Source organism: Pezoporus occidentalis, unplaced genomic scaffold, assembly GCF_034315485.1.
Source record: "Pezoporus occidentalis ecotype Australia unplaced genomic scaffold, CSIRO_AGI_Poc_V1 ctg89, whole genome shotgun sequence".
Classification (NCBI taxonomy): Eukaryota; Metazoa; Chordata; class Aves; order Psittaciformes; family Psittacidae; genus Pezoporus; species Pezoporus occidentalis.
The window spans coordinates 494,089-566,177 of record NW_026916253.1 but is presented as its reverse complement, the minus strand read 5'-3'; the positions used below and the strand labels follow the sequence as shown (position 1 = coordinate 566,177).

Below are 72,089 nucleotides of genomic sequence, written 5' to 3'. Positions count from 1 at the left end.
TCTTTTCAGTTGTGCCAAATAACAAACTTTACTCATTATTATGCCTTATTATGCCATTAATTCACAATATGTAATTTCACTGAAAAAGCCTGTTCTTGTTACCATGAAAATTAGTGACAACATCACTGGTCATCACTGCTAGCTATCTTTTGCTGTGCTTTAAAAATATTCAAGTAGATCACTGATATCAAAATGTAGATGATCAGGGGACTGGAGCACCTCCTGTATGAAGACAGGCTGAGGAAGTTGGGGCTGTTCAGCCTGGAGAAGAGAAGGCTTCTTGGAAACCTCATAGCAGCCTTCCAGTATCTGCAGGGGGGCTATAGGGATGCTGGGGAGGGACTCTTCATTAGGGACTGTAGTGACAGGACAAGGGGTAATGGGTTAAAACTTAAACAGGGGAAGTTTAGATTGGATATAAGGAGGAAATTCTTTCCTGTTAGGGTGGTGAGGCACTGGAATGGGTTGCCAGGGAGGTTGTGAATGCTCCATCCCTGGCAGTGTTCAAGAGCAGGCTGGACGAGGCCTTGGGTGACATGGTTTAGTGTGAGGTGTCCCTGCCCATGGCAGGGGGGTTGGAACTAGATGATCTTATGGTCCTTTCCAACCCTAACAATTCTATAATTCTATGATTCTATGTTCTACAGGCAAGTTTAAACAAAGTCTTGGAAACAGAGAGAATGTGTAAATGGATGACTGAGCAGAAATAACACATTTAATTACTACCAATGCAGCTTTTTTTTCTTTAAAAACAGGAGGGGAGAAGTGAGTTCTTTGATGCTAATTCTATTTTTAATTAAGTTTTAGGGTCTTGAATTAACATTACTAGAAAGTGTGAAGACTGAAGTTTTACTCTGAAGATGTACATTAAGATTTAATGACCTAGACTTATTTACACCTAAATGAGTTTTTTAATGATCTAATTAACAAAATGTATCAGTTTGCCTCTTTAAACTAAGCCACTCTGAGGCAGAATCTTTCAGTAATTTCAAATGTTTAATAAAAGATGAAAACCTTACATTATTTTAAGTACGCACTTTTCTAACAGGCTGTTTCATCTGAACGTATTACCTGCTGCCATGAAAAATAGTACTTTACATTCAGAATAAATTTAAATTAGGTTCAATTAAATTTAAATTCAGAGGAATCTGAGCATTTTGTATAGGAAAAAGACAAAGAAATTATTAGATCTTGATAAATTCCTGTATGAGAAATTCTAGCTCCCAGGAACTGCTGTTTTCAGAATAAGGTTATGTTTACCCTGCTGAAGTGCATAAGATCCTGTTTGCGAAAGCAGAAGTATGGTCTTTTGAGTGCTGAGAAGAATAAGTCTGTTTCTCTTGGCTGCCGAGTCAGACCTGATCCACGGTGGATACGTTTTACAGGTCTGGCTTTATTAGGAAATTTAATTATGAAATACTTTTCGCTGGTTTTGAAGCATTCTTTCCAGCTGTATTAGTTAGAATTCAATTTACATCAGAAGGTGACATTTTAATTATCTTATTTTTATTATCTTTCGTTTGGAAGCTTCCAAGTACTTTGTAGAGACAAAGTTCACCCCCTTTTTAAAGAGCAGGAAGCCAAGATATAGAATGATTCAGGACTTGCCCAAAATCTCAGGGAAAACCAAGTGACAGACCTCTTCATTTGTAGCTACTTAATATTGTGACAAAGGCTAGCATTTCTGACTTGCAACAGTAACTTACACAAGTGGCAAACTTCAAGCGCAAGAGGACCCTCACTGGTTTCCATGGTGCTGCTTGTATGAATCAAGTTGAGCATTTAGATAAGGTATTTGCAGGATTAAGGCTTTACATATGGTGGAGAATTGAGCTTTATATAAACTTTAAATAGATTCCCAATCCTTTGTGCTTCCCATTGTGCTGCGTTGCTTCTCATTCTGAAATAGGGCATATTAGACAGCCAGGAGAACTGAGCAGACAACTGGAAGGGAGAAGGCTGTCTCCTATGAATTAAAAAATCTAAAGGCTGACCCCTGAAATTATACGCTTCAGTTTCAATAACTTCCATGGCTTTGATATCAATCCTGTGATTCTATTTTGGTTTGTCTTCTGATTTTTGAACTCCTGGGGTTGGCTACACTGACATCATCTCTAAATTTGGCGGGGAAAGAGAAAGGCAAGCACTGTTAGGGTGAAGGAGCTGCTGATCTGCTCAGTCAACACAGTCTGTTTTATCACATGACTTGACATTGAAGGTTTCTCAACTGTATTTTTAGCACATTAAGTAAAAGATTATTTGTTTTTAGACTGAGGTAATTATTCCCTTTGGTGAGGTGCTACTGCTTGTTCTGCAAAATAATAAAGACTGTTAATCTTATAAACTCAGGGGTGCAAAATAAGCATCACTTAAACCTCTCTTGTATTACATTTATAGTCAGAATGTTCAGAAAACAGACCTGCACCTCTGAAGTCATGTTTATCTCTGCTTTAATGTGCAATGCATCAGTTACAAAAGGTAAAAAATAACTTACCTGAGCCTCCTGTTAGGGCTGGGGAGCTATGCAATTTAAGTAAATAATCACATAGAACATAGCAAGATTAGAATAGGGAATATGTCTGTTTATGACATCTACCTCAGGAGTATTTTTAGTCTTTATCTGTTAGAGAAAAGATTTGTGGCTAGACAGCACGTAAGGGAATTCACTGTCATCTAAATAGCTCTGCACTGGACGCCATGAAATACTGTAGGCCATAATTAATCCTTCAGTTTACCATCAGTCATAGGTCAGTAGTTTTGTGACTGGTGAATCCAGGCATCTTGTGAACCCATTACCTGTAACTTGTTCCTGGACAGCTCTGTGGAAAAACCCTACAGCTACAGCAGAGCTGTGCCTGTGTCTACATGGCACCATCCTATATCACACAGAAACAGCAGTTAGCAAGTGCTGAGTGAGTACTAGAAGCCATATAACAGCAATAGCACAGTGCTCTGTTTGGGTTTATTATTCTGATAGGTGCAATATGTCAATACTGCAAACCTGCTTTTAGTACCAAGAAAATTTGGAAATGTCATTGCATAACGCTGCACTATCGTATACACTATATGCACTTGGTGAAATGGGAACAGAGAGGGGAAATCCTGGCTCCCATTAGAGTCAGTAGGAATTTTCATGTTACTTCAGTTGATTCAGGATTGCACCCATGTTCTTTTTTTCTTTTTGCTGGATTGAGGTTTCCACCTACATGTGGGTTCATCGCACAGTTGATACCATCACAGTCCATTAATTGCAGTTGAATTGTAATTGAAATTAAATTCTTATTCACATTGTTTTTGCAACTGTTATAAACTGAAGAATAAAAAATATTCTTGTCTGTTTAAACAGAAAGACCTTTAGGAACAAGAACTACCTTCTGTTGGCTGTTGCTATAGTGCCTAGGACAACAGGGGCTTGGGTCTTAGTTGAAGTCAATGCAGTATCCTCACTGTAGTAATAAATGTTCCTGATGAGATAGATGATAGAAAAACACAGCAGCTATTCTGTAATGCAGTCATGCGCCATAATGTGTCACACAGGCTAGTCACAATGCATGTGGAACTATACCTTGCTTCGCAAAAATTTGTCAGGTACTAGAAATAATCCTTCATGTAGCATTGATGATCTTGCAGTAACCCAAATGATTTTATAGACCCCAAGAGCTCTTGTTCACATATATACAGGTATCATACTCTCTAAGATAGCTCTGAACTCAGGTAAATGCAGATACACTGGAGACAAAATACTGAAAATATTTAACAGAACAAGAGCTGCAAGACAGAATGTGAGCTAAAAATCTGCATTCTGTTAATGTTGTGAGGTGGGTTTAAATAAGTGGGAAATTATCTGCCAGGATGGAATTTGGCAAGAAGACCAAACTTAACTTTCCCTCATGTCATTAAAATGCATCATGTCAATCTGAATAATATCCCCCCAAATCAAAATAGGCAGAAACTTTCCAGTAAGCAATGCTTCATTAGAAAGTGCCGAGTTACTGAAAACAAAAATATTTCTTAGGAAATCCTCTGGGTCATTGTTGTTGTTCTGGTTTGACTCCTCTCTGCACAACACAGACTTTGGATAGCTTTACTGTCCCAACCATTATCTTATGGAGGTGGAAGCATGGAAGCCCTAGCAAAACTTACTTAGTAGTGGCTTATTCTTTTGTACCCCCAGCACTGGGCACTATAAGTTTCAAGGATGCTGGATGAAGTTTTGGTCTCCACATTTCTGAGTTTCTTCCTCTATTGGTAGACGAGAAACAGCCCCAGGAGCCCTGGGGCTCTCAGATCTGCTGCTTTCATAATGAGATGTTTCCCAGTTTCATCCAAGATTTGTACAGCTGGCATTCATTTCAGATAAAATAATCAGCACCAAAACTGTAATTTTTCCTGTGTAAAATTTTTAGAATTTTAATCCCATTGAAAATTTTGAGAATCTCTTCTTTATTCTCATTCAAAACAGGAATGCAGTGCAGAGGATTTGAATTTGAGTGAAAGCATCTCCAGGCACCGATTGGGGAATTACTCAGTGTTCAGTCCTTGGACAAAGTGGTTCACACTGAATGTCTACTGGCACTCAAACTTGTCTGCTTGGTGATTTGCCACCTGAGGTTGCTTGCGGTAGTCATTCTCAGCCTGTGAAATGTGGCATATACAGAGTGGGAGGTTGATAATGTTTGGCACTTAATTGTTGGTAGTACATTGTTTACATTAGAGCCATTAAATGTTCTATAACCTTCAGCTATCCTGGGTTTTAACCATGGCTTTTATAGCTTCAGGATGTTTTGAAGTGTATTATACAGTTTATTCAGTCATAGTGAGTGAAGAGTTCAAAGCTTTGTGACTCTGTTTGTTACAGAGAATCTCCCTGTGCCTTCACAGCTATAATCTTTCCTCTAGACAGAAGCATTAAAAATAGCTGTGGATGTTAAAGATGCTCCCTGCTACCAATAACAGTGTTTCATTGCATCAGAGTTAATAGCTGTGGAAGGTCTGAGCACATCCGACTGGTGCTACGAAATGTCACTACATTTGCATTGAATGGTCTTCCATCCTGTGCCAACACAGAAGAAAGCTAACAGCACTTTAGATTAACAGTCTCTGGTATGCATAGAATTAGGATGAAGTTTGCACTTGTAGTGATAATAGCTACAGCTCTCAAAACACACATTTGATAAATATTCAAGAACTGCAATAATTCACCAGCAATCAGTTCTGAGCAAAGTTTATTAGAAATCAAGAGATATGTAGTGTCTCTGTGTGTATACATAAAAGCAAGGGTGGCCAAGGCTGCAGGTTGGTACCTTGTCCCTCTCTTTAGTCCCTCCATGTAGCCTAGGTGGAACGGCAACCCTGTACTCTTGCCATGCAAAAGCTGCATTTGCAGGTCATTTGTGGGAAGATTTGCCTGGAATCCTTGTACAAGGGCACACCTTGTTCGCCAGTATCTGAGTGCAAATGAATTTCGTACTCACATAGGAAAGAGTACTGAGTATTAAATACCTGATATTAGCCTTCCGGCTGTAGTAGAAATACTCCTATAGGGCAAAGTGTTCGCAGCATCATGGTTGGAGAAAGCTTTGGCTTTGATTAGAAGCTGTCAGTTCCCAGAATGAGAAAATTCAGAAAAGGACAGTGAAAGCCTTATCCAAGGCAGTATGTTGAAATTTCACCACCAAGTCTTTTGCAAAAATTTATATTAATAAACAGTTAATCTGGGAATTATTCCAGCCAATCATGCACAGGAACATCAAAAAAGGAATGATGCTGGCATCATTTTACATGTAACTAGTGAGATGTCAACACTGTGCAGTGATTTGAGCACACTGGTGCCTAACAAGAGAGGAAAGGTGTATGCTGGGGGAAAGAGAGAGAAGAAAGAAAAGTTTCAGATGGTATTTGTTTAAAGAAAGAAATCCATCATATGGCTTTTTTAAATTAGGATAAAACTACTCTCTCCAGCTGCATACAAGTGGGAGAGCATCTCACATATTAAAATGGAACTGGGACTTTCACTCAATATGCAGAAAATGATACTGGATGTTGACAGCTTTTCTCCACAAAAAAAGACAGCTGTGGGGGTCCTTTTATTAGACAGTATAAAAAAAATCCTGAAGTGAAGTTTCCCCAAGTAAATAGGCAAATATCCAATAAAACAATCAAGTGTTGTTTTTATTTTGCTGTTCAGTAAGGAGTTTGTTACATTTCCTGCAAATAATACACAAAACAAATCTCTTTTTAGGACTGTGGAAGTACTCACATATGACAAATGGTGATTGCTATACAGATGTGCTGAGCTGGTAATGTCTGTATTCTCCAAAGCTTATATATCAGCTAACAGTGCCAGTGTGATGTTAGAGTAGAACAATGTTTTCCTTTTCCATCCTGAAACACCCTGAACTTTCCAGAACTAGGGAACTTTCCTTGTAATTACGGATGATGCCCTGTGAAACCACAAACCCTGTCCATTCTCAGGATCTGTGTAGTTCCATGTGTGGACTATATACACTGCATGTGTGAACTGTACGTATTGCCCTTACTCTTAACATTGTACCCCTAGTAGAGACAAATCCTGGATTCAAACACAGATTTGTGTGTTAGCTTCTACCAACTTGAAACTGCATTATTGCCATATCTTCATAGTTGGGATCAGTCTGAGAGCTATCCCTAAAGGTAAACTCATTGGTTTTAGATGCAAAGTGACTGTCGTGGAAGCACTTTGGCTCTGGAACTGCTTCCTTAATGTCTCAGCCAGCTGATGTTGAAGAAACTCATCCTAAAGTAGCTCTTCAGAGATTTTTTGTCTTCTTCAAGAACAGGGGGAGATGTTTGGGAAAAGAATAGTTTATACTGTTGAAAGTGTTGGTTAGACTTTTCACATAATATTTATGAGCTTTGCATGAGCATCTGGGACACAAAACAGTTAATACACGAACAACAGAGTTAACTGGGATATTATGGGACATCAGCAAACATACGCAGTATAAAGTTCACAGGTGATATACTGAGATAAAAATCAGCCTGGCAGGTTCTAATTTCCATTTCTATTCAAAAGATGACTTCCCAGAGATGAAGTGCTGCTCCAAGAAACAGCTGCATTTTTCCCATGCTTTAACCCACAGATTCAAGAAGGGCCTTTGCTCCTTCCCTAGAACACCATGTTTTATCTGTCTTGGGTTTTCCTCTCTTAGTTGCTTTAATCAAGCCAGAGTTTCCTTTTTGTTTATCTTTCTGTGTTTGCTTGCAGAGAGCTACAGTTAAACATGAATTACAGCTTGGATAGGTGACAATGTAATGCCATTCCTATTAATTCTCTTTCAAGATGGTGTGTGTCTTAACCATAGTGACTGTTACACAGAAAGCCAAATGTATGAAATATAGATGCTATTATAAAAATTAAAATATTGCCATTTAAGAAAAGCAAAAGGACTGATGAAATTGATATACTGGGAGGGTTTTGTAAATCTCTGTAAAGACAAAGGAATACATTACATAGCGCAATGCTAGCTGTGTCTGCAGCTAGTTCTTATTTGAAAATACTTAAGTAGTTTTGGATATGCATCCTATATTAACTCTTTAAAATGTGTACTTTTTCTCTTCACTTTCTACAGTGGTAGAAATGTGGCTAAAATGATCTTCATTGCTTGTTGTTTGACAAGTTATTCCACTGACCCATCCTTTACCTCACTTGAAACATGAACATCTCTGCTACAAAGACCATTTGAGGCTTACCCCATTGTGCCTAATCAGCTGACCTTTGTGTCTGACCTCCATCAGCACTTTGTCAAGGGGTATTCAGTAGTTTAATGAGTCAATATTGAAATTTCCGACAAATTTCTTCTAACCTCTTTTATCATGTCCACACAAGGCACAGATCTTTACCCACAGCTCAGTAACTGCAAATCACAGTTGCTCTTCACTAACTCACCTTGCTTTATTCCTTTTCTATATCCATAAAACTAACCAAGGTGAGACAATTTATTGATACTTTATTGACTTTTATGCTATATTCCCACTGGGATTTCAGTGAGAAGCCACCTGGGTCTTCTCAGTGCTAGAAGAACATTGATTTTTCATTAAGTAGAGAGAAGGAAGGGAAGCAGGTAGGAGTCAGGTTGCTCACAAATACTGAATAATGGGACTGGAAGAAAAGCTGCAAGTCACGAAGCTGGAAGCTTGCATTAACATCTCTATTCTATAATTACATGGTATACTCAACGGTTGTTAGCTTTGGCGGGTGTTGCACAGTAAAGATGCATTAGAGTAATTATATTGTAATGACAGAAGATCATGAGTTAAAGATGTTGTGGATCCTGTTAGTATACACATCTGAAATTGTTTGGAGCTGATGTGGGAGGTGTATCCACATGGAATTTGATAGCACTGATATTGTAATTAAAGCTGAGGAGATGAGGTTTGTACTTATTTCCTGTTGCTGCCTGTGAATATTAATTAGATCATGTAATCACATGACCCTAGCAATCATCAGCTTTGTTAGAGCAGGAGGGAAAATGTGAATTACCCACCAAATATTTATTAAGAAAGCTGAGATGAAAACAGCCCAGTTGCAATAAACAAGAGGCTCCTGGAAGCCCAAGTGCCTCCTCCCTGCTGGAGGGAAGAGCAGAATCTTTCCAATTTTCTCTGGCCTCTGCTCCATGGAGGACAAGGATGTCTCTGGCGCCACACAGGCGACAGAACTACACCTGGTATGGCACACAAATGAGTAAGAGGATCACAGGTCTGCAGAGACATCAGATTTCTTACTACAGCTGAGATTTTTTTTTTATCCTGCTTGCCTTCCTGCCTGCATAGGCTGTAAGGAGGAGAGATGGCTCCAGAAGCCAAAAATGTAAGTCTGATCTGAAGACCTTCCTCAAGTCTGGATACCCTGAGTAGATGCACATCACTCTTTCTGAGGGCTTCAACACCACTCTCAAAGAGAAGGAAAATGATTATTTCATCACTTGCAAAGATGGAAAGAAAAGGTACATGGGGAAACCCTGCATCTTGTACTAGGGAAAGGCCTAAGAATTCAACTAAATAAAACTAATATTCTAGCCCCGGGTCCTAGGCTGCCTGGCAATTGTATTTGCCTGGCAAAGCAATCCTTTTCACCATTCATGTTAATACTCTAATGTGAGCTTTGGGGATGCCCAGAAAACTGGGTTCAGGGGAGAAATTCGAAGCCGTGCTTCTTAAAGATGGCAAGTAAAAGCCATGGAGAAAATGAAGATTAGTCTATATCTACAGCATAACTAGTTAGCTCTGATTCTCTCTCTATTAGGTTCTGGTCTTGTTCGCTGCAGCAGCAGCCTTCCTAATGGTTTCCTGATAAAACTCACTACAGAGTTAATATTTCTGTCTTTCTCTCATGTCTCATGTCCCTAATCTCCTCCTATCAGAGTCCCCTCCCCAGCCATAAGGATTCAATCACCTGTGGTACACAGTCTTTGGAGTCTGTGTGGAGGGACAAGCAGCGTTAAAAAAATGGTGTGCTCCTAATTGCTTCAGGGTTGGCTAGGCACTAATTCACAGCAAAGACAGTAAAGCACGATGCTGCTGTGCTCTGGTGTCTGGTTGCTGCTCAGCTGGAGATCCGTGAGCAACAATAGCACAGTGAGTCCTCTTTCTTCTTTTCTGACAGCACCACGGTACCTGTATCTTAATCAGTCAGTGTCAAACAGCGTCACAGGCTCTGAACACTCTTCTAAGCAAAGCACAGCACAAATACCTCGCTGCTGCTTGTAGCTTAGGTTACCGTTACCAGAATGAGCTGCCTGATACAACGCTTAAATGCTCAACACAGTCTGAAATCTCCGGAAGTGCTGGCACCAACGTGCATTCAAAGCGAGACACTCTCAGGCTCAAGCCAGGCAGTTTCTGTGCGCTCATGACGCTGGTGGAGGCTGCTCTGCTCCTAGCAGCACAGGCAGGAGGCAGAGCTGACTAAAGGAAAAGACTGCTATGGTCACTTACACAGTTTTAGTCACATGTACCACAGGGTATGAGGAATTTATGTATATCTCACATTAAAATATTGCGTGCCTCTCAGGATATCTGATTTGTCACTGTTGTGACTGGCATGACTTAAATCAGAAAGGATGAAGGGGGGAACCAGCCCAAATGAATGGGTGACATAACAGTTTTAGAGGAAATGGAAGAGCTGACTATTGGGAATAATCATAGCTCCATCAAGTCAGAGTGGTTTACTGTTCCCAGCAGTGAGTCTGGCATCAAAGCAAATCCTAAACCTGAAACCCTTGGAAAGAAGTGGATTATCAGCAGATACAAACTGATTCATGTAGAGAACAAAGAGAACATTTTGTGAGTGGGACAGCTTGGCTCTTCCCTGAGCATGGAGAGTTTAGGCTGGGCTTTTCAGCCTTTCACCATGTTAACACATTTTCCTCAAGGCCCTGGTACCTTCAAGGTATGAAGAAATAAGTATTTTTTAAAACATGATATAAGTTACATCCATTCAGAGGATCCTGCTGGGAACGTTTTCAAGTTCTGTAAGCAAGTTGCATCTGTGGTAACACAAAGGTGTGATGAACTGTGTTCACCCATGGGCACTGAATATTTACAGTGGCTTCAGTAAACTTCCAGTTGTGGCTTCAGTAAACTTCCAGTGTTCAACTGCTTTACAGAATAAAGGTCACCAATAAACTTCAGTAACTTCACTTTCTGCTTGTTGGTTACCACTTTATGAGCCCTCCTGATGCTGTATAGGGCTTCTTTGTGTGTAGAAGAGAAAGAATTTGACTATTCAAACCCAAACTATTCTATGATTTGGAGCTACCCTGCTAGTAACAGCTGAGACAGGAGGCAGAGCTGCTGCTCTGCTTTCAGCTGGAGAGAGCTGACAAAAGGAAAAGGTTGTTGTTGTGGAGGTTGATACAATTTTAATTGTGTATTATAGAGAATGAAGGAACGGTGTTTAATTAGTACAAAAATTCAGAAGAGCAATGATGGCTTTACACTAGGTGTTCCAATTTGGCTGGATCAGTTTTCCTCTGAACAAAGGATTTTCATGTGCAGAGGAAGGTACTTGAGGTGTTACTTATGTCTCAGATTTTTGTTGAGGGTATTCTTTCTGTGCCCCATTCAAATCAAAGGCATCTCACCCCCTCAATTTAGAGGCATATCCTCCACAGCATGCATGGTTCAGCACTCCAGCAGAGGTACCTGTGTCTTCCTGCTGGACGGCTAGATGGTGTAATGGCAACTTTAATATGTCTCCTGCAAAACATGTACACAAATGGATGCAGAAATAAGTGACACTTTTTTTTACAAGCACAAGGCCAGGCATCCATTTGAGCTGTTGCAGGACAGAGATCTTGTTTGGAAACAAGATAGTAAAAACAGTATTTTCAATTTTCTTCTTGACATCTTATACAGATTGCAAATGTTTGGGAAATGAGAAAGACCACAAAAATGCTCAAGCACTGCATATTCAGAGGCCTCAGCTTTAGTAAAATGTTAGGGTCTTCTGAGGCTACCTTATAATTCATTTCAGCTGCCCCAAAAGTAAAAAGACAGCGGTGTTTCAGGGGCTGATTGCAGAGGTCATAACCTACTGCACACAATATATTGAACAATTCTATCATTCCTGCCTTCAAAGTGAATTTAGACTGACATAGCAGAAGAGAAAAAATGCTTAATAAACTAAGGGGGTTATTGCACACATACAGAGTCTTACAGGAAGGAATCCAGCAAAGAGTGGGCATTACTTTATAATAAGTACACACACACACAAAAAAAGCAGTCTTGTTTAGTTAATATCCCCTTTCACCGCACTGAGTAAAAAAAAATCCCTTTTCAGTTATTTTACTCTTTATCCTCATCAACTTTGCATTTGTGCAGTAAAGAAACCTCGTTGTGTGAAGTGATAAATATGACAATTAAGACAAAGTATCTTTCATGGGTAGCAGATCCCGACCTGAGCCAAGGAAGGCTCCGGGAGGCGCTGCCCTGGCAAGCACTGTCCTGACTGCATGTCCTCTGGCGAGGAAAGAGCATTTTCCCTGTGATGCCCCTCCTGCCACCTCAAGATCAGTGAAGGCAAGTGCTTCCAGGGGCCAGCTCATCAGCTCAGCTGCTGAATCAGCCCAACAGTTTTTAACTTGAGGAGGGAAATGGATCGCACCACAGGATTTTCTCCTTGAAGAGATCTTCACCCTTTTCCAATAGTGATGGAAATTTTCTGCAGTATTTGGGACTTGAACAGGTCTTGGCAGTTCAGTGCAATAAGCAATGGAAATCATGGCGATGCACTTTTCACTTTAGGCATATACTTTACTTAACCCTTTGATGTGATAAAATTTGTAAGGAAAACACTTCAGATTTTCATGCCCTTGAAAAGATCCATTTCAAAACCCTTTGCCCAGTCTTTAGCACCCTCTCACGCACATTGATCCCTGTAAGAAAAAGAAGCTCTGGTATCCCTGATTTTCAGATGTGCAGCTGAGCCCTATGAGACATAAACCAAATCCTCCAGGACACCAGAATGCCCCAAAACATTTGGGATCCTTGGCCCAACTGACCCTCTAGGAGCCAGGATGAAGGACAGGAAGCAAAACTTTAAATCCAAGGCCTTCATGCCTTAAATATTAATCATAAACACAGCACCATCCTTCTTCTGTAGAGAAGTTCCTCACTGTAGACAATTTGTTGTTAGCTAATCATTTTTACTTTGCAGACTATTTAATTATTATGTTGTACAACCAGTGGTACCTTACTTTTCAGACATATGTTGTCAGTCATATTTTTTGCTTCTTGTTGCATTACTGGCAGGCTCTAAGTGGTTTATGAGTCCCTGAAATATGAAATTTGCTCAGTTTTCAGCTAACCCTGCTTCTTAGATGCAGGAATATCCCATTTACTATAGAGAGAGATTTGTTTAAAAACCAGTGGTGAATTACACTGAGGGATCTTCAGTACCATGACAATAAATAATGAGAGGATGTTTGCCTGGAGGACTTCTCCCTAATGAGGTTTGGTTTTAGGCAGGCATTCTGCTTGGAAATCAGATTCCGTGTTTCTTGAGATTTTCATGTTTCTCCCTATTTAACAGGGCTTTCTGTGAGATTTTGCTAATGATTGACTATAAGGCCACTAATGATAACACATAATGGGAAAAGGCATGACCGTGAACATACTTGGGAGAAAAACAATTTTATGTACAATTCCAATGTCTCATATCTATTTATTTATTTATTTGTAAGCCAAAAACTCGTAACAAGATAACACAGCTGGTTTGGGAGTAGGCATAGCCACGTGTGCTTAAAAAGAGACACTGGACAGTCGCTAGGTAGAAAATGTTATTATGGTCCACATTTCTTCAAAGAAGGGCTTCTGCTTTGTGGTGCACCTCTCTACACCATTACAGTCTTGGGCAGGATCTGCTCTCAAATGAACTTTCCCAAATGAACTCTGTGACTGTGACATTTCCACTAGTTCACCCTCCTGGAGCCTTTGCAAGTTCCAGCCTTGCTCGTCTGCTTCGTCAGGGACACAACACACAGGATCTGTGCTAATATGGGGCTGCGGCAGCTACATGGATGAATGCTGGTGCCCCCAACACTCATAGAATGGTTAGGGTTGGAAAGGACCTTAAGATCATCTAGTTCCAACCCCCTGCCATAGGCAGGGACACCTCACACTAAATCATATCACCCAATTCTACCAATTCAAACCTGGATCACTCAGTAAGGTACACAAAACAACTTTCCAGTATGGTATTTTGAGCACTCGGTTATAACAAGATATTCATAATAGCAGTGGAGGTATTTGCATATATACCAGTGGAGGTAAGTATGACGCATGTGCAGGAGGAAGAAAATCTGTAGGGGGATGATTTACACCTTCTTGTATTTGAGAGAGATGGGTGCAGTTGTGCATGGAGCAGCGGGCACCCCGTATCAGAACCCTGTACATTAATCTTACATTTGTTATAAGCTGTGTAATATTTCTGTATAGGTGTACTTAAACACTGATACAAATAAGAGAGTGAAGCACTTTTTTACCTGGAACAGTGAGAGGCATGAGTGTAATTATCTGGAAAGCCAGGATCCCTAGCCAGTTCTTTGGGCTTGGAGAGTTACTTACTGGAAGTTTCCTGGATTCTGCAGAATATACAGACACCAAGGTAATGTCACTAGACTTAAGGATTTCCCTGTGGACAAATCCCTACCTATACTAAAAAGCAGCCAGAATGTATATATGGCAGGTCACAGTTACCAAAAAGTAATACACAGGGCAAATGGTTTTGGCTGGATTTTTCAAGCTGAATTAACCTGGACCATCATTTTGAATAACTGTATTCAGGGTGAAGTCTTCCAACCCAGGTCAGATATTTTGTCTGTGCTCATTAGTAGTTCATTCCCACTCTGGGCAGTGATAAATACGAAAATCTAAAATAGAGCAAAAGGGAAGAATAATATTGTCAGACTCCAAAATTAACAAAGCTCCCTCCTGATCTACAGCAGCCCAACCATTTACTTACTGCAGTGAGCAGCATGTCTTCAAGTTATGGAGAAGTACAATGAGAAAACCGGTCCCTTCACCTCAGCCACATATCTGACGGCCCTTAGGCAGTAGACAGGTTTGAAAGGTATCTAACCAGTAGCTGCACACAGTGTCTGGATCTTCAGGTAGTGCAGGGTTCAGCAGCCATGTAAAAAAAATGCATCACTCCTTTCCTCCTTGCCTCCAGCAACATCTGCTTGTGTGACAAAGTGAAAGCTCAGTAGTTCTGCACTTCAAAAACTAGTTTGATGTCTGACTTGCATTCAAAGTGCTCAGTAGCTCCATGCTTTGCACTTACCTGTTTTAATCTCTCCCAGTGCAAGCTACTTGATAATGTAATAATCAAACAAAAGATTGACAGAGGATGTAGCCAGCTTAATGTACCCCTCTGATTCTGCTGTGTTGGAGTGATAGATACTTCAAACAGAAAAGAATTCCCCTTGTGGCTCCACTGTTTTCCAGGCATCTTTCTAGATGAACGTTTCCAATGGTAAAATCATTACAAAGTAGAAATGTAATCTCTCTAAGGGCTAACTTGAAAACCTAAACTAATATAAGGAGCTCTAATGCAGCAATGAATCCTGTAGGCAAAACAGGACATTTCCTGTGCATCTTTGTAAGGTGCAGAAATGGGAGAAAGTGTTGCATTAGCAGAATTAAGCCAGTTATTTTTGTCTGCCTTAAAATTTGGGATACTACAAAACCAAAGTCTTGCCAAAACCTAGAGCCCAAACTCTGAAACGAAACCCCCTTGAAAACTCTCAAAATGCTATTTCTCATTTATGTTGTGCATTTGAATACAAAAAGGCAGTGCTGAGGACACTCCTGTCTGGGTAGCTCTGATACTCAAGTCTCAAACAAGATTCAGATTTTATGTCTTCATGGCAGCTGCAGTATTTTGTGCTTTCATTCCTTCCGGGACCTTTGCAGGGTGCACAGTCCCTCCAGTCAGACAATGGAAGAGGCTGTGGGTATTTCATGGGTACATAAGAGGAAGGTCCCTTCCCAGGCACACTGCAGCTACATTAGGTGAGCAACAAAACAATGCCTGAACATGCCTGTGCCAAACATAGGCAATGGGACTCCAGGCTGGTATCACTCAGACTGGAAATTTTGGGGCTCACTGGGAATTTTTATATGCAGAAATAGAACAAAATCAATCCTGTCAGAAAACTAGAAGCTTGATACTGGGACAGGAAATGAGTAAGAAAAAATATATCTTAGTCAAAAAAGGCAAATTTCATTTCCAGCATGACAGAGAGGAAACAGTTCAGTTAGAGGTTTGCAGTGAGAGTTCAGCAAGGAGAGATAAGTCTGTGCAAAGTATTGAAAATTAGAGACTCTCAAAAGAAATATTTGCTTTCATCCTCCTTAGGAAAAGAAGCAATTGCAAACAATTATGTTGTGATTTTAATACTGGCTTCAAACTATCTGTAAGATTACTTTGTGTTTAATAACAAAGCTTACCCTAATATAAGATAAAAGCACAGTTTGCCTAGTTTGGAAATTGAAACTTTAGAACTGCCTTGTTCAAGTTGAAGCGAATCTGATTGTCATGTGGGTAAGACACCACTGACAGTTCAGGACAATGCAATTATGCTTTTTTCTTTTAATTGTGACCAAATAAACATAAAAAAATAGCTTATAATTTACTATTTATTGACTCCTTGTATGTACTAAAATTTTTGGCTGTCTGAATGATAACATTTTACTGTCTTCAATGATTAGAACATGATCCTTTAAAGGTCCCTTCCAACCCAAGCCACTCTATGATTCTATGATTCAGTGAATTTGCAAGAAACCTAGAGCAAACCCACAACTGTTCCTGGCTGTTGCACCCAGCTACTTTCCAGTAAAGCAGTAACCCCTGTGAAAAGCCCACTGTGTAGGTACTAAAATTATACTAGATGAACATCGAGGCTGAAGTCCTTGAGTGGAATGTGTGTAGCGTGATTTGCTTTCCAGGTTTGATAAAAATAACACTGCATTTTCCTTCAATAAATTTTAAAAATCCAGCTTTAATCCAAGAGTTATGAATTTAAGGGTTACTGAAAGAAAACAATAACTCTCTGAATACCTGACAGAAGTGGAGACAGCAGAAAGCAGAAATTAAACTGTAACCACTCCCAAAAAGCCTTTGCAGGAAATGCCTGCGTTGTTTGAACAGCCTGAAGTAGTTAATGAGACAAGGAAGAACTAAAGGTATTAGAGAGCTGTTGTGTTGCCTACAACCAGTCTTCCTTTGGCGTCTTTTCATGCAGCAAAGTGATGTCTCCCCAATGTACCAGCCGGCCACCACCCACCCAGCAATGTGTCTCTAAGATCCCTCTTAAATCTCATACAGGTTGCTATTATTTCCTTGCTTTGTATGCAATAAATGTTACACTGCTAGGAACAACACACCCTCTTCCAATACTGCAGCAGTCATTATTAGAAAAGAGCATCTTTATATATATATATATAAAAATACATATATTGATCATATAATTTTATTACTATTGGTTTTATAGAATTTTTATTTTCATATGCTGCATACTTTATGCATGTTTCAAGTATTTACCTTGTATATATGCACTCATACATTACTTATATTTAATACTGTATATAGTTTTACATATTTATAGTATGCATATTCTGCTTTAGATAGTAGGTAAATATTGCATGCGTATAATTTTATATTTTACATGGTTTGCACCTATATAAAATGCCAAAATGAAGGCTGTAGATGTTAGGAGTTCCTTTTTTGAGGAAGAATGTGTCAGTAACAGCCACTGCCTTTGTGGGCCCAGGCCAAGGGTGGTGCCAGGAATGAGCTGCAGTGAAGGGTTTAGCACTAAGTGATGCAGAAGCACCTTGGGTCTGAAACACAAGCTTGTGGTGCTCTCACGGGGTTTCACTGTGGATGGGTGCTTTTGGGGTGGGATTGGCTGTTGGTTTTAAGTACTAGTCCGCGTTGACACCAGTGTCTGCAAGAAGTAACACCCTAAACCTTGGTGCAATGCTCTTGTAAAAGCAGCCAGCACCTGCCCCACCGCTCCTGGGATGCAGAGAAGAGGGCCTCTCCTGCAAGATAACATGTGCCTCCAGGCCCATGCTGCCAGTGGCCTCCAGACAGGTGGTTTGGCCCTGCTTTGCTTGCACAGAGCAGGATGGGGCTAATCAGGAGCAGGCTTCTGATGCTGCAAAATTTTCCATCTGTTGTCAGGATTTATAATTACATGCAACTCACTGTGCACCCTCAGCGAGCTGTAACTGGTAGGCATTTGCCTCATTAATCATTCAGGTGCTGTGAGCTGCTCCATGCACAACTGCAGAAGTTATGGCTGAATTTACATAGCCTTGCTGTGGTTTATAGCGTTTACCACATGTGACGATTTTGAAATGTGGTTGATTCTGAGGACATTTGCAGCTGTGGCTCAGGGGGTTTTAATATCATGACGTGCCACAAGATGGCACTGACTCCGAGGCCCTGCTGCAGCTCCACCGCTGCAGCAGGTGCCCTTTGGGCTCCTTCAGGCCGTTTATTTACTAACTAGCTGGTGGCTCCAACAGCACTCAGCTGTCCGTGGTTTGATTTGGTTTAAGCTGTGGCTATGAAATGCTATGATGCTGTGACAATGATATGAAGCTTTAGGATTCAGACACGATTTTTCTTTTATATAATGGCTGCTTTTGTTGTTTAAGGCCCAAGCCAAGCCCTGCAAACAGCACATGAAGACCAGACGGTGTAAGTCCACCAAGAGCTGACATTTGTTACCCACAGCTAAACTGGGACAGTTCTTATCAAAAGGTAGAAAAGAGCAGCCGTGAGACTCCCATGACAGCAGAGCATCTGCTAAGCTGAAGCGTCACTGAAAAAGCACCTGTAACTGTTGGTACACAACCTGTTGCTGTAGTTGCTTCTTCCTGGAGCCTCTTCCTGCCACCGCACTGCTGAGTCCCACACAGTTGCGAGCTTTGCAATGCTCCTGAAGCAGCTCTCGGTACTCCAGCGTTAGACACTTCCCCCTAAAGTTTCCTGGGATTCCCAGATAGTTCATAATGTCTCTTTGTCGCTTTGCTACAGCAGTCAGACAGTGTTCATTACTCCTGACCAAACCTGCTATTTAGGCTGGCTGCAGCACCCTGAACAGCACTCCAGGGTCTCAGCTGACTGATGAACTGCAATAGCTGTTTCTGGATCCCTTTGTTGTGACACTGGTTCTCAGTTTCATCCATGTACAGTAAACAGCCAAACAAAGTCCTTTACTAGGTCATTTACTACACTGGAAGTGCTCTAACTGTATTAGAAAAGTTCCTGGATAAAAACAATTTACTGTAACTGCGGTTGAACTGTGATTGTGCCCTTACATGTGCTGCTTTTCAGTAAATTCATGTATTACAGAACCTGCCCAACACTAAAACAATAATCCTTTCATTTGACAGACTTCTAATCAAATTTCATTTTGCCTGGAAAATGAGTTTGTTCTAGTTACTGAAAGGGAAAATACTCTCTTTTCAATACCCTTCTCATCTATGGAAAGATACACACTGGCTACACGCTGAAATACTATGAAAACAGCGTTTCTTTAAAAACAGGATGAATCCCACACTTTTCCTGGGTTTGAATCAAACTCTTCGTCAAGAGTAAATACAGGAATAAAGAAAAGAATCAGTACAAACACAGAACAGGTGCTCATGTTTAAATACATGCCATTCAGCTGTTAAAAAAAATGATACCGACACCAACATATCAAAGGCATATTATTGACATACGGTGTCTGACACACTTCCAATAAATGAACACACACACTGGCTTTGAAGAGAACCATCCAAATTGTATCTTTCCAGTGAAGAGCTTATCAGGGGAACAGTCAGATTTGTGCCTGTAGAGGAACATGTGGATTTCTTCTGGAGGATGCACCATGTCACAACCACGCAGGATGTCAAATCAGCACAGTGTGTGTCACATCACTCCCTCCTGTTCCAAGTCAGACCCAGGATGAAGCACATGAGACCAATCACGCAGGTCTGCTTAGAAGCATGGCCCAGCTGTCCAGCTGTGCTGCACAGCACCACATTACAGTTCCAGGAAGTATTCCTTCTTGTGGGGCAGTGACCCACTTTACTGTGCCTGCACACGTAAATAAACAAGGAAAAAACCAAAGCAAACCAACCACAAAACCCTCCACTTACTTAAAGCTAAATTAGCCCTGTTGTCCTCGCTTCCCCAGAACAGTTCCAGCTCCAGCCCTGAATTCAGGTGCATGGGCACTAATTCATGTGTCCTAAGTAAGTATTTTTCTCTATTAACCAACTAATGTATTTCTTTATCAGAATATCCTTGAGTCTAGCAGTTCATTCATGATTTTAAACAAACACCATTCAATTGAGGAGGGTTTCCAATGAATGTGCTAAATAAGGAGAAAATCTGAAGTGCTATTCCTTCTCTGGCTACATTTAGAGCCTAATGCGGTACACGCACTGGTCCCACTGATGCCTGGCCAAGGCTTTCAGCTCATAGCCGGCTCCTGTCCTGTCACTTTTGAACACAGAGAGCAAGTCATCCCCCCTCCCTTGGGACCAGAGTACATCTGCTCCTCAGCCCAAGGTGCTGAAGGCAGGCAGCACAGCACACTCACTGGCATCCAGCATAAAAATGCTGCACTAGCTGGGTTAGCCTTAAGCTGCAGCGGTCTCTCTTGATGTCTTCTGTACTTCAGGTCCCAAGCTTTCTGCACGTAAATAAAAATATTGTTAGTGCTTATAGAATTTCCACAGTTTATTTTATCAGCTTCTCCTGTGTGTTCTCTCTGGTATAGAAAAGGGGAAAAAAAAAAAAAGGAAAAAAAGCCATATATTGTCTTCCAGTCCCTAGTTGGTCCTCCTTTAAGGACCTTGTAAGACATTTTTTGTGTATTGTTTCCCTGCATATGTGGGCAGCTTTACTACTTCATCCCCCTCAGGACCACTTAACAACATCAGCAAAGCAATTAAGTGTAGTTTTCAGGAAAATGCCAGAGGCATTACACTGTCTGGATGGGAGTCTCAACCCAATTATTTTCAGCTAGTTGTGAACTGTGGAAAGTGGACTTTACTTCATTATAACTTCAGTTCCCACTGATTAAAAGTCTAGTATGTTACAGACGGTAAGGAAAAATGAAACAATTAAACTTTCCATCAATAAAATTGCTGCATATTCTTCAACATAGGGGTTTACTTCTCTCCAGAGAAGTGATTAAAATGAACTGATTGAACTATAATTTGATTGACTGAAGAGGCACAATCCATTGCACTAAAGCTTAAATTCCATCTTATTGCTCTATTTAACTCTGAATATAAAAAATTACCAGCGGTCTTGTAAACCCCTCATGCAGTCATCCAGCTGAAATTTCTCGTTGCACACAGGCTGCAGTAGGTTCTGTTCGTTCAGTGCTGTGTGTGCATGATTCACAACGGACCGACACTGAAAAAATAGACTGACACCTAAGAAATTACAGCCTTAAAAACTATTAGAAAAGGCCTGTTATATTGTCAGGTATCTTACACTTATTACATAATTGTTTGGGGATTCTAAACTCAACCACAGATAAAGTTAACCCAAGAGACTGAAGAGAATAAGGTTATATACAGCTGTTACAGCAAAAAATTTGCGTTATATTCCCACTGAAAAATGCAGCTGTGATGCACCTGCCTACTGCAGAGCTGCCTTCAGCAATGTGTGAGGTTTCTGTGAGTGCATATGTATGCACTCTCCTTCTAGGTCTCTGTTCTGGCTGTGACTCAGGACACACGGATCCCAGTTCAAAGAATGCTTCTTTGGACTGGGGGCAAGTTTTTAAGGTTTGCTTCATCTATAGGTATTCATCTCCACAGATGAAGAGGTGAGCTGCTACAGTCAGGGACCTCTCCTGCACAGTGAGGTCTAATAAAAGCCAGTTAAGAAACAATGAGCTTCTGTTAACAGGCTACAATGACGTTCTGATCCAGAAAATACCTTCAGTATAATTTGCCTCTGAAAATTAACTGAGATGCCATTTCCTCCATGAGGTTGCCCCTCTGCTGTATTACACCCACTTTCTCTAGTCCACTATGTATTTTGATATAAAACACAGCATTTGACTTACAACTGCACCACAGTAATACTGAGTAAGAATATATTATTACATTAAGTTGTAGCATGAATACATTATACTAGTAATTAAATGAATCAGCCTGAATAAGGCATGCAGATAAAGATGGGCAACAGATGGGCTAAACACTCAATGCACTTATCTGTAATAGGTAGCTCAAACTCCAAATCAAGTCAATGGAAGTCTTCCCATTAACTTCACCAAGAACCACGCCATGTACTACTTTCAGCTACAATCTTTACTACTGAGTTCAGTTTGCTGTTGAGCTTTGCACTTCTGCCTGTGCCTGATCCACAAGGATGGCTTCATGGCTGATCAGGCCATATATGTGATTTATATCAATTCCAATCCTGGATGTTGCCAATCCCAGCATTAGATGGATTTCTGACCATAGTCACGGGCTGCAAATTCACTAAATTCTTCAGTGTTATTAAGCATAGGGCAAACCACAATTCTTTGTATTTGTTAGCCAAAAGCTACCAAGACTGTAGTGGAGTCACTGAGGTGGTATCAATCTGATAAAATGCTACCTCCGTCTAATTTAGAAGGAACACCTCTGACCAATTATATTTGACACTTAATGGTTGTCTTGCATTATTGGCCTTTTGTTTCCTCTTTGATTTTGATTACCAATTACTATAAACATTATTCCCTACCCCACCTTACGATATACAACTTTGAATAAAGATGTGCGGCAGCAACAGTAACAGCAGCATTTTAAATGGAGACAAGAGCAAATGCAGAACCACAAATCTGTGGTTCTGGGCAATCTCTGGGAGTTGCAGGATGTTACCTACTTCCCCTGAGCCCAGCTTTATGCACACACACCAGAGGTATGCAAGGCCCCAAACACCTTAAATGCATATGTAATGCCTATTTAATCTTTCAGTTCTTAAGAGAGATAAATTTCCTCAATTATAACAACACCTTTGTCTGCATACAAGCTGCAGAAGGTACCATGTTTGATGTAATTTATATATTATTTTCCTTGCAGGGCAAGAAAACAGCAAAAAGAGGGCCCCAGATGTGAACCTGGCCTTCCCTAATTCTTAACTGACAAAGTGGCAGGGTGCTTACAAACCATTTGTCCACCTCACAGCACTTCTACAGATGTGGCAGCAAGCAGAGCCTGGGAAAGGCTTTTTTGTCACACTGACATGAGTCACAAGAAAGCTGGAGAGAGCACAAAGAAAGTCAAGAAAAGGGCAGGACCCTCTTCCCAGCCCAGCCTGTACAGGCACATGGAACAGAAGGAACAGGTTTCTGGTGAACTGAGCCCTTACTTCATGTGGTTCCCCAGAACAGAGTCAGTGGCTGCAGGGACTGGAACTTGCCAGCAGTTCCAGCAGACGATGCTGGACTTGCATCTCAGGGGAAAAGTGAAAAATGACTAAAGCTGGATCTGTTTCCTGCATCCATGGCTCTCCTGACAAACACACAGGAGTAACCAGTCAACACTAGCAAAAATAATATAATTTTGCTATGGATGCTGCAAATCACACTAGTGACTTCTCTGTCCCTATCCCATTAAGGCGAGGCATCAGAATTTTCTGATGTTTTCAATAGCAAGTTGATCTCAAAATCTATTAATTACAAAATTCTATAAAAATGTAATCAAAAATATATAAAATGTACTATGCAGAAGATTTGTATTTGAAAAATACAGCACTTTAATTACAGAAGCGGAAGTAATTTAAGTGATATAAGAGAAGTGATTACTGTAATTTCTTCATTAGATTTTAGTTCCACCATTTAAGAAAACATCATTTAAAAGGTGTGGTATTATCTTTTATTCCACACTGTTACAACTCCAGCAAAACATGCAAACACTTGAATACTCTCCTCCTAGCAACCAAGGTCTTTCATGAGAAAAGCAGCATATTTGTCTTTTTTCTGTACTTCATACTAAGCCAAATTTCCAGATTTCCAGTTTGCAACCCCTTCAGGCCATTCAATAACCATTATTCCGTTTCTGGAATATAATTTTAGGTACAAGTCTAAGCCAGAGACCATCTCTTTGCTCATTTTCTAATTAAAAAAAAAAAAATATTAATTGAGCTGGGTTGGGTTTTTTTTTCCCCCTCCAAAACCACCACCCAAGTAACAAGAGTGCCCTCAGCTTTAACATTAACAGGAAAACCACCTACCAAGCCACCCAATGTCTATAGGCAGAATTTCATAGTGGACACATCTGAATCCCTACCTGAATGCCTGTGTCACCTCCACTTACATGTAACACTACGGTTATAGGGCCAGACTTTCAGAATTCTGCGTATTATTTACTTCCACCAACAGAAATATCAAGAAATTAATTTCAGGCACTAAGCTTCTTCACATTTACTAACCTCCTGCATCTGACAAAGTGCTGAGTTTTCTGCAAGTCCCACTACAGAGAGGACAAAGTACAGATATCAAGTGCTCCCTTGGGATTTAGGTCTGTCTTTAAAGGCTGGAATAATGGTGACATTTTTACTGAAGAAACAGGGCTTTTGGGTATCTTAAGACCTTTGCAGGATGCTGGGGATCAAAACCAAACCCAGACCAGAAAATTCTTACACTAAGAGAATCCTCTCTTCTACATCTTTTCTTACAGAAGGGCAAGTTCTCCTTTCTTTCTTACCTGAGGGAGACCTTGTTAACTCTTAAAGAAAAAAAAAAAAAAAAAAAAAAGGAGCAACTGGAAAACCTGTCTTCCACGGAAAAAACAAAAGATAGCTAAGTGAGAAGATCTGTCCTTCTCGTCACTTACAGCGTGGTCAAAGAGCCAGCTCCCCCCTTTTCCCAAAAGAGTTCACAGACAACTGTCCAGAAGTACACGGTCTCCCCGGCAGTTCTGCTAACAGCAGGATGTACTGCAGCACTCTGGACTGCTGCTGTCGTGTCATTTCAGTGCCTCTGAGGTCAGCTGAGTGTATTAAATTAACGCTGTTCCCAGGCAAAGGAAAATGTCTGCAAACAGAATGGTGTAGCATAATAATGGGATGCAAGGGGCAGATACATGAAGAAATATTATATGGTTGAAGAAGAGGGGCTCATTGCCGTGGTTCTGACTTACGTGACTGAGTGCCAAATGCACATTACCCCACAGATTTCCCAGCAGATTACGTGTTTGTTCACCAGCACTTAACATTTTTACAGCTTATTTCAGTATTTTTGCATTTGTTTCACCCTTAATAATTTATTTATGAGCTTAAAATTTGAAGCCTCATTACAAGCTATCCTGAAGGAATCTCACCTGCCTTGTCTGATTATTATTCCCAAGTATCTAATTTATAAGACATCAATCGAACATATATAAAATAATAATGAATTAATAAAAACTATAGCTTCCTAGAACTACTAGTAGTTTAAATATGTGAGCAAATGCAGTGCACAGTCTGGAGGTCAGCTGTCAAATTTCTCTGAGAATATCTGTCAGAATCACTTAGTATTTATAATATGGTAGTAAGCCATAAAAATATTTAACTGCTATAGTCTTCAAGTAATTCTTGTAATAATTGTGAGCCATATCAACCTGTGAACCTGTAAGGCAGAGCTGGGATTAACCAAGTGTTCCATGTAAGTAAGAAGGCCATCACAAAACACCGTACATGCCTAAGGGACTCCATGTGCCTGTGAAATGAAATGGCAGAAGCAGTCTAGTTCAGCTAAATATTTTTTTTTACTATAATACGATCTCTTAAACTGAAATGATTTATTTTTCTATGCAGAAAGTTAAGATACATCCTTTTTTTACTGACTTAAGCTTCTGCCTCAGAACATTAACATAGCATAGTTCAACATTGCCCATTGGGTGTTCTAACAAAGTATCAATTCAAAGGACAAGCTTTGGCAATTGTGTCTACCCTGGCAGAAGGGACATTATTTCACCCCAAGGAATTTTGGTAGAGGCTCTAATCCTACTGCACCCTCCAGCTCCACAATGCGGTTTAGCACTAATGGGGGATCACTTTCATGTACATTTCCTAAGCTCAGACAGAGCCCACATGACGCTTCACTGAGGAAGGGGAAACACAAGAGTCAGAATTTTCATTCTGGACTTTGTCTTTACCACACAAACTATTGTGTAGTTTCCTTTATGGGTCAAATTTTATCAGGGCTTGCAAAAGAGCCTCATATGGAAAAGATGGCCATATTGTCAGCAGCATGTTTCTCTATTCGAGTCCACAAAGAATCACTTACCCCCATTCTTCAAAAGGACTCCACCAAATTCAGTGGACATGCCTCAGCCCCTCACTTCAGTAGGGTTTACATGAGGACTTCAAATGCGCATCTGTGGAGCTGAAGCCAAAAGACAGCATTACCCCTCTGTGGCAGTCCGATATTTTTTAATATTCACTGACTCTCCTTTTCATCCAGAACGCATTTATCATTTTAAATGCTTATGTCCACTGTTTGGGTATCTCCATTACACAAGCAAGGATTCTAAGGCCAGCAAGGATAGTTTGTTCCCAGGCATGCAACATGGGTTCATGCAAACATTACATTCCCATTTGAAACCTAAATGCCACTTGGGATGTTCCCAAGTCCACTGAGATGTGTGTTTCAAACTGTCACACAGAGAGGTTTCATTTTAATATTTTTAAAAACGTTAAGATCTAACAGGGCCATGAGACATTCTGGTCTGACCTCCTACATCAGATTTTTACTTCTGTATCAATTCCCATAGCTCCTATTTGACTAAAACACCTCTTTCTGAAATACATGTAAATGGAAAATCCACCATCATTTACACTAGCATTAACTACCCCACACTTAAAAACACATCTCAGTTAAGCTTGTCAGGCTGTCACTCCCCCTTCACCAACTTTCACCTCCCTGTGGTACACAGTGCTTTGGCTGTCCATGTTTTGGTCCCATGGGGTGCTGGTACTCTACAACCTGAGCTGGACTCAATGGTATGAGCCATGCTACCATTCAGAAAAACACATGCAGTTGCACGCACACATTCACAGCTTTGGGTACACTTTCAACCACAAAGGATTCATCAAAGTCCAGAATCAAAGATGTGTCCTATGTTTCTCCTGAGCAGATCATCCTGGGGCATGCACAGGGAAACGATGTCTAGTTTAACTCTGAGAGCACTTGCCTACAGCTGTGAGGGATGGTTCTAATTTTAGGGCAACCTGCTTACCACATTTTCAATTTCCTCTCATTTAACCACATTCAAGTTTTGAAAGAAAAATATCACTTACCTTTCTTCTTAAAAAATTTTCACCACGGACTAGTTTCATTGCCCTCATTCAATCAAACCAGTTGCTGACTTGAAGAGGTACTTTCTTGAGTAAGAAAAGACAGTCTTCCATTTCTGGGCCTTCTTTGCAATGGATCCTGTGGAAACCAAAATAAATACTGTACACCAATTCACTTTTAGTGAGTGCAAAAATAGTGCCTCAGAGTGACAGCTATTGGTTTGTCCCCAGTAACTGCTGTAAAACCTTATCTGTAAACATCATAATGAATAATGATCAGTGTCTTACTCCTCTTACTCTCTTGTGTGACAGACCCTTAATTACGGCTATTACATTATTATTTTTTTAGAGAATTCTACATGGCTAAAGCTGCACTCTCCTCTGAACATCAAAGACAGTATTAAAACCCTGGTTAGGATAGCTCCTCAGAATCATCTGCTGATGTTCACTCCAGCTAAGGAATGCTCTGTTCTAGACAGAAAGCACACAGCTGCCTCCTGCTCCTGGCTCGTAAGAGATCCTGCAAAAATGGATACACCACTGAGAATGGAGAGAGTTCCACTGAGAGAAAAGTCCACCTCTCATTAAGCTCTGCACCTCTCATTAAGATCCTGCAACATTCACCCATCCTTAAGTTTGTGACTATTGAAGCCATGTGAGACCACAATGCTAAAGCTGCATCACAAATCGTGACTGTGTAACAGAATATTGAACTACAGACCACTCACTAAGGAACTGTACCACCAGTATCTATTACTGCACCACAATCAGAGCTGTAACATTTTAATTCTGCATACACAGCGTTCACGGGCATCCTCTGGGGATAAACCTAGCTCTACACACTTCTATATTCAACTAAGAAGGATGTCTTTCAGGTACCCTAAGGAGGGAACTGCACAGTCTCAAGATTCACATTTGCACCAAGCAATGAATGATTCATAAACTCCTTATATGAAGGTAACACAAATCAATTCTTACAGTAATTACTAGAAAATTAATGTAACTGCCTCTCAAGAGCATTACCGGAGAACACAGTCATCTTCTGCAGGTATGTAGACGTAAGCTAAAGCTAAGTATATCCAACAGGTAATGATGCATAGTATGATAACGCATTTGGTCTAGACTTGAAGTACATAGTGACTTATTGATAGCCAACATCTTACAATGTTATCTATGTAGAAAGTAATGCTTGGCAATTTATCAATTCTTAAAGCTCTGTGCTTCTAAGTATTACTGTTGATGCTGCTTTGAATTTGGATTCAGCTGATTTTTGTCAAGGTTCAGCACTGTGGCTCATCTGTGTTTCCCCAGCTCCCTCAGGACTTGGAAATACAAATTCATACTTAATGAGCCTGTTAAAAAAAATTAAGAACTGCACAGGCAGCACTGCCCTTTTCTGTCCCCAGTCTGTCCATGAAAACAAAACTGGTTCAAGACGCTAGCAAGGCACGCATATGTACTAAAAGCACAGGTTCCAGGCAGAACATTTTATTATCCATAAGCAAATTATACTGTAAAAGCATACTGTCCAGCTGTACTACCACACTCAATTAAGTCTGTATGTGCCATGCAGGGAAAGAATTTTCAGATGAACCACATCTGCAAAGTGGACTTTCTTCAGAACTTCACAGCCACGTGGTGATGAAGCAAAAATACACAGATTTAAAACACCTATCTGCCAAAGCTTAAGCCTATTCCACACCTGTACTATAATCATTACTTTAGATGATTCTAAAGCATGACTGCATCTCAAGCAAGGTTTAATTACTTCACACATCTCAACTGTAAAAAGCTGCTGCAAGCAATTATGATATACAAAGACACAAGTCTCTGTACTCAGACAACAGTAACATTTCTTTGTGAACACTTTCCTTTCCAAGTATCTCTTAACCAACATCATGTCAGCTACAACATAAGCCATGTTCCTCAGTTGTGGGAGCTTAGCAGCTTTCCACTGATTTAGTCAATTGTGTGGGTTGCTAAAAATCAGGTCTCATGTGATACTGAGTTCACAAAAGTGTTCTAAAGGACATTTTAAACTATTTGCAATTTTTTTGCAGTTTAAATCCTGTTTAATATTTTTGATGAGCTCTATGACTCAAAAAAATCCACAGACTAAATGAAGGACTGCTAAAAAACCTCTGATATGCCATGAAAATTGATCTTCAGCTGCCCAATTCCATTCTTAATAAGACAATTTAGAGACTTACAGGAACATGCCTTATTGATTCATTCACAAGTCACTAAAGCCTGCTGCCTGTGTACTCTCCAATAAGAATAGACACACAGTGCTTCTCGTCTACTGAATTACAGGAAAAGATGATGACCCCAGATCTGTTCTGCTGGAGGTCCAGTGAGACTAAACACACCAAACAAATGTAAACACAGTACACCACTAAGTTAATGATAAATGTGTATAAGAGACAAAGGGACCTACATTTCCACTTTATTATCCCTTCAGTTGAGCCACTGCCATCTCTGCAATTTATTTACCCAGAACAGTTGGGCCCAGATGCATACCTGCTTTTTCACAGAGGTACTTGTTTTTCTCAATTTTGCAGATGGATTAAATAAGCCAGGAGGAGGCCAACCTACATGTGTGAGGTCACACAGTGGACTGTAATCTACACTGCAGCAAGCACCTGAATCCATTCAGGCTCAAGACCTAATTTGGCATAAACCTGGTGTGTAGCTGTACTGCACTATATACTTTATAAACATATCTTTCAATAATCTCCTGTGCTTCTTATGAAAGCAATAGCAAGCAGTCAGAACAGCAAAGCCTACACTGGACAAGCTTTCCTATCAAATTCCACTAATGCATCTCAGCTGTGACCTGCAGTAATTTGGGTAACCTAATAAGGCTGAATGCCCCATAAGAATCTGGAATGATAAACCTGAAAGATATGAGGAAGTACAAGAGAGCAACTGGACACCAAGAAGTCAGAACAAAAGTGAACTTCAAAAATATATTAAGAAAATACAGGTAGAGGAAACACATTATCAAGAATAAGAAAATCTGCTTTACATAGTCCTACAGGTATTTTCAATTACCACTATTTCAACATTCATTTCCAGCTCAAACCATTGCATCTGCTTGTCTAAATAGGGGAATATGCTATACTCAGATTTAGTATCAGGCTTTACAGTAACTAAATAGTTACTATAATAAATCCAATACAAATACCTTAAGTATGGCGTTTCCTCAGACTGACAGGTTTTGCTGGAAGAAGGCAGTCTTCTTTCTACTTTATGACATAACAGGTTCTAGAGAGTCCATTTCTCTTAAATCATTCTAATACTCCTCTTCCTTTACATATGCTTTTGGTTAAGTGTGCACAGACTAGTCAAGCCTAACATTCTCTACTGCAAAACTTAGCTGTTCACCTGTACCACAATTTCAGTCCATTAATGGCTTTAGTACAACTGTATGTAGAGAATGGCTTCAGAAAGCGGCCTCTGCTCTGAGGTAGCTGTTACTTGGACAAATAAGGTAACAAGCAATTTAGTGATGTACAGAGGAATTAGAAGGCTTTTTTATGCTCTTTAATATTTACCCTAATTCCAAAATGAGTCCAAACCCCAGCATAAAAATCACTTTTCCTTTAGAACTGTCTCTCAGCAGGGTAGCACGCTACTAACTGCCAAGTTATCGCTTTGTGCCATGCCACATGTTCAAAGCCACCAGTATTCGATGTGCTAAGTGATACTGAATCCCACAATCAGAAATAAAACCAAAAGTTTCAAAAGATTTTGGAATTTAGATGAATATAAATAGCTGCTTTGAAGATGGAAAGCATTTTACAGATTTACATTTTAGTGTGTTCTGAATGGATAAACAGACAAAACTATGTTTTGTAAAGGAACAATAAGATTTCTAGTTTAACACTCTCCCTAGTTAGATGGTAAGAAATACGAGGAGCCACAGAAAGAATTATTTACATTCCCTGTACAGAAAGCATATGTTTCACTTCTGCTTATTACTTCAGTTACTGAAAAGCTTCTCATTTTATGAGCTTAACAATTATTAACATAAGCCACAAAGCTTTCTGCACATGTACATTCCCACTATCGTCTTTCCCAGCTGACTTGGGTACAAGTATCCAAACCAATCCTGGTAATATCGTTCTTTAGTCAAGAGATTCTGAAGGTTTAACAAAGGGTTTTTTTCTTCTGAAAGACTCAACTACTGTTGTCAAAGCATCCATACATACTTAGAATTAAAAATGTTGAAAAAAGGGTTCTGAAAGGAAAATTAATTGGAAAGATTCATTCTCATAACACTGCTTCCTGTCACTTCACTCCTAATGACTGTGTTCTCCCTTACTTTTGTGCAGTTTGATTTCCAAATCCCCAGAGAGCTCTGTGACAAACCTCCAGGGTGTTTCCAGGATGTAAGGGTCAAGCTGAAAAAGGATGGAGTGTGCAGAAGCAAAGTCTCAGAAACTCTTACTTCAAATCCGTCATGGCCACAGACACCAGGGAAAGTAAAGCACAGTGGGTAGTCTCTTAGAGGAAAATCAACCCTGATGGGAACTTCTTAAAGATCCTAGAATAACTGCCAGCAGAATCCAAGTGACATCCCTTGAATCAAATTAAAAAAAAAAAAAAGTTTCCCAGAGATGCTTGCATGCTTGGTTCATGTATAACACTTGGTATTTAGGGAAATGCTACTCCTGGACTTCTTCCCACCACATCCTCCAAAGACATGTTTCCTTAGCCAGCTGCTTCACTGTCCTCACACCAGCCTCCAAACTCACAACAATACATTGCTGGTTTGGTTTAGACATTGTATGACCTTCCCTGTGCTGACTGGCTCCATTACTGTGAAAAAAGTGCCAGCCAATCTCTATCTTTGGGTTCCCTAACAACCTTACTTTCTTTTTTATTGGTTAATTAACATAATCATTTCCTAAGAACAACTGTAATACTAGTTAGTAGAACAGGTACTGTAACTAGTAAAAGTCTATAAAGAGAAAAATCAATATCTCACCAGATGTATGGAAAAGATGTACCTTCCAACGTCACAAATTCCCTTTTGGAGATCCGAAGGAATTCTGTGCTGCTTCTGCACGACGTGCTTCAATTTCACCTTATTTGTTATTCTCTGTTTAATCAAATTCTTCTGTAGTATAAACTTAATCATCATTATGCTAATCTCTGCACTAGACATGCAAATATATAAACATTTGTGTGCCAAATTATTAAGGTTCTGTCTATAATATTATGCCACTATTTACTATCTATATTTTATGTCTTATGGATTTCTAAACATCTAAATTTACATCAGTGCTGTCACATATCTGCAAGCAGAGACAGTTTTATGAGCGCTAAAAAAGCTGTAACACACAACCACTAAATACTAATGACATAAATGGTATCCACTAATGGTGTCTATTTTTATTACAATGCAAAACTTCAATATATTGCAATTACCATTGCTCTCAGACTGAACCATACACACTGTATAATGCCAACTTCCATCTCTGTAGCATAAAATGGCATTATTTGTTGAATATAGTTCAGCCCTGTACTGCAGATGTTGACTGAAGCTCACGTCAGCAGTTGTAGCTAAAATTCACACTATTTACAGAGTCTTACTGTTAACTAATACCCTAAATTGTCAGATATGCCAATGAATTAGACATCTTTCAAAGCCTACTGCACTAATAGCATGTAAGCATAGCACGTCTTGTTGTACCTGTCAACAGCCCAGTAACTTTGCAAAGGTAAAGCACGTCAAAAAAGGAAATTATCTTCTTATGCTCCTCTTTTAAAAAATCCTTAGTGAGGAATTTTTTTCAAAAACTTTGCAGAATGCAAGTTTGTATTGCAATGCTCAGTCTCTTGTAAGTGAGTTTCTGTTTCACCTTTTTCATGTTAAATTTTAAGTTCTTCTTTCATAATTAGAACAGTGTCTCTTTTCACTTCGGCTATCAAAGAGACAAAACCTTGCTCTTAGGACTTTGAGAAAGTGGAAACCTCAACTTTGTTTGTAAAGCTGGATTTAAAAAAGTGTATGGCAAAAGTCCTGCATATGTGAACCTTGGGGCAGTGAGGTTAATTTCATTTCATCTGTGCATTTTACTTGCCAGAAACTTCCATCAGAAAAGGACAGCTAAGTTCATTTCTCAGACTTTCTCATGCCTGTTCACCACACATAAAACAGGCCCAGTAATATTCCCTTCCATTGACTTTAAAGAGAATAACCTCCAGAAAGCTGGAAGTTTTGTTTGTAGCAGAAGACATTTCTCCTATTTCCATGCAGCCAGGTAATCATTTACACACAGAGAACACTGGAGACAAAGTAGGTGTCAGACTTGGTAGCATTTTACATGCATTTTCTGACACAAGGCAGAAAACAGAAATGTGCACACAAAAATATTTCCCTTCAATGGCTGACTAGCTAGAACAGCAAAACCTAGAAGACATTAGTGTAACTATTACAGAGTTACCAAATACTACTTGTCCTTAAGTATACAATGCAATTATCACCCTTAACTTTAAGCACTGAATACCACTCCACCTTCAAGCACTATTTTCTTCAAATGTTCTCATTCAGCTTCCATAAATCTAAACATACATGACTGACTATAGAAAATAAATGATGTAAAATACAGAATAACACCACCTGAAGCTCACAACTGGGAACAGTGATATGGTATTACTTATTTTTTCATCTTCCTTTCTCTGCCAATAATCTTGAACATGACAAGTGATTTCTAATGTACTCTGAACCCATTTCGATGTTCTAGTATTTTGCCTAAATAGGTTTTATCAAAGATCCCAGTTAATTGTCTCTCTTCTGCAATAATAAAATATCACAACTGAAAATTAAATGACAGTTTTATTTCAGAATACAGGACTTCTTAAAAGAAAAAAATCAGTAGTTTAAATATTTGTAAGAAAACACAGCATTTCTCAGTAAAATATTCTAGCTCACTTTCTCAAGCAGAATAAAATAACAGCTCATTATGGCAATTCAAAATGTTGTGGGGGTTGTGTTTTTTTTCATTTTTAATCCTCCCTACACATCTTGAAATAAGCCACAATGACTGACTGCATTCACTAACACAAAATGAAGTATTTGAGTACATGAAAAGCATTTTTTTTAAAAAGTCTCAATTTTTCTGGAAGAAACTGTTGGGTAACTACAGTCCATTTTGAGGAGTATATTTGGACATTTTGAATTGCCATCTTCAACAACCTGTACCATTCACTGAAATTCTTTCTCCCTGCTTAACAATCATATTGTATCAATGGAGGAAATGAGCTCTTTTAAATAAGATCTTGGACAAAATCCAAAGCACATGAACTTGAGAGAAATTGGTTGACTTTATTTAAGTTTGTGAGTGCAATGCCTCTGTCCAAAAAAGTAGCAGTAAGTCACCGATCTGCTGAAGTCAAGCCAATAACTGCCTGACCCATTTACTTGTGTATGGTTTTGTTGTTTTGTTGTTTTTTTTTTCCCTGACTTGGGGTTCACAAGTTTACCAGTATAACTCTTTAACGAGCAATGCCCAATGTTATCTCCCTCACAGAAAGCACTTTGGTGAGGTCCCTAATTTAGGAAAGTAGCTGCCCAAGAAAAGCTGCAATATCAAGAGGAAAGAGTGAGACACATGCAGTGGCCAAGTCAGATGGTCTCCACAAAAGAGTGCTCCCAGGCTCCTAAACCAGGTGTCTTTTAGTTACTCAAACTAGATGGTTGGAATTCAAACCAGGATCTAAACAGACCTTCCCTAAAAATCCTCACTGAAAAAAGAAAGAGCTCTTGTGGAGCACTTCTCTACCTGTTTACACACAGTGAAACCATACTCCTTCAATGAAATGATAAAAACCCTATGGAAAACAAGAGCTTTCCTGTACACTTCAATGGATGGTCGATTAAAACCTAAACTAAAAGCCTTTTGCCCCATTTACCTGCTTGGATATTTGGCTACAGATAGTTTTGTTTTCACATGTAAAGACACTATTTTAAAAAGCACCCTAGGAAGAACGGCTGGCTGTACCTGCATTCCCTCCAAAGGCAATGGGGAGGAATATTACACCTAAGGCAATGTGTTTTTTTTAAGGTGTTTCTTCTCATTATAACAATACAATAAAACAGCTATAATATCGGGAAGGTTTAGACTTTTGTCTTGTAACCATGCAGATGAATAGCTTCAACCTTTGAAAGAAATTGCAGTATGAATGTCTATTTTATTCCAGAGTTGTGTCTGAGCAGGCTATTAATAGAATACTGATAAATGCTACAATAGCTGTTCTTTTTTCTTTCCCTTCTGCTTTTATGCCATTGCCAATACCTATCCTTCCCCTGGTGCTGTCAGCTGATGCATGTCTCATAACTCTCAGGTTAACAGCATTAGAAGAAAAAGAAATTAAGTTCAAATAAAACTGCCAGGTAGAATTCAACATTATGAGATTATAGACCGAATTGTTTTCTGAAGCAGGCACATATATGCAGAGTTATACTACTAATGACCTACAAAGACCTTACATATTAAAATTTAATTACTATAATATTATTTAAGAGAAGAGAGATAATACTAAAGCTGATTATTTTTCTTTTTCTAGTAGCTCAGCGATATTTTATGGCAAGTAATAACTAAACTTACCTTCTCCATGCAATTCCTGAGTACTGAACGTGCATGATGCTCACACAAAATCATCAGGTGCTATGAAATCTTTGTAAAATGTGCATGTAGCTAGTAGGACATTTAACTAGGCCTCTGCAGATCTCACTATGCATTCTTACGCACATAGCTCCATCTGTACAATTCTCGTTTGTGTTTGTGTAGTAAATCTAAAAAGATAAGGAGCTGCAACTGTTGGTCCTGTGAGCAAAAATAACTCAGGGATATTATGGGGAAGAACATGCAATATAAGAACTGCACAATAATAATTAAGAAAACCAAAAAGTAATTGCAAGCCATGCAAGTAAGAACAGATGAGGACTTCATTATGATATCAATGGCTTTAAATTATCAGTATAGAATTGTTTAAGTGCCTTGTGAAGCAAATGAGTGAAGTTGTTTAACATACAACAGAAAAGTTATCCATGGTATAATTTATGTCACGTATCTTAAAGACACAGCCAGATACTTCACTCGGATTGCAGCATCAGCTATCGCTATCAGAAACAACTAGTTCTTAACTGTCTGTTTAAAGGAAGCCAAATAATGAAGTGCCACAGAGAACAAACACATTTTTTGTTCCCTGAAGCAATATGTTCGGTGAGTTAGAGGAAACAGCTATGTCCCAGAGAAGCTTATAAGGCTGTAACTGATGTTTCATTTGCTTTGAAAATTTCTTTTTCTATAGCTCCTGGACAATCAGGGTCAGAGCAACAACAGCCCATATAAAAGACACTAAGAGACAAAAATCTTTTTTTCTTATAAATACCTAAATAAATTTGGGAAAGACAGAAACACCTAGACATTTGTCCAATCTTTAATGCAATCCAACCCAGCAAAATTTTGTTCAAAAGGATCTAGTACATCCATGGTTAAAGTCACAGTCCTACTGAGTAATGATGGTCAAGTACTGCTGAAACATGCATGCATACTTTTTAGAAATAATTAAGATTTGCTTATGGCTGGAAAGCTGCCTTGGTGAAGACAAACACTCTTATAGAAATGCTGTAATAAAACTAACAAGAAAACTTAAATGTAGTAGGTGTGCAGCAGGATGGTCAAGGAAAAGGAAGCATAGGGCAATTTCAGTTTTCAGGACAGCTGAGCCAGCTGTGGCTCTGTTAGCTGGAAGCCTGGACAGCAAGAGACACCAGAGGAAATCCTGCATGTCTACCCACTGGACACCTGACTGGTGGGAATTTCAGCAGACAAAGGACCAGACTGTATTAAAAACACTATTACGGGAGTGAAAATAAATTAGCAATGCTAATTGCCAATGAATGCAAAAAGTGTAGGAAATTAGAAGGATGCAGTAGTCATGGTGAAACAGATATCAAAAGACAAAAGAAAATCTAAGATCTGGGAAGGTAGGTAAAATTGACAAATGATACATAAAACAGGACCTGCTGGAAAAGGGGGATTGACAGTTAAAATGCAGAAGAAACAGAAAGAAGTTGAAACATTTATCAGGAGTCTTACATAAAGCGATGTGTAAATATACCCTGGCATTTATAAAAGGCAAGGATTTCTCTTCATTTTCTTTGTGCAGTTATCCATAGAGACTATCAGTTTTGTAGATTACATCATATGCATAAGTCTTCCAACATACAGAAACATTTTTTTTCACCTTTCCTGAATAAGAGGTGTTTTCATGTAATTTAGTCTGATTCACTGTAATTTCTAATCTTCATCTTCATATCAAATACCTTTAAGATATGGGGCATGCTTCCTATAGCACAACCGCATCAAAGAATGAACAAACCGAGGGCAAATAAAAACATGTTGGTAACTTTAATGATTACCCAAAGAATCATCCAGAAACTGTATTTTAAATCCTAGGAAATTTGCTTTCTCTCACAGACATCAGTGAACCAGCACTTTTCACATCCCATGCCTGCTCACATGGATGTGGGCTCCAAGCAAACTTGAAACATTCTGCTTAGCCAGGCTACCGACTGCAAGCCACAACAGAAAAAGTGTTTCTAGCATTACATTGAACTCTGCTGAAACCTGCTCTCCTTTGCTTTTTCCCTGCCCACTCTGTGCTCACCTGCGTGCAGCCTGGCTGACTCCCTGCAGACCTTTCTGTCAATTAGAGAAGAAATTTTGTTTTTTCTCAGTTCATTAACCTTCTTTCTACTCCCATAGACCAGTTTGGAAAATCCATGTTTACAGTAACTGCATGCACTCTGCACTCATCAAAAGGAGTGTTACAGTATTAAATCACAGCCCACAGTTATAGAATACCCTGTTTCATCTATCATTCTTAGCGAGACTGTAGTGTGAGGTAACAGCATTTAAAACAGAGCAGTGCCAACTTAAAAAGCTGAAAAGGGCACTAATTTCTGCAATTATTCCCATGGAATGCACAACTGGATTAAAAAAATTTGATCTTTTCATATTCATCCTTCTGAACTGGATGTAAAAAATAAATCCCTTTGAACATTATGGCTACATTTTAAAGATGAATCCAGTCGCAAAAAAGATTTCCTATGGATAATTAATATATTTTGTACAAGTTGTAGGTGAAGGGAAAAAAAAAAAGCATAAATACCCCAAGGTATGACAAGTTTGCGATATAGGTGATATATGATAGTAATTGACATCCTAACAACAAAAGACTATAAAGCTACCCTCGAATTATTTTCTTTTCTGTTTCTTCCCTATCTGCTCTTCCTCCTTTGTTTCCTCAGTGAGCCAGATGTGCCAGCAAGGCAATTTAATCTTCCATGGATAAAGAAAGTCTTCCTTTTCTAAGGATAAAAACTTCTACTGGTCAAGGACAGAAAGCCCAAGAGGAGGAATTATCTACTGACATTGAGCTATGTTTTTTTTATCTCTAGGAACGGAAGCAGCAGTATTCTGGAAGAAGTAACATTGATTTAGATAGAATGTAAGGCAGACATCTTCTGTTTGATGTATGTTGCCTTCTGGACAAGAGTAGGACAATAGCTTGTATTCCCTGAACAAAATACCCCCTACTGTGTTTTCACCATCATTTAGTGAGAAGTATTTTATTCCCTTGTAACATTAAACTCTGAACCATGAGAAACTTTATGCTCAGTCATGAACCTGGATGGATGCTTATTTGAGGAGCTACCAATTGGTTAATACTTCTGGGCTCTTATGCCATGCATAACTGTGAGAGGGAAGAATCATCACCTTATTCTGTATGGATAATAAAGTAAACCATGCCAGCCAAAGAAGTACAATTTGCCTCCTTGGTAAAACAGGCACAGAAACTAAACCTCAGCTATTGCTAAGTTTACTATCCTGAGCAACCTTTTTTTCATCATTTTTGTTATTGCAGTTTTGTCACAACAAAGCAGTATGCCAACCAGAGTCAATAAAGAACTATTTAAGAAAGTAACTTTTCTTTTCAAAGCAGCAAACTTGCTAACTTTGGCTTAAATGTAAATACAGAACAAGACTTGCAACCGTGTTGTTTTCTTCAGAAATGCACAACATTTGCCATCTTGTCAAGATCCACCTTAAAAGTAGCTGACTGTTACATGTGATTCTTTATATTCCTTCTAAAAGAATCTTCCATTTTTTAAAAGGCCACTTTTATCTGCTGGTTTAAATACAAAGCAACCCTCATACTGCTATTATCTAGCCTACATTCCTGGCAAGCTTATGCTTAAGTGCTTTAAGAACATGAAGCACCTTGTTCCTTTCAACTGAATGAATGTATTTTTCACATCAAGCACATTCTTAAGTGTTTTGCAAAACTCTGGGCTTCTCAACAGAATAACTATATATATCGGTATCTATCTCCATTATTTCCTGAGGAGCCAATGACAGATGTAGGTATCCAATACTTCAGCCAGAATTAACATATTACTGGTTTCCAGCAGAGTACCTAATCCTGTATTATCAATGGGTTCTTCTAAACAAGAAAAAAATTATAAAAGGAAAAGCACAGCATAAGCAACCTATAAAGGTAGTGGAGAAAGCTGGAAAGGGCTACTAATATTCTAAGTTAATCTTAGAGATGACAGGAAGTAGATATACAAAAAGGTAAGCCCAAACCAAGTTAACAGAGCAAAGATGGTCTCCATCTGATTGGCAAGGCTGAAGTACCAGGCTGTAAGAGAAGGAGGATGACTAAGCCAGTGAAAACTGAAAAGTTGCACAACCTGTAGAAGAAACTCAGCAGATGAAGAACTTTACCCAAAAGAATGTACAAAATATGTCTCAACATCTAAAGGACTGTACTTCTACAGCATATTCCCAATGTTGCACACAAAAAACCGCTGTGGCAAAGGGTCTGAAACTCTCCTACAAACAATCATGCGCAGCCAGATGTCACCTTGCTTGCTCTAAAGAGCTTAGTGCTTCCTACTGTGTAATAGACCCTTTGCTTCAAGCTCACAAAAATGCTTTCCTGCTGGACAGATGCAGAGAACTGTCTTGCATTCTTCCTCTGACCCTAAGAATAGACACAGGGTTAGCTGCAACCTGGACACAGTGTAACAAGAGGGAAATTTCCATAAACTGCAGACCTAAAAAGCTGAAAAGCATCTCAGTCAGACGGGAACTCACTCAGCTGCACTATGTACAACAGCCTTTGTGCAGAAGTGCTCATGAGACACTAGTGTAGATACTGTAAGACAGAAACACAGTGTAGTATGATATGCTGTCACCATTAAGGTAGAATGTGACAGATACATTCAGAAAATATAAAATATATTCACACAGCTTCAAATTAAGAGAATACATGTGAAGCCAGCTGAATAAACAGCCCTCCCTTCTTTGGAACACACCGACATTAACAGCACTAATCAGACCAGCTCCTAACTATATCAATTTAGAAATAACATCCCAATGTTGTATTTACATCTTCCAGCTTTGCTTGGAACACATTACAATAAAGGGAACATTAAAAACATGCTTAAACTAAAATTATTATTCTGCAGTTGATCTGTAATTATATAGAACTCATTTATCTTCCCAGCTGCATTTAACCAAAGGGATTTGGCTGCATTACCAGTGTTACTTAGCATACAGCAGACATGACTAAACCTGCAGGTATTGACTAGCTGGCCTAGAGAACCCAAGCACCAGTCTGCTGGGTTTCAGAGAAGCCAATACTACCTAATGCTATGATCATCTCAGCCTGTCATGGTTTAAGCCCCGCCAGTAACTCAGAACCACGCAGCCACTCACTCACTTCCCCCTCCCCACAGGGCTGGGAGGAGAATCAAAAGAATTTAAATTCCACAAGTTGCGATAAGAACAGTCCAGTAACTAAGGTATGATACAAAACCACTATTACTATCATTGACAACAAAAACAGTAAGGGAAATAACAAGGGAAGAGAACATAAAACTAAAAGGGGAAAAGGAAAAGAAAACAACAAACAGAAGTGATGCACAATACAATTGCTCACCACCAGCCGACCAACACCCAGCCCAACCCAAGCAGTGATCTGGGCCTTACAGGTAACAGTTTATATACTGGGCATGACATGTTGTGGCATGAAATACCCTTTTGGGCAGTTTGGGTCAGGTGTCCTGTCTCTGCTTCCTCCAGGCTTCTTGTGCCCCTCCTCACTGGCAAAGCATGACACTGAAAAGTCCTTGATCAGAGTAAACATTACTCAGCAACAACTAAAACCACTGCTGTGTTATCAGCACTGTTCTCAGGCTAAAGTCAAAAAAAAAAACAGCACTGCATCAGTAACTAAGAAGGAGAAAAATAACTGCTACAGCTGAGCCCAGGACACAGCCATAAAAAAAGACACAAAAATGTGTCAGAAACAAAACTGTATTTCTGAACTTCATATATTGTGTTCTCCACATTTTTGTATGCACTTCACTTGTTTTGTCTTAAAACAGCTCCAGACAAATTCAAGTTTTTCCTTTTCCACACAGGACATGCACTCAAATCTTTAGAACCACCTAAAAGATTGCTGGTTGACAGAGAAGAGACAGTGTCTTTATAAAACTATCTACCATTTCAAGCGAAAACAGTAATTGATGTTATTCAAATTAATATGTTACTTTATATATGTTATGTTTCAATGCTTTTAGCCGTTTTTTTATGCACCTTTAATAAAATATTTTTTTTTTTAAAGTTTGCCACAGAATAGGTTATGCACCCAAAGCTTTAGACTTTTGAAACTTAATATGACCATCACCCGTAACACTGAATAACTCTGATGCTGAGACACTCCAATTATTTTCAAAAGCTATCCTAGACATCTTAATTTTTGAACAAGTGCATCCTTCTAGCATGTGTTTCCACTGAAATTATTAAATGCCTCTACAGTTACCCAGAAGTTTTACATGATCTTGAAAACATGGCCAGATAATTCAGTTGTGTCATGTAAGGCCACAGGTCAAATGCAAGCAAAACAAGATAAGACGATATACGGATGTATTCCTTGCAAAGTTCTAGTTATCCAAATAATCCTTGTCTTGGGCAAGTGTATTTGATGTCTGCAACAACTGAGCTAATAGGAATGGGATGTGTTTCTGTAACAACACTGTTTTCTGGCCTCTATAGTAAGACGGCAGGAGCAAAACAAGTTGCAAAGAAATTGCACTGCAATACAACTATGCAAATTCATGTCAGCAGAAAAATCTCATTTAATGACCCACTGGAATTTAAACCCAGATCTTGAAAACTGAGTTCTAGCACCTCTATTTTAAAAATGAAAGATCTTCCTCTTCCTATTATAGAGAGAAGCTGATTTTCCTCTCCGTGTATTTGTTTCAGAGCCCCTTCTAGTCAATTAAGTCTTTCCACTATGTGTATTGGGAAAATAAATATGACTTTGACAGGTCAGAAGGTTATGTTAAACCAGTGCTTCAAGACTCAGTGATGCCTTAGCTCAGCCTGGGGAAACAGTTTAGAGTTTGGTCAGAGCTGTGCAAGATGAAGCATGAAAACAGTGCTGTAATCACCTCCCACCCCACATTTCCACATTATAGGGGTTCCCACAGAACCTGAGCCTTCCCCCTTACCCCTGTGCATATGCGACTGGAGGTGCCTCCAGCAAAACGCTTTAATCAGATCTCCCTTTCCAGATCACCTTTCCATTTAAGTGGAAAGGACAGTCCCAAAGGAAACAGGGACACAAAGCACAGACCAGACACTGCGGAGGTACACAGGATACTTCTGCTTTGTTCTCCCCCAGCCCTCACTGTCCCCTCCCTCCCTGCCTCTAAAATCCCACATGGTGGGTGACCCACGCAGTCCCACTCTGCTCCTCTTACCTGTTGCAGCCCTTCACCTTGCTCCAGCCAGGGCTCTTTAACACTTCCCAGTCTCCATATGCGCCTCTCTGAAAGGATAAGGGGAGCGGGGCGAGCAATGCGCTTCCTGCCTGGGGCGGCACTGCCTCTTCTGTCCAAGATTCTGCAGCTGACTGATCTACTCCTTCTGAACCCTAAGGAAGGCGCCGCTCTCCGCTCCGTAGCGGCTTTGCCTCCAAGCCGAGCCCGGCGCCGCGCAGCCGCTGGCTGGGCTGGAGGTAGCCGGCTGCCCGGCCATGCACAAAGCCCTGCCTCTGTTGGCTCCTCGGGAACGGCCTCTTCCAAGAGAGCTTATTGGGCTCTGAGCTGTACCTAGGGGTAGAAGAGAAATTATGTTTTGCAGTGTGGCGTGTGCATTAACTGTCCCCAGAGTTAATTGCATCTGAATTTCTCATCTTTTGGACAAAACTTGCTGTCTCCTGCTGCAGTTATTAATCTTTATATTTGTATTGTTTGTGCATAAGTGAGTTGGTTTGTTTCTCCCGTTCCACCCCCTTACCCCCACACACTCTCCCTAAAAACCCAACAATTAAAAAATGTGGATTTTTCCCTTTAATTCCCCTACACTGTGTAATTATATTCACATTAGAAATCAATCAACTCTGGTCATTACCATTAGTGATATGCTCATAAACCAAGCACTAGTCATGCTAATGAACTGAATGAAACATAATTTCTTGTTGTGTAAACTAAAGCTCAACGCTAATCAGCAATAAATTCAATCAGACATTACTTACATCAACCGAAAAACACATTAAAGCCGGGTAAAGCACAGTAACTTCTCATGTCTGAGGGAAACACGCACCCACCCGTGCCCAGGTGCAGGCTCAACAGTACCTTGACTGCGGGGTCTACGATGCCCAGCGCCCTGACGGGACGTGGCCTCCCAGCGAGGGACTCGTTGGTGGCGGGGAGCGAGGGGACCCTGGCAAGAGCAGGCGGGCCTAGGTGCGGCGCTGCGGGCGGGACAGACCACGAGGCCCGCTGGCTGAGGTGGCTCCCGCCAGCTGCTCACGCTTCGCGGCGGGGCCGCCCAGCAAAACCGACAGCGACCAAGGCGCCACCAGCCCCTTGCCCGCTCTTACCTCCCTACAACCTGGCTGGCGACGACCGCAGCCAGACCCTGCTGCCCGGCCGCAGGCCACGGCCGAGTATGCCGCTCAAAGTCGCAGCTGCGGCCTATTGGTGTGGGGCAGCCCCAGCGGCCGGGTAGGCCCGCCCGAGACCAGAAGGGCGGATCCGACCCCAGCGCTTACCCGCACCGCTCAGACAACCACTTGCACCTGGGTCCAGTTTCCTTCGGCCCGGTCTCCCCGTCGGAGTCCGTTCTCCTCCTGGGGGTGGAGTACTGCGGGTCGCAAGGCCCAGCATCGCGCCACGAGCAAAACGGCGCTGCCTCGCCTGGCTCGCGAGCCCGCACAGGTGCGAGGCTCGCGGGGAGCCCCGCCCACGCCGCACGAGAGACTGCCGCAAGGAGCGTGGTGCTGGCGGCGCGAGGCCCAGTGTGAACGGCTCCATGCGGCCTTTCCCGTAACCGGGACGGGGCTCTTGGGAAGGGAGTTCCGGTACAAGGGCCCGGCTGCCGAACCGAACCCCACGCGGAGGCTCGGCCGTAGCCCTCGCTTCTACACGCAGGAGCCGCGGGGAGTCTGGGCGGGGCCAGGGCGGCAGCGGGACCCGCCTGTCCCACCGGGGACCCGGGGCAGGCCCCTGGACGAGGACGCAGGCCCGGGCTCCCCGGGCTGGGCCGGTGCCACAGGGGCTTCGGGGAGGTGGCGCATTTACCTCCACAGTGGGATGCTGCGGTGCTGTGCCTCCCCGGAGGCCTCAGGGCTGCTGCGCCCCTCACAGGGCTTACTCCTGGGTACCGCACGGCGGTGAGCTGAGGGGGGAGGGGAGGGGAGGTGGGGGGGGGGGGCGGGCTGGCTGCGCGGGCGCGAAGCTGAGGCGGCTTTCGCAGGTAGCCGCGGCGGCGTTTTCCGATAGCCGCAGAGCGGTGATTTGCTGCCATTGGGGGTAATATAATTTCCAGCTGCACAATATTAATGAGACGCTCACAAGCAGGGGGAAACTTTCAGCGGGAGGCGGCGGGTTTATTTGCTTCGTGTTAAGGGACAGGGAAAAAAAACAAAAAGCGAAACATCAGCACTAGCAGCCCCCGCACCGCCGGCTCTTGCCGGGGCACCCCGCGGCTGCCGGGTTCCCTGAGCGGCCTGCTACACCTCTGTTGTAACCCGGTGATTTCTGATTCCCCTTGTGGTTTTTGGTGGGGCTTTTAAATCTCTTTGCCCCCTCGCTGTAGTCATGGGGGTCAGGAGCGGCTCCGCTCACCCTGCTCGTCCCCGTCTCTTCTGGGTGAGAGGGTGCGGCGGCTGGGAGAGCGGGCCGCGCTGCGGGAGAGGGGGCAGAAGCCCGGCCAGAAGCTCGGTGTGGGAGCGGCGAAAGGCTTCAGGGTAAAGTAATAAAGTGTCTTATATTGAGAGGAGCGCGCAGCCCGGAGAATCCGATATGTGGATTGTCTCGGGCAGGTTATAACTCCAAGTGAAAACAACTCGGCTGCCTCCCGTTATTAACTCTTCTCCATAAATCTCGGCGGTCTCCCTGCACGGCTCCCGCCAGCGACCGCAGGTGCCGCGGCTCCCGCCGAAGTCCCGGCGGGGACCGTCCGCGCCTTCCCCTCTGCTGCCGGGCGCAATTCGCGACCTGAGACTGTAGGTATCGCGCGAGTGGGAGGTGTTTGGCCCCCGCGCCCTTCGGTGACAGAGAAGCGGGTGCTGACTCGCGGCCGATGTATTCACTTGGAAACTAAGGGCCGCGGCCACTCGGGATCAGGTTGAGCCCTGCCCAGCCCCGCTCCCGCGTGCCGCTCCACCGCGGAACCGCCCGGCAAAGGCTGGGTCAGGGAGAGGCTTCTCCGCCCGGCTATTTCGAGGGCAGAACCTGCAAATAAAGCGAGGAGAGTTGCTTACTGTGCTCGTGTTGATCCCCACCTAAGAGCTACTTCAGTTTCTCCCTGCGAACCGGGATTCGTGCGGCTCCGCCGGGGCCGCACCGCGGAGCAGAGAAGCCTCTTTCACTCAGCGACAGGCTCGTGTCATTGCTTTATTTCACATTAAAGTTTAGATACAATCGAGATCCCCATACACACATTTTAATAAAATTAGTAATCTCTGAGTACTGCAAAATTATAGCATTTACATCTTTAAAAGACTGTAAACAAAATAATACTGGCAAATAAATAATACGAGCATCGAAGTGTACATCATCAGGTATTTTTAGACGGCCGTATAAAATGCGATCCGGTTTACAGAATATGATACACATAAATGCTATAAATAAGCGGACAGAAGAGCCGGCGGGAAACTTCCTAGCGGCGGCTCCGCTTGGGCTGCCGGCACTGCCAGCGGGGCTTGCGCGGCCGCGGGGCCCTGCTCAGGGCGGGGAGGGCGTTATACGGAGGGGGAAGGGGGGGAAGCGGAGCACTGCGGCCGCACCCGCGGGGGCTCCACTTCCCTGGGACCGCGCCGAGCCTCCTCCTCTCCCTGCCTGCCTGCATTGAGAAACCTCATTTCTGGTTGAGAAAAATAAAAGTCCCATTTAAACTTTATTGAATTAAAGCAAAAATTAATTTTTTATATTCACTCATATATTACGGAGTAATAGTAAAAGTTCAGTATACTTCCTGGCATTTAGTTGGGCCACATTGTACAAGAGCAAAACAAGCATCAAAACATTTAGCAGCCTTAAATTTCACAATCACTCAGAATTACATAGAAATATTGAAATACTCTAGTCAGCATTGGCTGTGAATAGTTCTTCATGTAGAAATTTTCCCTTTGCCAGGCCATACACAGCAAGAATTTCGTTTTCCCTTCCATCGTGGCATCCATGTATTCAAAAATACTTTAATTTTTTGTTTTGTTTTGTTTTAAAAGTTAAACTCAGAGAAAGAGTTAAGATTAACATGTTTTAAAAACAAAACTACAAAATATGCTTTAAAGGACAATGGAAATATCTAAAGTCTACTCGTGTGAGGCAGAAACCATGGGGAAATGGTGGCAGATTACACCAATGACACAGGGATGGGAACAGATTTTGTGGGAGAATATGAAGGGGGGGGGGGGTGATCAATTATAGCATCTCCCGCCTGTTGGCTGCAACACAACAAAAATAAGTAGTAATTCTTCAAAGCAGGTGTACACAAACCTAAGCAGGATTTAGCTTCTTTAATATTTGAATGTAAAAAGTCTGCTGTCCCCAACTCTTTAAACCCAGCTACCACTTGTGAATTTGTAAGAGATCTCTCCCTTTTCTTGGATAAGAAGTGATTTAAAGTGGGAACACCAGAAATCCAGAGAATGTTGAATACTTCCAGCCTCCCATTAAGTTTCCTCTCTCCAGTTTTAGATAAGCTCTGTCTCCTTTTTCCATCTGAATCAGGACTCCATTGCTAGCAGCTTCCCGGGTCACATCTTGATCCCCTGCAAAGGCAGAAATCACTGGCCACCCATTTAGCATCAAACTCACCTAAAGAGCAAGATAAAACAAAGCCCTCCGTCAATTAAAGTCAGACAATGACACTGCCAGGGCTCGCCTAGCAGGTGAAATGCTTAGTTAAGAAAGGGCCTCTTTTGACAGCTGAAACTCCAGCCCTATAAAAATGAAACACCAATCTGAACCCAGCAAAGGTATGTACTCCAAAGGAAGAAGCCTTTCACCACTGTTTTAGACTGACAACCACATCAAAACACCCAGTGCATATAAAACAGGACATTGATCCTATTTTGAAGAATTTCAATAGGGTGCCTGTGTTTTCAGGCTATGAAAAGAGGTCTGCTCATACTTATTGAAAAATGGCTTTATGCGAAACCTCAGAGACAGCGAGGAGCAGAGCCACAGCTGCCAGAGTCAGCGCGTTTGAAGTGTATTCAAGAGGTAGTTTTCCTTTGTTAGAAAGAGAAGACAATATGCCACAACACAGTCAATAAGCTCTGCCCAGCTCTCATTAATGATCCCAGGACTGCACACCCCATGTTAATAATAAGCTACCTGCCCAATCTGGGTGTGTGAAGGTGTTTATACCAGGACTGAGCTATGCAGCAGTACATTCACCTTTGCAATTGTGCATTGCTACACAGGCAGATTCCCTGTCTAGGTCATGCTACCTGGCTTCAGGCTGGTAATTTATTATCCCTACCTAGAGATGTGTATGCATCGAACTGCATTCAAAAGGTGTGTAAAGGGTGGCTGCATGCAGTCATACAGAACTACATTCATTACCATCTCCCTGCCACAGGCACCTCCCTGCACCCCAAATCCCTATGAAACCTTCAGCTACCTCAGTAGATGATGAGCCTGCCGCGGGCCGTGGCTCCCAGGGCTCTGTGCAGGGACGTTCCTGGGGCACAGGGCTGCCCAGGGGCCCGGGCAGGCGGGAAGGGGACAGCCAGCAAGCTATTTCCTCCCGTCCCATTCCGGCTGATGCGGGCAGGGGCCCGCCAGTGGCCGGGAGTCTGCGCAGCCCCTGGGGAACCGACCCTTCGGCCGGGAAGCGCCGGGAGGTATGTGCTCCGCTCCCGGCGGCGGACCGGGGGCATGGCCCTGCCCCGCCGCCAGCACGGCCTCGTCCCCGCCAGGCCGCGGGCCCTCTCCGCTCCCTCCCGCGGTGCCCGGGGAGCGCGGCGGCGGCGCTTGGGGCTGACCTGGATGGTTTGCCTGTTGTACACTTTCACCACGTGAAAATTGAAACTGTATATCCCCTTTCTTGGCGCGATGAAAGTGCTCCGCTCCGAGTCGAAGTTGCTGCCGATATTCACTAGTACCTGGAAAGGAAGGGAATGGCACCGTCAGCACCTCCGCAGGGCCTCAGCCGCCGCCTAGCCCCGCGGCTGCCCCGGTCCGCAGCCCCTCCGCCTCCCGGGCAGGGCTCCGCCGGGCGGCGCGTCCCCGGCCCAGCCTCGCCGCCTTCCCAGACAACTTCTCTGCTCCGGCGGCAGCGGCGCGCCCGGAGCCCCGCCACCCCACCGCGCACCTGGTCGAAGTAGATTATCATGGTGCGGTTGCTCATCTCGGAGGGCTCGTGGTTGGTGCTGCGGATAGCGGAGAAGGCGACCTTGGCGCTACCGGAGCGCACGGAGATGCCGAGAGCAGTGCCGGTGGGGTCGGAGGTGGGGTTGGAGTCGCACACCACGAGGCACTTCCCCTCCAGCACGATGGGTTCCGTCTCGTTCTGCCCGCACACCAGCCACGCCATGCCCAGCAGTAGCCCCAGCGCCAGCCCTAGCCCCGAGCCCCGCATGGCGCCGCACTCCCTTTGCTCCGCGCCGCTCCGCGCCGCGCCAGGCGGCACGTCCGTGCTCCGCACCGCTCACTCCCTGCCCCGCCGCGCTCTCAGAGCGCGGCCGAAGGCGCCCCGCCGGGTGGGAAGCGGCCGCGAGGAGGCACAGGAGCGCCCGCACACATAGCGCGGCGCGGAGCGCTGCGGGGCCGAGCGGTGCGGAGCGGAGCCGCCTGCCGCGCCGCGCGGGGCTGAGGGAGGCGGCGGGAGGCGGCGGCGCTGCCGGGACTGCCGGCGAGCACAAAGACGGCGCGAGGCGCGACCCCGCCTCCCCACCGGCCCCTCGCTGGCGTCAACGCCCCGCGCCCGCCTCCGCTGCGCCCGGCCCAACCGGCGCCCGCCGCGCGCTGCCACCGCCAATGGCCACGCAGTCCGTCTGCGGCCGCCGCTTTTGTTAGGCGGCTGGGCGCGGGCGCGGGAGCAGGTACCGAGCAGCCGCCCACGCCGCACCGCAGCGCACCGCAGCGCACCGCACCGAGCCAAGCGGAGCCGAGCCCAGCCGCTCAGGTAGGAGCGCCGAGGCGCGGTGGGGGGCGCGGAGCAGGAGAGCGCCCGCTGAGCGCAAGGGCCCGCGGCAGCTCGGCGAGAAGCGGGGTGTCGGGTAAAGCCTGGCTGAGGGCCCGGGAGCCGGAACGGGGCGAGGAGGGCTGGAAGGAAACGGGCTGCTGCGCGGCCAAAACCAGCAGAAACTGCACAGCCGCGGACGGATCCGCCCCCACCTCCGCGCCCTCCCTGCCGGAGACTGCACTGGTGCTGAGGGTCCCCCTTATCGGGCTGTCTTTTCCAGCCGCCTCGTTCTCATCCCGGGGAGGAAGGGAACGCAGCGTCCCAGACAGGCTTCCCCAGCAAGAAACTTCACAAAACTAGAAGCTTTTCCGCGTCCGAGCGCCCGGCTGTGGCGGAAGGTCCCTGCCTCGGGCCGGCCCCGCCCCGCTGCTCTTTTCGCCCTGCCGAAGGGCTTCAACCCGGGTCGCGTTTTTAGGGCCCTTGTTCCTTCCTAAAGAGCAGATCGCTTTGTCGTGGTGGACACGGGGACGGTGCGCGTTCTGGATGTGCTCTCAAAAAATCATAGCCCGGGGTTGCAAAATAAGAGATTTATGGGTGGACAGCTGGAAACAAACCACGGAAACTAAGTCACTTTCTAAGTGGCAAATCGGTTTGCAAAATTAAACTTATATTCAGAGACAAAAACTTAATATGGAGTTTGTAGCATCCTCTCTGGGAAACTGAGTATCATCCAAAACCGTGTTCCATGCAAATCACTACGAATTTGGGTAGAGGCTTTCATTTATATTCTGTGCTGTTCGGGTTGTGAGAGTCATAAGATTTTTTCGATTTCTCTCTGAAAACTGCTGCAAATAAAACTTTCTTCACGTTCCTGCCCCACTCAGTTACATGTGTGAATGTACAGTTCTCGGGCAAAGTCTCTGAAGTACCAGAGTTTGCTCGTGAGCTGGCACTGGCTGTCTCGAAGGGGACAGATGTGGTTATAACCAATGGCCTTCGACCTCAGGGAGGACAAAAGTACCCCATGCTGCATTTTACACATTCAGCAGTGAAGCATTCTGGAAAGCAATGTAGTTGTAAAATGATCATAGGGGAAGGAAAGTGGTCAGAATGGAAGAGAGAATAAAATAGAAACAAAAACTATCCCAAGATGTAAAAAACGAGATGAAACTGAGTGGGAGGAGCCATAGCCTCTTAGAAGCTGTGACATGTTTTACTTCCAGGCATAAGCTTATGATTTATAATATGTTATTAACTTCTTAACTGAGTCCAAAGGCAGAATCAGAAACTTTTTGAAAAATGAAATTATATTTCTAAGGGGCATTAATATGGGTAAAGCAAATAAAAACCAGTAAAAATGAACATTCCACACCCTTTTCAGTACCAGAGAGGTGACATGGGGAAATGGAAACTGAAGGAACACAACTGTGTCCTTTTCAATTTTCTAAGCGCTTGACTGTGTGTTCTTTCATCATACATGGCATCTGTCTTTTATGTAAAAAAAAAAATATTCATATATTTCCTTTTAAGACACTTGTGCACAACAGAAGTCAATTCTCTGGTGCTACAGAGCTCTTTAGTTGCAGCTTGCTGGTTTGGGTACAGGAGGGTTTGTCCTCCAGAGTTGGGAGTTGTCCTTGCTGTTTTGTGGGGACCCCTGGGAGGAGTTGGGGTGGCCTTCCTCCTGCTGCTGCCTTGACCACTCCACAGGATTGAGGGATGGAGTTAACAGAAAGAACAAGAACAGACAGGCCTGGAAAAAAAGGAAAAAATCTGTCACTTTTTACAGAAGCCCTATTCCCATAGAGGAGGTGGGCAGGCAGGAAGGGTGGGGATGGGAAGCTTCCTCTGCCAGACACCACCATTGCCATAGACAATCAGTCTTGCACACTTGACTAGCATGGTAACACTCAGCTTCTATAGTTCTGGCTTTAATAAAGTAACACCAGCCATGCAAATTAGACGTGACTTCATTTTCATTAAATGTCACATGAGGTGCTAGGCCGTTAAGTTGATTTTCTCTGTATTGACAACAGCCTCTGACTCACACTGGGAACAAAGAAGAGATGCTCAGCAGGAGGATGTAGGATGGTATACAAGAACATGGCGTAATTAGTGATGTATGGCAGAGAGCTCCCAAGCTAGGAATGCAGATTTGCAAATCCAGATGTTTACAGAGGACCATGAATTACATTACCCAATCTAATTACAAACTGCCTTGTTAATCAAAGTCACTGAGATACAATAGGGCAATAGTCATTCAGATACAAAGTGAATGGTGTTAACGAACTAACAGATGTTGTAGACATTAGACTGAAACTATTTGTCAAGCAGTGCTCTTTGATATTTGTTTTTAAGAAATACTTTTGAGGGTATGTAGAAAACATGCCAACTGTTTGTCCATTGCATGGTAACCAGCCATGTCCTCCATGTTGACGGACTGACCACAGATTATTAGTCTGTGGAACTCCCCCACACTTTCACCCATGGTTAAAGAAAAAACCCAAAGAAACCATTTGAAAATGATCTGGAAGGAAAAGAAAAAAAAAAAAAAAGGATCCTCATAAGTCTCTGAAGAACTGCCTCAGGATGGTTCCTATGCTGCTTCAGATGAGAGGGTTGCTTATTTCATTGCAGAAAAAAAACCCTAAGCTGTAGAGAGACCAAGCCTTCTTAGGAAAGCAAGTTTAAAACTCAGAGGTACTGAACTGTTATCTGTAGAAATCAATAATTTAGCCACAGAACAGTTTAAATCATGAGCTGCAGCGACATTACCTGCCCTCATTATACTCTCAGTGAGACTTAATCCTGTTTTAGGAAAATCATCCTTAGAAATTCAATCTTACTAGATATTTAACTTTAGCTTAACTTAGAAAGAAGGTCTCTGGGTGAGGCAAGCATAAGCTTCTCTAGAAACAATTACAGAGAAATCTGCTGGAAACCTTTGTTTTTCCTTTGAGAGAATAATTTATCTAGGGTTTAGCCAGCTGTGTATAAAACCACCTTTTTACAGACTACTTGCCTTTTGATTTAATCCTTCTTGAGTAAGAAATGCAAGGTCTGACCCATAATTGGATAGCTTATATAAAATGCAGTTTGTTCACACTTCTCAAAATGCCATTTATTCAGTGCTATATTAGTTTATGAAGTATAAACAACAAAAAGCAATTCAGGGATTTATATACACCCATATAAAGTTAAGATACTTGTCTTCCCAGGCATCTTCTGGGACTCTGTACAGAGTCTGAAAATGTGGGAAAATGAGATTTAAAGCAGAACAGCTCTTGCTGATCCATACTGTGCACTACCTACAACCATCTGATTTGCTGTTCTAAGAGAGGTTTGCATGTATTTATGGTGATTTGCTTATGGTGTCACCTTCAGCTTCTGCAGCAAGCAATTAAGGTATCTCAAAGAGCAGACCGAGTTCAGTGAGAGAGTGCGCAGCAGGCACAGATGAAGTGTTAAGGTGCCATCCAGCAGAAATTATCTGTAATGTTCCACACCCTGAAGAATAAGAAAGGGCACAGATACTTGCCAGAGCAGGCTGTACACAACAGAGAAAGGACAGAAAACAGCACAGAGAGGCTGGGTCAGGTGCCAGGGGAGAGAGAACACTGCCAGGCAGGGGAATTCTATTGGGATCACTTGTGCTTGCAGGAGAAAGGTGGCACCACTGAGGGCAGAACCCATCAGTAGCATGGACACCTAAAGAGTGCCTATGCTTTCCAGGGTGTGTACCTGGGAATAACTGCCAGGTGATCATTTGTGTATATTCATATGCAAATGTTCTGTAATTTTTTTTGGCCAAATTAAACCAGATTGCTTCCCGAAATTAATCATGAACTCCTTTCTACATAAAAACAGTTCTACTTTCAGATTTCACTTCTGGCCAGAGAATATCTAACAGAATAAGCTTAGCACTTTCCCTGTGAGTTTATGTGTTTTGAAATGTTCAAAAAGTTTGTGATAAAATGTCAAAATCAAAATTCACCTTTTGCAGCTCACAATCAAGGCAAACCTGTCTCAGAAGTGGGAATTTTTGGTGGGTAAGGGCAGTTGCAAACAGAAGTTAAAGGGGAAACTTACACAGTCCTGACCAAAGCAGGGATTGCAGCAGTAAATTAATATAAAATTGTCTACCCTGAAGGATCAAGTGGCTGCACATATACTGGGTCTAATATATTTTGAAGAACAACATTGTTTATTAAGATAATGTGGATAATGCCATCTGCTGCTTTCTGATTGACTTCCCGCAATATAGTGTTTGACTTCTAATCTCCTATATATGCATATTACATAGGGCAATTTTAAAAGTGGGAAAGAATATTAGCTGACTCCTAAAGACATTTGAAAAAAACATTCTTGAGACAACTATTAGCTATTATTGGTTTATACAATCATAACTGCCCTGGTATGTTTTAGTGCTGCCAAGATTTTTCTTAAAAAAGAAAAAAAAACACTGGATTTGAGTCTTACCTTAAGAAGTATCTGCTTTACAGTTAGATCTCTGTTGCTGTATTTACCGATAACATGCAAGTTAATTCATTACTTGGATGGGATATTAGCAGATTTTCTTTCAGGTACAAAAAAACCTGAAGTGAACCATGATACCAAGGTCAGGAGCTTGATTTGTTTTTCCTTTCATAGACTTCTGTCAAAACAAGTGCATTGTTACAAAGAAGTAACTCAAACTGGAAATTACTTGCTGCTCAGATAGGTAATTATATTTTAACAGGGCAAAATCCCAACCCAAGCTTCCAGAAAACACTCAGCTAAAGCCAGCATGGGTTGGAACAGCATGTGTGATCACCGTAATTGTAAATGTGGCCACGTCGGTCACGCCGCCTGTTCAGACTTAGAAGAATTAAGACCAAAGCTGTCCAAATGTTAACTGAAACTCCTAATAATTAGGGGTTATTAGCGGCTGTTGGCTGGATTTATTTTCTACTGCTGTACTCTTGTATTTCTGGATTCTATTTATACGCAGAATTAAGAGCCCTGTTTGAAGAGGTAATCCAATCTCCTCTGTGTAATTTAGCCAATGATTGTGGTTTGGTTGTTTTTTTTTTGGCCCTTACTTTTGGCTGTGTTTCAGGATGTACTGTGGAACTGCAATACTAAAACTTATCTCATTCAGTATATTTTATCTGAAAGGATAAACCAGGCCACCTTGCAAGTGCTGGGTAAAACCGACTGGTTTTACAGAGAGAGGACCCTTGGTGCTGAGGGGAACATCTTCGTGGGCATCCTTCCCTCTAGTGGTTGCTCTTCTGAAAGCAGCAAGACTTCAGCGCTTCTGTATTAGGTACAAAGGGATGGGTATAGGATGGAGGGAAGCTAGCCAGGGAAGAAACAAATCGACACAAACTTTTATGTATCAGTAAATTCAAATCTCACAATGAGCCATATCAAGACAGAGATACAAGAGCCATGGATTTGACAATATTTTTGTGAAAAAGTCAATATTTCTTGAAAGATTACAGTAATTGTGATCACTTGCATGCAAGACCAGCTTCTCAGCCACTTCACAATGTCTCACACCAATCCTTTTTGTTGGTCTGTCTTGTTTTCCCATATTCCCAGTGCTTGAAGGACTCATGGAGTTAGAAAATACATTAGTAGCATAAGCCCATAAACCAGATGTCCCTCTTGTCTTCCTTCCAGACATTTTTCTGTTACATACTTTCTCCCTTTTGTCTGTCCTTTTCATTTCAGCACCACAAGCCTAAGTCCACATCCAAGTCTCCATGTTCATTGCTTACCTTTCTGCTATTCCTGCTCTGGGATCAGTGCCTATTGTACAACCCAAACCCCCTTCCAAAACTGCTATCAAAGTGATGAATCAAAACCATGATTCTTGGAGAGATGAGGTGGCTAAGACAGCACTGCAGAGACACATCTACCCCTGAGTAGAAAACAAGGCTGCAGGGGTACAACCCTGCACATGGAATATTTCATTAGGATTTATTTCTTGTCTGCACGCAGCAGTGAGTCCTGCACACAACAGTGAAGTCCATGCACTGTATTGCATCTCTGGCCATCTTTTCCAGGCATTGAACCAGGGACTCTGTGGAGTTTAAACACCTCAAATGGAGAGGGGAGAAAACATGCTGGAATTAATTTTATGTTTCACATGGATGCTGAACTGTGAGCGTTTTCCAGCCCTTCAGCTGGAGATATCTCTTTTTCTCTCTGCTTACTCTCACCCCTTTCCTTTTTTTTCCACTTTTATTAGTTTTATAACAGGGTTACGCTTTCCAGCCAGGCTCATTTATTCTGGTTCTGAACAGAATAGTGAAGGTCCTTGTAATCTACAGCAGCTGGGAGATTCCCATAACACTTGCCATTTACTGCTCTGACTGTATATAATAGATAACAAAGGGTGTTGGATCCCTCCCCTTTTTCAGTGCACATACTGGACATATGTGGTACCCAGCCTAGAAACAATTACAGGGAAACCCCAGGGTGCATCCCAGGGAGCACTTCCATCAGAAATCAAAATCTGACATGACAATGAGGACTGTCAGATCTAGGGGGTTAACTTTTAACCATGTTACCAACAATTAAGATCTGGATATTAGTATTTCATTAAGGGCTTCTCATTCTGAGTAGCTAATTTGTTATTTAGCCAGTTAAAAGTATCTACAGCCTTCCCTGCAGAATTTAGACCAACCTGTGGTTAAAGAACAGATCTTTAAAATAATGGATTACTTACAAGATCTTTGAAGTCCTACTGGGACAAATCTCACTGGATTTATTTCTCTCTAAGTTTGAATGAGAAAATTATTAGTAGCTATGTGGTTTTTCAGCAAAAAATGAAAGAGTAAATTCCATCAAACACTGACTACAGCTACTTTTTATCATAAAATTTTACAGATTCCCCACCAGTGAGCTCATTAGTGTAAATGATAGGGCCTTATCTCAGGTTTAAAGTCAGCATTTTTCCTTAGCTACCAAACAGCCTGTTTGCTTTCGTGACATGGTAATGGAAGACTTTACTCCAGAGAGCAGGGAAAATATTCCTCTCTGTTCTTGCAGGGCAATTGAGTAGGGCTGGTAAAAAGCAAGCAGACAGAGTGGGATTTCAGTGCTGTTTGCATCCTTCTGGAAACCTTTTCTAGAAGGAATAAAGCCTTTGCAGGGGAGAGAAGTGCACACTGTGACACAAGCCGGTTGTGAGAGGCAGATGTCAAAGGATAACAGAGGAGGATGGCTATTTCTAGACAAAATTTCTAGACAAAATAATACAAATCTTTGTAACATACAAGCATTAGAAGATGTAAGTATTTCAGAATAACATCAGTGTTGCCCAGAACACGCAGGTACCTTACCAGACCTGGGAAACTGTGGAATCACGCTTGCAATAGGCACAGGCAGTGGAGGCCTCCTCCTCACTTTCCAGTGGGGCTGAGATCTTAAAGAACTGGTTACTACAGATAAAGATAACACTTAAAAAATTTCAGTCGCCAATGATGGCTTCAGGTGACTTCAGTGGCCGAGCTAGAGGAAAGGGAGGGCAAACCCCTGAGTACCAACCAAATTCTCATGAGTTAAGGCTGGAAAGAGCAAACCTAGCAACTGTAGGGTAAATCTGTAAAAGCCAGCATACAAACTGTTCCACAGTGCTTCCTGAACTCTACTTTTTATGTTTGTTATCTCTTGCATTCATCACAGTACACTGTAAAAATCACTAATGAACATGGGTCCAGGACTAAAGCTGGACTGTTCAGAGGGTTCACTGTGTTTGGGTTAGCTGTTCAGAAAGGGAGAGGTCATTACGTCCAGTGTGCATCTACTGTTTCATTCTTTTCTGAAATTGTAATATAGCAAATTTCCATCTTCTTAACACTCCTTAAAGAGTTGTTTGTTGCTCTGAACGAAACCCCATCTCCACTACTCATTCAGGCAAAATCCCATTTGGTTCCCAGCTGTGCTGGGGAGCCCAGCTTGTGTCCGCACCCGCAGTTCCCAGGGGCTGAGCCGTGTCTGGTGTGCCAGGCTCCTGGCAGGACCAGTGGCTCTACTCTGACTTCAGGCAAGCTGCAAGGCAGTGTGCTTGAGTGACACGAGAAGGGAAGATACAATAGCTGCGGGTGGGAGAACCTTTTCTGGGGAAACGCAGCAGTCTTCAGCAGGGCAACAAACCAAATAACAAACATGGGGATGTGGGCATATAGGTTGTGTAGGTTTGAGTTAAGAAACACTGGAGGGACATGGCTATTTGTGTCATAAACTAAGCAAAAATTTCTGAGGTAATCCCTCTGTCCATAGAGTCAAGTGCATTTTAGATAAAAACAAAAAAGGGAAAAAAAAAAAAAAAAACCAACCCAAAAACCCATCACCAAACTAAAAAACCTGAAAAGGAAAATACCTTAATTTGGGAAGGAGACATTATATCTCATAGAAAACAGAATGTCTGCAATTCACTAATTGGAGCAATATTGTTTAAATATTAAGCTGTGAAACAAAGCAGCATTATTAATTTGGCGTGGGTCAAGCAGTGCATTCCCTCTTCTCAATTCCAGATTTATGATTTTGCAGTGAACTGGGCCTGTGTTTCCCATGTGTAGGCATGTTTGTTACCCCTGCGACAGCATCCACTGGAGTGCTGATTCTCTGTAAAGCTTCTTCCAAAGCCTATCAAGCTCAGAATCCATTTTTTCTTTCATCTCCTCTCAACCCTGAATTTACCTCCTCATCCGTGGATTCTGATGTTTTATGTCATTTCTGGAACTGCATTTGCACTACAAGATAAGGAGAGAAAAACAATAGAGAGAATTGCTTCACATCAAGAGCGAACTTTTAGATTTCCATTTTTTCAGGTTCATAGAGCACAGGGAAGTACCTGTAGGTTGCTGTAAGCTCCAGTCCTACTAAAAGGGTCAGAGGAGTAGAGAAGGGATTTCTTTATTTACTGAGTATCACAAGGACCCCCTCAATGGCACCAATGCAGAAAGTGACTGGGATATGTAGGCAGTTCTGCTCTTCCACAGGGGCCAAATGTACTTGTTCTGGGAACTGCTGATGTACGTGAACTTCAGAAGAGATGCAAATTGCACTTCATGTAGTTGTGGCTGCTGCTTGGGCCAAATTCTTTTTTACACTGGAATACTTTTTTTCATATATATAAAATACCAGAGAGGTATTGCTGATGAATGAATTGTTGTTGAATGAATTGCTGATGAATATGGGTACCTAGTTCTTCATTTACACTGCTTCACATGTACATTTCATCCCCTGAAAAAAATTTCCAAATTAAGCCTGTCACAAATATATTTTCTTACATATTCCTTCCTCTAACTATACCCACAAACACATTGTCCATCAGTGCCGCCAGCAGCTGGTGACAAACTGCTGTTTCAGTAATTACTGAAGGTCTGTATTACATTTGTGATGCTGTTCACCAGAGGGGTTCAAATCTGGAAAGACAGGCATCATCATTTTTCTTTTGAAGCTGAGACCAAGTCTGAGTCACTGGGCTGGCCACTGACTGGCTCAGCAGATCAGCAGTGGCACCAAACATATTGTATTTATTGAATATTACAGAGGGGAACAATGAGATATAGGATGGTAACGGCAGTGATACAAAGGGAGCTAGACAGCACTGGATAAGGAATTGAGTCAGGTGTTGGCCAGCCACCAGGATGAGCATATTTATAACAAAGGTCATTTGACGGTCAGAATCAGGACATAAAGGCAATCTGCTTTGTTTGCAGTCCCCTGTATTTGGAATGATCCACACCTCACCATAATTGTTCAGCACATCTTCAGGTTACAAAAATGCTTATGTGTTTACCATTATGTTGATAAAAAATACGTTTTTCTTTTTTTTTCACTTGATGACTTTTTTATTCTTTTAGCTTTTCAAGTAAGCTGGGACTTCTTCATGCTAGTTATGAAAAACATTTACCTATGGGGAAGCCTAGCTGCATGCAACAACTCTGCACCACACCCTTTTCTCACAGGGTCAGCAATATTCTTAAAGGCTGGAGTGTAAACATTGCATTGCACTGAATATGTGCATTGCCTTTACTTTATCCACAGAAACTCACCTCACTTGCCTAAATCTTTTGCGTACTAGGTTTCATTTACAAATTGGCAGTAAAGTGCTGCAGTTTCTGACAGTTTGCAATTAATTGCACACAATCTGTTTAGTCTTGAAGGTGCCCCTCATAAATGATGATGTATTCCAAAAGACAGTCCAATTGGCTGCTTTGCATACTGCATATATTTTTCATATTTCCAAGACAGGACATATGCAGAATCATTTTACTAGCACAAACACAGGAAGGATGATTTGGAAGAAAGGCCAGAGGCCAAAGTCTCCGTTTCTAGTTCTTCCACTCGCCTGCAGACTGTGGGTAAGTCATCTAATATTTCTCTGCCTTCTGCATCTGCACAAGGCTGTTTGTTCTTCTAAAAGCTGGAATTCAGTGAATGAAACTCTAATGTATTATTATTAATATATTCCAATAAATGGTTGCAGTGCTTTAGCATTGCTTTTAAGTCAGTCAAATAAGTATTAAAGAAATAGTGAATTGTAAGAAATGGCAGTTCAGTCCATCTGATATGCCTTCATTGAAATGTTACTTGTTGGGTGACCTCCTCAGAACAAGAAACTGATAAAGGTGTATGTGCTAAAAGGATCCCAGAGTCTCAAGAAGCTTCTTCTCTTTTCACTCATCCATTGCATAAAAAGTGACCATGAGTTATGTTTGTGGCCCAAATGGCTAAAAGCAACTTTTACAGCATAAAGCATTTAAATGTGCCTGTATATACCTTATAGTGACGTCATACCTATCACTGTTCTTACAGCTAGCTCCTATTTACTTCCATTATTCTCTCCTTCTTCCCACCTCATTTTATTGTTTTGAATTACAGGCAACTCTTGGAAAAGTGACATACACTTCAATTATACATGTAATACTATAATTGAATCAAACTATTTTGTGTCCCAAAAAAGCTATTCTTTATTTGCTGGCAGGCTGCTTGTTTGTGATCCTACCATTGTCAGTCACATCAGGAAAGCCATCTTAGTCATAAAATAGCTATTGTAGAGGAAGTATTACTGGATCTGTACAGGGCTCTTTAGCAGTAATTATGTTCAGCTTTTAGTGATTTTGAGAGTCACCCAAGCATCATTGATACAAACCATTTACAATGACATGCAATGATGCCCATACGGTATTTTTACAAGCAAAATAAAATAAGACATTTTGGTGGTAACATGTAAATTAGCCTTGAGGCTTGCAATGCAATGCTCATCAAGTGTGTAACATTTAATTACAAGACCACTGAGCATGAGTGAGGTCCTCTGAGCTTTTCATCGACACAACAGACAGATTCTCCAACTGAACTAACTATTTGAATCCTCTCATCAAATGTGGAGCAAATCCACCCCTCTTTCAGCAGGCCAAATCGGCATATAAGGAACTGGTAACTTTCAGGACCCTATTTTGGTAAAGTACTTCATGGAGCTACTGGTGCTTGAGATAGATACTTTGTTGAATACCATGTGTGACCAACTCAGGACTGCAGGCACTAGGTACAATATTCCGCCAGCTCATAATCAGAGGGAGTTGCACCTAAGGTAGCAAAGCTTAGTCTCTGGGTTTTTCTGATTTCTTCCTAAATAAACAAAATCATACTGCACTTCAGGAGCATGTAATGTGCTGGTCTTTTCACATTCATGCAGATCTGCTTTCCTAAGTGTACAGGAGCATAGGAAACTCCAACAATTAGGTGTTCTGCACTGAAACAGTGCAGTTTGCATTCACTTGAGTATGAAAATATGGATTAGATCTTTCATTGAGTCTAGCTGCTAGCACAAACAAAAATAAATTATTATTTGTCTCAGTTTTTACTTCTAGGTGCTTCTGAAAAAGCAGTGAATGTTTTCTTGTGGGGTCTGGGTTTCAGGCCAGGTACCTGTTTTCTAAATCTCAGAGTCTGATATTCATAAGGTGTCTGGTGTGGACAAAGAGTGGTAAAACAAGGGAGAAATGCTACAAGACAGATTAAATACATGGGCATAAGTCCTTTGAGCCCATTCAGAGCTATATAACCATCTGCCTTCTACATACACTTTGCCAACATCCGCTTTGTTGCCAGTGGAGATGCCTGGGGCTCTGGTGACAAAACAAAGGACTAGCAAGTGCCTGAGAAGATGCACACAAAGGTTTCACTTGTTCATGTTTTCTCCAAGACTGATCGTGTATGGTATGTAATGAAAAATTGCCGTTCATCTGTTTCTCTCTCTGACCAACTTTCCCCCGCCTCTGACAAAAACACCTCACATGCTGCTGACTGGTTCAGACCAGTGACAGATTTTGGGGGTTTGGGAGCCAGGCTCACACCCCTGACCCAGCGTTCATTGTCCTTATCCAAAAGAACAGAACTGCAGCAAAGATGGGGAAAAGGGACAGCTAGGATACTGCAGCACTCAGACCAGAGAATGCTGTGCAGAGGAATTGGCAGCTGGTTACCCAAATACTGTATATATGGTGAGATCCAGTTTGGAGCTCATAGAGTCTCTGTTAACATGCTTTGGTTTCTGGCTGTTCACTTTATTTTTCAAGTGAAACCCTCAATGAATGCACTTGTAGGTGTTTTTCTTGAGTAACTGTACCAGCACAGTGACAATGCTAGAAAAGGACGTATGTGGAAACTGCAAAGTGTTTCATCCAGGCAAATTCTGTGGTAAACATGGAGAGCTTACTAAGCTTTTCCCAGTCTGATAAGGAATTTTGTAATTTCATAGAATCATAGAATAGTTGAGGTTGAAGAGACCTTCAAAGGTCATCTAGTCCAACCTCGCTGCAATGAGCAGGGACATCTTCAACTAGATCAGGTTGCCCAGAACCATCCAGCCTGGCCTTCAATGTATCCAGGGACGGGAGATATTCCTGCAGGGATGGGAGATATTCCGGCAGTGTTATCTTATATGTGTTTTCCTAAAGTCATAAAGCTTGAAGCTATATATATATAGTTAGGCCTTTGTTTTTCTAAAAAAAAAAAAAAAAAGTAGAAAGTTTCTATTTACATTTTTAGTCTCTTTGATGAGCTACGTAGAAAACAGACAAAACCACACAGAAAGATAAAGGCTGAAAGAAAAAATACTGCTGTGAAAGAGTAAACTAAACTGTGTAACAGCCTAGTCTTTCTCAAAATTAAGGGCCTCCTCATTTTTGAGTTTTGAATACTTGAATTTGATGAAATTAGCATGTCTGGAGGAAAGAAAGTTATAAGAATTTTATTACAAATATTAATTAAAATTAATTTAATTAGCTTCTTGATTTTACAATAATCAAATAGAAAATCAATTAGCCATTCCAAAATCAAAAAATTATCCTGTTTTCCAGTATGCTTGAGCGAGAAAACATTATTCTGTATGTTTGCAGCAGATATGAGTTTTGTTTTCAGTCTCTGTCTAGAGTAGCAAATGTATTTGCTAACTTACTTGTTACAGACAACATAATGTGTGTGTTGTCACAGTTCTCTGTATACTGGAAAATGAGAAGCCTGAGGAACTGGCTGCCCTGCTGGGTGTGTGGCAAGGGATATGGCTTGATCTGGGACAGCTACTCTTAATGTTCTAAGAAGAGCCTGGCTTCCAACACTGAAGCGTTACCTTTTTATGCAAATAATAGTCACAAAAGTATGCTCGATCCTTGCTATTTCATGATTAGTGTTCTCATGTTCAATCAATAAATCCCCAGAGTGTCTCCCTGTAATGGCCATTTTGCTCAGTCTCTCCAGTAGAGAGGTCTATTTAGCAGCAGGTTTTCAGCAGACCAAAATGTGGAATCGATAGCCTGAGAATAATTTGCCACTTGTCCTTATGAAATATTTGTGTTTTTCCATGCAAGTTCTAACAGACCAAGTGACTTTTCCAATATGTAAGGGCTTAGTGGCTTGTATGGAAATGCATCAACCACACAATTGCCAGCACACACGATAGGATCTCTCAAGGTCACTAGCAAATTGATTGAAGAGTTTCAATAAAGCTTTAAAGCCAAGTCATGCAGATACAGAGCACCCACCTAAACAGTTGCAAATTGCCTCTGAGTGACTACAGGGTGTAGGTAAGCATAGCCTAGGGAGGACGTGCCTTTCCTCTTGTGAGCTCAGTCCACACGCCCTACCTCCGTTCTGTTACATGAGACAAAGATCGAAAATCTCTGCTGTATGTGTATCTCAACTGGGGAAGAGACATTGAGGCCAGCCTTCTTTCTCAGTTGTTTTTACCTGCTTGTGTTGTTGCAGCCTAGCACAGTACATAACAGCAGCCCACCCCTCAATCTATCCCTTGAGAGGAGAGCAGGGGCAGGGGAGCACCTGTGCATCCACATCTACATTCTCTCCCCCAGGTATCCCTCTCTGGTTTTAACTGTACCATGGGACCATTTTTTCCTTTTAAGAGTAAATACAATGAAACTATTATTAATAATTTTAATAACAATGGTTATTTAAAAGAACTTCATAGCTATTCACAATTAATTTCTTTTCTTTCCTCCTTTAAAATTGTCACAAGACTACGGTAATCTCCACTTGTCTTTTCTGATCTGGTATGTATCTGTTCTTATCTTGGCTTTCAAAGGAGAAGCCCTCAGCAAAGGGTCTGAGGTTACATTTTCATTTTTAGCTTGGTTTCCTAAGGAAATTAAGGTCATGCCATTGCTGTCTGTCTGTCCTTATTTTTCTCTCATATTGCCTTACAGGAACTTTTAAGCCTGTCAGTCAATCGGAATAAAAAAGCATTGTAAGTCTCAAGAATAAATACATGCCTGTAAGACTTCATGGATACTTCTGGTTCGGAGCAGAAGGAAACACAAATCAGAACTCTTGCTAAGCAAAGGTGAGGACAACACAGCCAGTGCCATCTGCTTGGAAGCAGCCAATGAGCAAACCAAGACTGGCCATTTGTTGGCATGAGGCTAAGTTTTGACAAAACAGTGCAGAAATGGCTTCTTGGCTGGTGAGGGTGCAACAGTGAGAACCAGGTGCTCCCATGAGTGGGAGGTTCCCAGGACCACATCTCCCTCACAGGCATGTCTCTAGTTCTGTGCTTCACAGCTGTAGTTACAGTTCTGTCCTCAAATTCTGCCTTCCCTGCCAAAATAGTCATGATGTTTTGCAGATTACACATGGGAATACCATTTCTGTTCTAGAGAGATTACAATTTTAGGATATATATTAATATATCCCAAAATTATTTATATATATAAATATATATATTAAAAAAAATCCCATTTAGATTTTGAGTTACAGACAGGAGTATAATCTCTTTGCACCAAAACTATCCACCTGTTCTCAGATAGGGCCTGATCCTTTTTCTAATGTAGCCAAAGCAAAGCTTTTAGTGTCACATGACCAGACGTGGACTGTGCCGCTTTTTGTTTGGTTAGTAGCACTTGACGGGATAATGTACTCGTATTTGTCGTATGTACTTTATAAGTGGCAGAACCGTATGGTAGGCAAAAGCAGTATGAGAAATCTCCACAAAAATAATTAAAACCCCCCAAAACCAATAGTAACAAAAACAAAAAAATCGCCATGAAAAAAAAACACAAAATCAATAGATTCTGAAAGCTACTCTGAGCCTTCCACTGCTATCATCTCAAGGCTTTATTATCAAATATCAAAGAAATAATTTCTGCAATATCAAAACATTCACAATAACAATATAAAAACTCCAGTCAATCTGTTCCTGCAGGGATCTGATCTAAAAATCCCCAAGAAAAAAAAATAACAATTGCTGAGAAAATGGCAGTTAGCCAGTTCAATCATTCTGCCAGCCTGGCTCTATAATTGTACACTAGTCACTGCATTTCAGTGCCACCACTGTAGATAACTTCAAAAGAATTGCTCAAGCAAACAAACTATAACCAAATCAGACAAAATATGAAGCCTTTTTGAAAAGCTCAAAAGTGCTGTTATCAGATGCTCTGTTCATGGCTTCCTGTCTTTTTATATCTAGTGTGACTGATTCCCTGTCATTTAGAAATGATAACTTAGAAACTCTACCTTGCATCCTCCTGCAAAGAGCCAGTTCTTATCAACTTTACCATTCCCCAGGTTTCCTTATCTCAAAAGCAAAAGACAGTCCAGATGGCATGGGAAACCTTCATCCTTGCTGTCTATGGGAATGAAGTTTTAGGGAAATCAGTTTCTACATGGAAGACTTCTTTGGTTTGAGACTAATTCTGTACCTTTCATGCATACATATGCATAATACTTAAAAAAGTTACGTAACTCCTTTTGAACCCTACAGACAAATAGAGGCTGTAGTTCATAATGGCAGTATTTGAGATGGGGGGGGGGGGGGGAACATTTTTCATTTACTAATATAACAAGAAAAGGAAAGAAAGCTTTCTGGTCCAGTGCACCCAGAGTGATTTGCTTCATTCTTGTTTGACACCTGAAACCCCTAGTCTGACCTGAGATTTATAATCCCACTCAGTTCTTTGCAGTGACCTGTTGCATTTAACAGATATTTATAAAAGCCTCCTGTACTTGGGGACAAGTAATAAATATACACTAGTAACAAATGTTTGTCTTTTCTTGAGCTTAATATAAATAAATCTCCTTGTACTTCCATTATAACTTGTAAACTTTGTACCTTTTTGATACCTTTCGAGTGGTTTTCCTCTGGAATGTGTGAATCCCAAAAAATAGGTAGAGTTGGCTGACTAGACCAAAACAAGAAGGTTTAAAAATTGAGGAGTATACACAGGAGAGAGAGGGTTGAACCCAAGATGCTTTCAGTTGCACAAGCTCATGTGAGCTTACTCTGTCATATTGAATGTGGGAAAAGACCTGCGAAAGTACCCAGACACCCAGACTGAGATCTCTGTAGATGAGGAACATCAAATCAAAATAGCATGGAAGCAGAGCATTTATTTGACTTGCATATATTGTATACTGCCTTCATGTCTTTGGTTTTTCTTCTGCTACAGGCAGACTGTCTGAAGTCACTCTTCAGCCTTTCAGCTGATAATCTACTTTCTGACAATAACTAGCAAAAGACTAACATTGCACTTGGCTCTGCAGTAGACTCAAACAGCCGACAGGCATGGCACCGGGTCAGCCTGCTGCTAGGCTGTTTGTTTACTTCAGTTGACATTTTCCTTTGTCGAGAATCTGTTCCTTGTTATTCAGTGTGTACAGCCCTGTACATATCCTATCTGTTTAACTGTCTTTGGATAAAAGTGGGTATTTTCCCATGTCAATAAATGTTCTGGTGTGAAGCTGTGAGCTGGCCTCCAAGAGAACCACCCCCTGCTGAGTATCTCACTTCTGCATTGAGTTCTTTGTTAATCATGTGCAAAATAAGAAGGCTTTCTGTCTAGCAAAAACCCATCATTAATTTTTCATATGAGAGCCAAAGTCTTGAACAGAATCCTTGAGTGGCTTCAAAGAAAAAGGAATAATAAAACCAAAGAGCTACATTTTACTTTTCTCTATCTTAGTTGATATTTTAAGAAAACTTTTTAACACAGAACTACTGTTCTCTCAGCTTCATAGTGACATGTTCATTCTGAAGACTGTATCTGACCTTCAACTTTGTCCCTCATTAGCAGGATTACACCTAAACACCCCTTCATTTTACTGCAAATGAGACAGATGCAATGTGTATTCTGTTCAGCCCCAGCATTAAGATTATCCCAAGAGTGGCATTTATGTTCTTGTAGTTCCTTGGTATAAATAAATATCAAACTAGGAAGACCAATCTGTACTCCACTAGGAATAATAAACTAAAATAATATGGCACTGATTCTGTTTGGGTTGTCTAAATGTGTTTTTATGATTGTATATGTTTATAGCTTTCTCACACAGCCACCATGAATCCCGGGCAATTAAAAAGGACACGAGTTCTGAAGCATTTTAAAAGGGCCTTGCTTTCCAAATGGTGTGTATTAAAAGTAGAGCACATTTTTTTTGACAGAGCTACTGCAGTCAACAGTCACACATTTCTCCTGCTCCAAATTTCTTCCCCTTCTTCTCCCACCTGAAATAACTAATTAGAATATTTCTGTAAGTCGAGAAGAAAGGCAGGGAAAGATTCCTTTTATGTTGTCACATATATTAGAATCCTTGCTAGCTTAAGACTCAGCCTCTTTCCCCAGATTAGAAAGTAGCTCAGAGGGAGTATATAGCAGATCTTCTATCAGGTGTACCAACCTACCTGTACACAGTTCCATCTGCTTTTTCACATTTAACCAGTCCAGTGTCATCACACATATGACTGAGAACAGTTCTGTCCTTGCTGCACACTGCCTAACATTCATCCCCACTCGACTGAGAGACTCTTTTCAGTCCTGTAGAGAAGACCTGTATTTAATTGCCTAAATAAATAACCGTGCTCTAACTTCCCGCAAACTGGATACTCTGTGTGGTTTCATGAGTTGCTGAACAAAGAAGTTAAAACACAAGCAGTGAAGAAGCGGTACTTTTGATCACACTGTTAAAATGTTGCTTGCTTTTATTATTTATATGAATTCAAATAAAATAAAGGACTGAGAGAAGAAAAATATCTTTAAACAATTTTCCAAGCCCAGTTTCAGATGTTTATGTTCAAGAAATACTTTGGAAGACTAGAAAAAAAAAATCAAAATAGATTTGATAGGTGAATTAAACAGGTACATTTTAAAATGTGTTGTTCCTCCCTCCCGTCAAACTGTCTCTAACCACATGGCTTTATACATGAGAAAGTGAGAGTGTGATAAAGCTTGATACTTTGCTTTCTCGAGTAATTTTTAGAAGAGACTGAGATTCCTTGATTATAAGTAATCTATACCCTACATACATAGAAATTCTAGCTCGAGAGTCCACAACTCTGAAATGCCTTCAGAGTCCACAAATAGCTGTATTTTATGGGGAAAATCCCTAGGGATTTCTGCCGCTTTGGTCATAAGATATTGCCTCTCTTGCACTGTTCACTGTACCTTTGGTTCATCCATCTATTACATAAGTATTTTACTGGATGCATAGTCATAAAGGGAAGTGTTATCCCATTATGCTTAAGTACAGAATGCCCGCTGAGTTAATAGAAATGTATCATCATGTCATTATTAAGTATTTATATTGTTATACCTCCAAGAGACCAATCCTGTCAGGTTTCCTCTGTTAAATTTTTAACAAACGATAGGCCTTGACAAGCTGACATGAGTCTGTGCATGAGCAGGAATTGACACAAGCTTCCGTGTTTCCAGAGGAAGGGTGTAAATCCTGCACAGGACTCTTGTTTAGCAATGAGATCCCTTCTGGAGCTGAAACAGATGCTCCTGAGATAACCTCTGCCAGTATCAGTACACTGAAGAGCCAAAAGTGCTTCCAAAAGCAAGAAATAGCAATCCTTTCCCTCTAGGGAGTTTAGGAGGCAGGAAAAGAAAATAAGCAGAATGGGGAAAGTCCAGCTTACTGTTTTAAAATTATAGCCCAATGTTTATGTTTATTTAGAGCAAGTTTGGAGCTTAGCAAAATTATCCATCATTAATGAAGACGCCTGAGCTGGCTGTTTGGTACCAGCCTATAACAGCAGACCCAGTGCTGCCTCAGTGAGGGCTATGCTGCAGGAGACGAGCTCTTCTCCTTCCCCAGGCGGAAACTCTCCTACTTGTCTATTACAGCAGGAAATGTTTTGAAATCTGAACAATGCAGGAGATCTGAAGGCAGACAGCATAGATAATGAAAAGAAAAAAGAACTATTACTTGGAAATGATTGTTGCTTTGTGACTTTTCCTTAATTTCCTTAGTAACTGGTAGAAACCTTTCCTTAGAAAATATTTAGGAAATAACATCCATAATGCTAAGCCCCAGTCTTAGCCATTGTTTCCATCCTTTTACTTTTGATGACAGGTGTTTCAATTGTAATCCTTTTTATGAATACTCAGTATATAAATATGCAGATGAAATTGTCTAATTTCAGAGTAAATTTTAAAGTTTCTCCTCACCTTGAGATGTGTGACAACTGCATAACATTTCATTTTGTTCTTCGAAGGCTTTATGATCAAAATTTTTGTTTCAAATAATGCCCATAAAATCCCTACATTCACTTATGAAAGCAGGAGCTGGAAGTGTTATCTTCAGGTATTTGTTAAACTCAGGCAAATAATAGTGATGTTCACACTTTAGCATATAATTTGAAAGGAAAACTGGTCTTATGTTTTTAAACTGAGTATAGTCCATAGCTAGGAAACTGACCAGGAGTCAGACCTTCCCCTGGACAAAGTATTTCTGAAGTTAATGCAGCAAAAGAAATGCACATCTATGAAGAACCAAAGTGTTAGTGAGTCTCTGATTCTGGAAGAGAACTCTTTGTTGATCCACACAGAAATTGAGGAAGCTGCATGTAGGGGACAAGGATTCAGCTATTGGGACTTTTAGATTCAGAACTCAAGATTATAAAATTATTTTCTGCATTGCCATTTTCATTTTGGGCCTTTCCTGGCTGTTTCTCTGCAATGAGAAACAAACAAAAACTTTCCTTATTCCACAAAAAAGTTTGGGGTATGAAATAAAGTTCTTGTCAGGCATTGGCATGGAAGACTTCTCTCAAAATCACCAACTTTAATATCAAACACTTCCCTCCAGTTCACAGAAGACCAGCTTTCAGTGGATATTTTATGTGAAATGAACCAGTCTGATCCAGAGCAATTGAACAAGGCTCTGCAGTAGTCCTTTGCCTGATGACTGGTAACAGTGAGGATGTAAAATGTATATATTTGTTTGTCTGATTAAATCTGGCAGAGATGTTTGAGCAGCAGGTTCCCACATTTCTTGCATGAGCTCCCTGACTACTGAGCTGCTGGCCACACTGGCTCCTACAAAACAGCTTTGGTTTTGAAATCTGGTGCTTTACAGTGACACAACATTTATTGGAATATTCCCAATTATTCTGACTTGCATGTTTTGCTGTTTAGTCCCAAAATGTTAAGATGGCACCAAAACAGATAAATATGAAATTATCTTGAAAATCATGCATACCTTCCTATGTGTGTTGCATGACAATTAAACAGCTGAAGGTTGGCTGCAGGCTTACAGCTATTAGGTTTGGATTGCTGTGCGTCACGAGCCTTTTCCAAAGAACCTGACAAATCTCTCTCATTAATGACAAATGACAATCTCACTGGTGCTACAATGCATGTTACATTTAATCAATTTGCTATTTGTATTCATTATGTACATCTTCTATTTTGAGTCATGAAAAATTGAAAAGTAATTATAACACGGAAGAGTATCATGGATGACAAATGAGATGAGTTCAGAAAAAGTACTATTAATTGGTCAGTTGTGCTTGTCAGTACATTTAAAGCAATTAAGGCAGGGAATGAGATAAAACAGTTGTATGTCTTTGAAGTAAAATACAGCATCAGGATAACCACGCGTATAGTACCCTGGTTATGACAAAAATTCAATCATCTAAATATGTACGGTGTTAAGATGAGCTTTTAAGAGCTGTTTCACTACAGCTATTACTTAAAGAAATCAAAGTAACTTCCCTGAGTGAAATGTAATTGCAATGCCTGGTAGCATGACCGCACTATAAATAAGTCTGTGAGCATCTCCATTATAGCCCCCACTGCCAGGGGCTACTAACTCATCTCTCTTGCTTTCCAGCAGCCTCCAAAGAGGGCAAACAAATTAGTGACTCAGATGTCTATTTCTGTACTAAAAAAGAAAGAACAAGTTAAACTGTTTTTAATCAAGAGAATATCAAGATGCTGACAAACTTTTAGTATTTCATTTGCATTTTTCTGTGAACCAGAGCTAAAAGTATTACCTTAAAAACTGGAAGTGGAAGAAACTGAGTATCTCTGTGAGACAAGAGGCAGTCTGATAGAGTTTTGCAGCTTGGCGACACCTTGAAAAGTGAAACATCCACACTGCATTTAATGAACAGCTGCTGAGTACTTCTACATGTTGATTTATAAGCCTTTTACCAAACTTATTAGTCCACATTGCTTCTGTTGATAGTACACATAAACATATAAGAACAAAGGTCCAGATTCAGAAACAGTGAATGTGCCTCATTTAATCCTGAACAGAACTTGGAGGAACTTACGTGTCCATGGCCCACACAGCAGTCCAGCAGTCCTGGTAATTCCTCTGTTTAGCTGTTTCTTCTGCACAACAGGGGTACATAACTCTCTGGGCCCCACAGCATCAGCCAAGATCAAACTGAGCAGTATGCTGGACACAACCAGTGCAAGCAGCAAGCATCCCAGAGGCTAGTCCTAGTAAGCCTGCTGGATTTGGCTTCTTAAAAATGTTGTTATGGGCCCTATTTCAAATTTAAATGATTAACACCTAAGATATAGTACTCAGAAGAGTAGAGCATAGACTGGGTTGGTCATAGGCAGTATATTGTGTCTGCATGGTGGATCTTTGTGGAAAAATAAACCCCAAAAAACCACCCAAACAAAAACAAAACCAAAACAACAGCAAAAAAAAACACTACCAAAACCAAAAAAACAACCAATCAAACAACAAAACCCCAACAAAATATA

The 72,089-nt window shown here is 41.5% G+C and overlaps 1 protein-coding gene and 1 long non-coding RNA gene across 2 annotated transcripts; both read right to left on the bottom strand.

Moving 5' to 3' along the window:
- Positions 1-18,877: 18,877 nt before the first annotated feature.
- LOC134156637 (uncharacterized) lies at positions 18,878-44,080 on the bottom strand. Its single transcript, XR_009961990.1, has 6 exons — positions 43,994-44,080; positions 42,693-43,037; positions 26,837-26,972; positions 20,859-20,974; positions 20,151-20,243; positions 18,878-19,642 (listed from the first exon to the last, which is right to left on the bottom strand). It is a non-coding gene; the product is annotated as an uncharacterized LOC134156637 (long non-coding RNA).
- Positions 44,081-45,819: 1,739 nt separating this feature from the next.
- On the bottom strand, positions 45,820-49,271 carry CBLN1 (cerebellin 1 precursor). Its single transcript, XM_062604882.1, has 3 exons — positions 48,763-49,271; positions 48,434-48,553; positions 45,820-47,258 (listed from the first exon to the last, which is right to left on the bottom strand). The coding sequence occupies exons 1-3, from the start codon at positions 49,027-49,029 to the stop codon at positions 47,061-47,063; spliced, it is 585 nt and encodes a 194-aa protein (XP_062460866.1). The 5' UTR covers positions 49,030-49,271; the 3' UTR covers positions 45,820-47,060.
- Positions 49,272-72,089: the final 22,818 nt, after the last annotated feature.

Excerpts from the sequence above, each read along its gene's own strand:
- CBLN1 (XM_062604882.1), bottom strand. The coding sequence starts at position 49,029 with ATGCGGGGCTCGGGGCTAGGGCTGGCGCTGGGGCTACTGCTGGGCATG. Across the intron at positions 48,554-48,762 it reads TGATAATCTACTTCGACCAG|GTACTAGTGAATATCGGCAG; the intron begins GTGCGCGGTGGG and ends CTTCCTTTCCAG. Across the intron at positions 47,259-48,433 it reads ACAACAGGCAAACCATCCAG|GTGAGTTTGATGCTAAATGG; the intron begins GTCAGCCCCAAG and ends CTTGCTCTTTAG.